Genomic DNA, 72,089 nt, shown 5'->3' on the forward strand with positions numbered 1-72,089 from the left:
AGAGGCTAGGAACCCTCATTTTTTGTAGCCCTCACTAAGAAATGTCCTATAATTAAATGTGCTACTGGAACAATCACAATCATGCAGAACGTGAATCTGGCCTATACCTCTTCTTGGAGCTCTTTTAAAAAGGAGGCATTCATATATATTGACATAGAAAACAATTTCAAGTTAGTCATTTCTTGAGACTTCCTGTTCTGTTTTCATTTTATTTCTTTTTTAAAAAAGATTTATTTATTTGAGAGCGAGAGTATGCGCATGCGAGTGGGTGGGAGGGGCAGAGGGAGAGACTCTCAAGCAGACTCCCCGCTGAGGAGGGAGCCCAATCGGGGGACTCCATCTCACAACCCCTGAGATCATGACCTGAGCCAGAATCACAAGTTGGACACTTATCTGACGGAGCCACCCAGGCGCCCCTCATTTTATTTCTAATGAAACAACATTGGTTAAGTGAACACACACCAGTGCATTATCCCTTGGTTTGTAAATCAATGTGGATCAAGTCTTGTTTGTCTTCTGTTCCAATGTTTCAAGATCACCTGTGCTCTTGGCCTAACCATCAGAGTGAAACTGTTTCTTGACTCTTGTCTGCATTGGTGATTTCAGTCCAGCACCTGGGTCCACTATCCCACCTGAAGCCCCTTGTAGATACATAATGACACCATGACCCACATCCATCAGTCTCAGAGTGGTGCCAACATCCACAGAAAAACCTGCAGCAACCAACTAAGATTTCTAAATGAAGCAATCCCTGACTAATATTTCTCAAATGCTATGAGGGCGATGCATAATCAACAGCAATGTTTTTGTTCTTGGGGCACATGGGTGGCTCAGTCCGTTGAGCATCCAACTCTTGATTTCCGCTCAGGTCATGATCTCAGGGTTATGAAATTGAGCTCTTCATCAGGCTCCATGCTCAGTGGGGAGTATGCTTCAGATTCTCTCTCTCCCTCTCCTTCTGCCTCTCCCTCTGTTCTCTCTTTCTCTCTCTCTGTCTCTAAAAAGAGATAAGTAAATCTTAAAAAAAAAAAAAAAAAAAAAAGCATTTTATTCTCCTGTGTTTCTGTCATGCCTCATGACTTCTTCAAGCCAAAACTCCTCCAAAACTCCTTAGAGGGTTTCTCTCCCAATCTTCGTTTACACATATCTTGGCTCCCATCCTTCTCCCTTTCCTCCCAATTAGTCATCAACAAAATCCAGGGGGAAAAAGTCTGCAAAGGCAGAACTGTCTTCAACTGGTGGAGGGGGAGAAGCAGCTTAGTGAGCAAAACCAAAATATTCTTTAAAGAGCAGGGAGAAGGGAAGGCCAGCAGCATTCATATATTAATAAATTTGCACCATCATCAGTCCCTGTAGGGATTAAATGTGAGCATACATCATCTATTACAGCACTGTGCTTCTTTCTGTGAACACAGGGAAATATTCATATGTCAGTATCAGGAAAAGCTGTGCTCCCACCAAACAGTAGATTTGTCTTCATGGATACTAGAAATCCTCCACTGGTATGGCCTCTGTCCCTGCACAGGTCCTTAAGAAGTCTACAGCCACATTTACGCTATAACCCTAGTAATATGCAGTGTAGTGCTTTAGCATGCAAACCTATGTGCTGATACCCCATCTGACTGATACTGCCTGTGCTTATTTCTCTCGCCCACTAATTCTCTCATCATTTGTACTCTATATAATTTTATAAGTGGTTTCAGATCCATTGTGGAATGAGACGAAATGTTGAATGAATGAATGAATGAATGAAAACACACATAACTTTCCTTCTATCTCCTCCTTTACACGGTTACACATGCCTTTTCCCTTGCCTTTTAAATTTCAGCTCCACTGTACTCTAAACCCATTTCTGTCCTGGGTTCCCTTCTTTCTCCCAGTGACCTGGGATCACAGTTAGACATCATCTTCAGCTTCTTCTGTGCCTTCTCTCTCAGGCAGTCACTAAGACCTACCAGTTCTCACTTCATTCCCTGCAGCACATCATTCTCTTCCTTTCCATTCTCAAGGACAGACTCTTGTTCAGGTCCTCATTATCTCATAGCTAGACTATTGCAATATTTCCTAACTCATCTCCTTGGCTTCAGACCTTCTCCACTCCAAATCATCCTACAGATGCTTCATCATTATTCCTAAATGCATAGAGGCTCTTTTTTTTTTTAATTTAAATTCAATTAGCCAACATATAGTACATCATTAGTTTTTGATATAATAGAGATTCTTTTGTCTTTCCTAAATTTAAACCCCCAATTCAAATTTTATAAAAAAATCTGTGAAGATTCTTTTATACCTAAACTATCTTTGAGATTTTCTATATGGTCCCTAGGTAACTAAAAGGATTTATCCCCTCACCTTATAAAAGGAGTGATGCTAAAATAATAAGGGATGTTTCATGCTCTTTATATTTTAAGTAGCTCTATCAGCTATACAAGTGACTGAAATAATTCTGTCAGTGCTCGCTTTCTGGATCCAGATACCAAATGAGCCTTTCCTTTCTTAAGCAAAAACTAGACTAACTCCCTACTTTGGCCATTTTGACTTATACTAACCCCTTCTAACAATTTGTGCATAAAGGACAAGATTATATTTTAAGGGTACTTATTCCAAACCAGGAACTTATCATAAGCCCATTGCTTATGTTTCTCTTGACCCCTCATCTAAGGCTTATACACCTTGTTTATCTGCTGCAGGCAACCCAACAATAACCAACACTTTAGGCCAGTTGATTATCTACCACCTATTAAATTCTTGTGTTGAAAAAAAAAATTCCTGTGTTGTCTATTTCCAACAAACTAGTTAAATGTTGCTTTGATCTAAACCCAGTAACCCTACCTTCCCTTCCTTTTTTTAAAAGATTTTTAAAAAAATTTTTTAAGTAATCTCTACACCCAACATGGCGCTCAAACTCACAATCCCGAGATCAAGAGTTGCATGCTCTACCAACTGAGTCAGCCAGATGCCCCATTCTCTTCCTAATATAAGAGAATCTCATGACATCAAAGAGCTGCTCTAAGCATGTTCTGTTCTGATATGACTGATGTTCAACCCTCATGACAATGATATATTTGGTGATTACTCCCATCTTACGAATAATCAATGTATATTTTGTGCTGCATGAGTAATAGATTCTAGATATTCTGTTATCAATAGCTTATTCTCTTCAGATAGCTCTGACATGAGTATGCCACAATTAAGACAAGTCTAAGCTGATGTTTTGCATGATTTTGACATGTTATTCTAGAAAAGGGGGTTTTCTAACTTCTTTGGGAACTCCAATTAAAAACTTACAAAATAAATTAATGTCTGCTTATTGGAACAATCTAATATCTAAAGGAAGTCTCAGTAATTCAGACTGGTGCCCATTCTAAAAGAAAATAGACCAGCCTGCAATTATACAAACACCCCTTGCTGGTGTTACTACCATTAAAATACAGTGGTTCAATCTGATTTCTGAATAAAATAGACTTCCTCAAATAAGGAGGGCATGTGTTGTAAAGAGCACTGCGTGTTACACACAACTAAGGAACTGTTGAACACTGCATCAAAAACTAATGATGTACTATATGCTGGCTAACTGAACACAATAAAAAAAAAGAAAAAAATAACAATTTTCTCCACTTAAAAGATACTATTTCAAAATGTTCTCACATCCCTTGATGTCTTTCCAAACCATATCTCTAAATTTTTATACTTACACATTAAAACACACACACACACACACACAAGTGACAGTGGCAGGGCCAAATTGGTTCAGATTTTACAAAACTGAGTGGGAAAAAATTTATCTGACAGACTCAACAGATGATCAAGTCTTGCCATATATAGTTATCATAATCCAGGAACAACTGGATGATTTTTTAAAAATCTACTTTTCAATTAAAATTTTTGAAGAAACATGTTATTGATATAACCTTCCTGAAACTCTATGAACATAAAATACGCTAATGGTACTTGACAACAAAAAGTGTCCCAGTTTTCCATTTTAATGGGATCTGTCAAAACCTCCATAAATATGCACTGTAAAAAAAATTGTAAATAAAGTTGTTTCATAAAGCCCTGTGAGACTCAGCTTGACTCTTCCCTTGGCAGATTCTATTTGGTCTTGTCAGATATGATCAGGTATATATGTGGTCATAGGTCCAACAGATGTGAACTGCCATTACAAAAGGTACATAGTTGAATTTATCACTATATGATATAGATTTAGGAGACCAAGTATATTCAAACAGACCCCAATGAAAGTCAGCCTTAAAACTACACTGAGTTCAAGCCCCATGTTGGGTGTAGAGCTTACCTAAGAAAAAAAAATGCAGGGCACCTGGATGGCAAAGTCGGTTAAGTGTCCAATTCTTGATCTCAGCTCAGGTCTTGATCTCAGGGTCATGAGTTCAAGCCCCACAATGGGCTCCATGCTGGGCATGGAGTCTACTTTAAAAAATGCAATGCAATGCATTTTGGGGTGCCTGGCTGGTTCTGTTGGTAGAGCATGCAACTCTTGATCTCAGAGTCCTGAGTTCAAGGCCCACCTTGGACGTAGAGCCTACTTAAAAAAAAAATTACACCGAAAAGGGCTATTTCAGGTACTCTTAACCACAAAGACTTTTCTTAAGTTCTAAGACATATATTGTAGACACAAGTGTGCCAGTAAACATACTTAGGATCCTCCATTTGTATCCTAAAGTCTAGACCACTGTATATCTGACTCAAGGCTCACTTAAAAGTCCTTCAGGAGCAAGACAACTTCTGGAAGTCATCAGCTTACTTCCCAACCCTCTATGGATGAAAAAGGTGACATTAAGTATAGACAGTTTCTTTTCAACACCTTTGGATGAACATCTATGATTGGTCAAAGGACTTATTGAACTTAAGATTTATGGTCTCTTCTTTATTTCTTTCCTTTTGTGTTAATCTCTTTTGCTCTCTTTTCAACTACTTCCTCTCCTATAGAATTCTCTGAACTATATTTGCCTTTCTCAAAGAATTGCAGTGACCACCAAACTTTCTAAATATTAAATTTAATCTATCAAAATTCACTAAAATATATATATTTTAACTTTGAAACATTTCTATACTTCAGTGGGATTCTAGATCCCCATCAATTGGCTGTTGTTACTGATATTTTTCAGAGCTTCAAAGGGATGCAAGGATATTAGAAAATAAGGAGACACGTGACTAATTATGCAAACTGGTCCAAATTATTTTTCCATAAAACTGTGCAGGAATCACTGCATGATTTTCTCTTAACTCTCCTAGGATTTTTTTTTTAAAGATTTTATTTATTTATTTGACAGAGAAAGAGACAGCAGGAGAGGGAACACAAGCAGGGGGAGTGGGAGAGGCAGAAGCAGGCTTCCCGCCAAGCAGGGAGCCTGATGTGGGGCTCGATCCCAGGACCCTGGGAACATGACCTGAGCCGAAGGCAGACGCTTAACGACTGAGCCACCCAGGCGCCCTGACTTTCCTAGGATTTTGTCCTCTACAATTAGACCAATTAAGATCAGTTTGTTATTAGTACATATTCTCATTAAACAAGCACCTCAATACTCTTAAGTCTATTCTTCCTGAATAACAAAACAACCCTCTTGTCCTTACCATACTAAAATATCATCTGTTTTTTGGAAATGATAATCTGGTCTTTCCAAGCATTTAAAACCATTCTGTCATTTACTCACATTTTTTTAAAAGACTTTTTATTTCATTTATTTGACAGACAGTGAGAGAGGGAACACAAGCAGGGGGAGTGGGAGAGAGAGAAGCAGGCTTCCCGCCTAGCAGAGAGTCGGATGTGGGGCTTGATCCCAGGACCCTGGGACGGCATGACCTTAACGACTGAGCCACCCAGGCGCCCCTCATTTACTCACATTTTATTGAGAGCTTTACATGATAACTTACCAAGAGTTGTTCAATATAGATTTTGTTGGTTTACACAAAGATTCCTGAACAAAGATTCATAATTTATGTCTGATGATGGCCCCCAGTATAAAATAAGAAAACTCAATCTTAAGTTGCTTAAGAGGCTAGTATAAATTTATTGGCTAAAATAGTCCTAAATAATAAAATTGCCCTGGTCTCTTTCCTGGTCAGCCAAGATGCTGCCTGATAATATTTAATGCATTTTTCTGGAACTGGGTAAATAGATCAAAAAAGACAAAACAATCAGGGCGCCTGGGTGGCTCCGTTGGTTAAGCGACTGCCCTCGGCTCAGGTCATGATCCTGGAGTCCCGGGATCGAGTCCCGCATCGGGCTCCCTGCTCGGCAGGGAGTCTGCTTCTCCCTCTGACCCTCCTCCCTCTCATGCTCTCTGTCTCTCATTCTCTCTCTCTCAAATAAATAAATAAAATCTTTAAAAAAAAAAGACAAAACAATCAACGAAGGGGATAATAGTCACTTGGGTAATTAAAACCAAGCAAACTAATCCTTTGAGACTTAACTCTCCTGATTAGGCCTAGACTGACTAAAAATCAAATGCAAAACAGGTTCCAATTTTTTTTATATTTGTAATTATCCTCAAATATGTTTGCCTTGTTCTGCTCTTTACTGATGACACTGCACCAAAAAGAGACTAAGGCCCTCGGGAAAACTGATTCTTTAGGAGTTTGCTTTGACAAGATTGTGTCCTTGTTTGTTTATTGTCTTTCTCTTCCATTGGAAACATAAGTGCCATGAGAAGAGGGACTCTGTCATTTTCACCACTGTACCCTCTGCCTAGATGTAATAGTGCCTGGCACGTAATAGATGGTCAATAAGAACTTGTTGAATAAATAGGTGTCTCTCTCCTGCATTGATGGAGGACAATATAGAAGTATTCTCAACACTTGGAAGAACAGCCCAGCCACATCTTGGTAGGGACCACATGTAGAGCCTGTCAGTGGTCATGCAGAGTGAGCAGTATTCCCCTATCAGCAGAGACACCCCTCTGGGGGCTGTCAGAACTAGGAGCTCAGAACCTTGGCTTTGTCACCCACTGTTGCTTCAGTAACCAAGGCTGGGGCTTGGACACAAGTGTGCATTTCTGGGAATCCCGAGATTTATTTGGTGAGAAAGACACTATAAGACACTGAACCTCTGGTAATTGACTGCCATCAAGATGTGGACATGTATGTCAATGGGACCACAGTTGTGTTTACCAGCTTTAGACACTAGGATTACACCTATATTTTCCATTTTGAATATGTATAATCAGCCCCCTTGACTCAATTGTAAATTTCTCAAGGGCATGCATTTAACATGAATAAGGAGTTTTATTGATTGATGGTGGAATGAAAATAACCCCTACACGTTTAAGTCTAGAGAAATGAAGAACAATTAAAAGCAGGTCAAGATCTTCCTTTCTTATCCCATGCTCTACTCATAAGGCCTCTGAAAATAATTTTCAAGCCATGTGATATGGGAAAAGGCAGCGGCAAGGAGGTTGACTAGATTAATCTAATTTAACATCCAATGTGATTTGGTGGTAGTATCTGCTTATTATCTTCCAGCATAGTCAAAAATAAGCTTCTTGGGCGCCTGGGTGGCTCAGTTGGTTAGGCGACTGCCTTCGGCTCAGGTCATGATCCTGGAGTCCCTGGATCGAGTCCCGCATCGGGCTCCCTGCTCGGCAGGGAGTCTGCTTCTCCCTCTGACCCTCCCCCCTCTCATGTGCTCTTTCTCTCTCATTCTCTCTCTCAAATAAATAAATAAAATCTTTAAAAAAAAAAAAAAAAAGGCTTCTTTTTTCATGCTTGTTATTCAAAGACAGTAGCCCAAAAAGAACCTGACAAGAGTAATGGGGTCAGGGGCGCCTGGGTGGCTCAGTTGTTTGGCATCTGCCTTCGGCTCAGGTCATGATCCCAGGGTCCTGGGATCGAGTCCCGCATCGGGCTCCCTGCTCAGCAGGAAGCCTGCTTCTCCCTCTTTCACTCTCCCTGCTTGTGTTCCTGCTCTCACTATCTCTCTCTGTCAAATAAAAAATAAAATCTTTAAAAAAAAAAAAAGAGTAATGGGTCAAACTTGATTTAGCTGATGACTTCTTGTGTGATCCTGATTCCAATATTTAACTTCCTTCCAAATGTGTTTCCTCCTCTGCTAAACTAAACAAGGATCATATTTCTCTGTGTCACAGAGTTGTTATAAAAGATTATATAATTTTAGAAAGGCACTTAGAATGTAAAAGATTCTATATCAAAAGTGTTCTAGCATCCCTTCAGTCCTGGAATGCATTTTAAGCAGTATTATGCTGTGGGCCATTTGCTATCATTGAAAAAAACAGATGGTCCTCTATGGTACAAATTTATACGGATGACAAGGTCATTGTTTTGCAAAAATATATTGAAAGCAAAGAGTCCTCTGCATAAAGATGCAGAACAATTCAGAAAGATTCAACTATGATTTCCTCAGGATTTCCAAAAGTGGAAGAGAAATAAAGCATGCTGGGATCACTGAAAGCTACATCTGGCTCAGGCAAACAGCTTACCTGTTTGCTTTTATTTTGACTCCTGGCTCAGAGCAGACAGTATTATTGCTGCTGATGCCTACAGACGATATTGCTCACTGTTACCCTCAGCTTCTTGCTAATGCAGAAGCATCATACAGGAAACATTTCTACAGAATAGGTTAAACATTGAATGAATTAATAAATGTCAGAAAATTTTGTAAATAAGATAAATGCACTGACATAAGATACTTATAAAGATTCCAAAAACTTTCAAATATTTTCTGTTTTTCTTATTATCATCATGCAGTACAGTCTGGTGTTTGATAAATGCAAATCTCATTAAGAAAAAAAGACACAGTTTTATTTTCTGGCAAGTGAAGCACAGGGAATGCATAAGGCAGGCTCCATGTCTTTTAATCTCAGGATAATGTGAGAATCAGAGACCCAGGAGTGTCAGGCAAACATTTGGAAGGTTTTCTATTTTGTCTTAAAAGATTTTGCAAAGATGAATAGTCTATTCTCATCTCGCATGGTCTAATGTTTGAGCTCTTAATTTAGATCAACAGGCAGCTTCTCTGCCTGGCTGAGCTCTTTGTTGCTGCAAGTTGAACAAATATTCCATCTCCTCTGAAGGAGATGAAAAACAACTATCTAGCATTATCCACTTAACTACTGTCAGAATATACACTGCTACTGAATATCTATATATCAATATGTAAAAACTACACCTTCATGAGAATGAATGAGGAAAGATATATCCTCTGCATGGGTGCATATATTCTGGTGAGCCGAAGATGCCATGGTATGAGAAAAAGGTGCTCCTCTTACTGATGAATTCTGCCTGAGCCAGAGCAGATTGGCCAGCCCCCATTGGCTTCCTTGCTGCAACCCTTTGTGCAGTGTGCAAACCTTACAACTGTATAGAATAATTCATCGGTACTCAAGGATAGTCATTATCACAGCCTGGCTTCCTAGCAATAACACTGTCCCACATCTGTCTGTGTTTTAGAATTTACAAAGCCCTTTTAATATTATCTTCCTTAATTCCTTAAAGAGTCATTTAAGGAGATATTATTTCTATTACTTAGATAAAGAAGTTTAGCTAGGTTAAAGTACGTGACTAGAAGTGGCAAGACTGGGCATTAGAGACCAAGCCTTTTCTTTCACAGTGTCCTTGCTCTGCAGCATTAGAGCTGCTCCTTCTTTATTCCCATTTAAACATACCAGATTATTGGAGCATTTTTCGTACATCTGTTTCTCCCCACTTTAAAATCATCTTTGTAGAACCATCAGTCCCATGTCTTTCTAGCACTTGGAGATCCAACATTGATACCCTGATATAGATCAAGTCATGTGTCCATAGCCTTTATGGACTGAGTGTGTTGTGAGGGGATCCAGAGCACTAAAAAGTGCAGCCCCAGGGCTTGAGTCAAGTACTGATCTCAAATTGATAAGCATGTCATTGTTTGCTTTGAATTGTATGAGTTCTTTATATATTTCAGATATTAACCCCCTATAAGCACCTTACCTGTGTTTGCTTCTCTTGAGAATATGGCATTACTACTTAACACTATAATTTGACAACATTCATCACATTGTTAATGCCATACCCTCAGGTTTTCCTTATTTTGTTACCTGTAGCATTTCATTTTAGATCCTAGACGGCCACTTCAACTTAGTCATTTATCATATTTATTTTTAATACTTTTTCTGATATGTGATTAACAGTTCTTTCCTCCTCCTGCCTGATTTAGCAGGACTACAAATTTAGCCAACATAAGTTCAATACTTCATTTCAAGGCATGTGGGACATCTCTCTTATATCTTCTACTGTTGACAGAACCCCTCTGTAAGGATATTCAATTGTGTAAGGCTATGTCTCTAAATGCATTAGAGCAGGGGTCTACAAACTTTCCCTGCAAAGGGCCTGAGAATGAGTATTTTCGGTTTTGCAGGCCATACAGTCTCTGTTGCAAGGACTCCACTCTGCCATTAGAGCGCAAAGCAGCCGCAGAATATATAAGCAACCGGGCATGACTGTGTTCCAGGACAGCTTGTTTTATGGACGCTAAAATTTGAATTTCATATAATTTTCACATGTCATAAAATATTATTTTCCTTTAAATTTTCTTCTGACCATTTAAACTTTAAAATGATTCTTAGCTTATAGACTGTGCAAAAGCAGACTAGGATTGGGCTAGGTTTGGTAGCCTTAATATGGAGATCAATACTTAAATATTAACATATTGTGAGCTAGCTATATATCTTATAGGGGGTTAATATCTGAAATACATAAAGAACTCATACAATTCAATAACAAAAAACCCCCAAACTATCCAATTAAAAAATGGGCAGAGGAACTGAACAGACATTTTAATTTTTTTTAAAGATTTATTTATTTATTTTAGAGAGAGAGCACGTGTGTGTGTGTGAGGGGGAGGGGGAGAGGCAGAGGGAGCGGGAGAGAAAAATGTTAACAGACCCTGTGCTGAGTATGGAGCCCGATGCAGGGCTCGATCCCAGGATCCTAAGATCATGACCTGAGCTAAAACCAAGAGTCGGCCACTTAACCAACTGAGCCACCCAGGTGCCCCTGAATAGATATTTTTCTGAAGAAGACATACAGATGGCCAAGAGATACATGAAAAGGTACTCAACTTCACTAATCATCAGGGAAATACAAATCAAAACCACAATGAGATATTACCTCACACTCGTCAGAATGGCCATCATCAAAAAGGCAAGAGATAATAAGTATTACCAAGATGTGGAGAAAAGGGGATCCTTTTACACTTTGGTGGGAATATAAATTGGTGCAGTCACTATGGAAAACGGTATGAAGAATCCTCAAAAAAAACTGAAAATAGAACTATCACATAATCCAGCAACTCCACTTCTGGGTATTTATCCAAAGGAAATGAAATCACTATGTTGAAGAGGTATCTGCATCCCCCTGTTCCTTGCAGCATTACTTTTATTAGCCAAGACGGAAACAACCTAAGTGCCCACTGACAAATGAGTAGATAAAGAAAATGTGGTGTACACACACACACACACAGAGGAATATTATTGAGCCATAAGAAAACAAGGAAGTTCTGCCATTTGCTACAACATGGGTAGACCTTGAGGGCATTATGCTAAGTGAAATAACTCAGACAAAGATGAATACTATATGATCTCACTTACATCTAAAATCTAAAAGAACCAAACTCCTAGAAACAGAAAACAGACTGGTGGCTGTCAGAGGTGAGGGTGGGTGGGGTGGATGAAGGTGGTCAAAAGAGGCAAACTTCCAGGTATAAGATGTGTAAGTTCTGTGGGTGCCAAGTTCTAAAGATGTCAAGTCCTATTTATAGACAACTGGCGTGTCCTACATGGCAGGGAATCGTTTACTGGCTACCGCCAACTCTGTGGCTGCTATTTAACAAGGGATGATGTATTAAACACTGCTCGTCTCTTGGGGCTTCAGGATTAAAATTGACAGCATTAAGATTATGAACACACCTGGCACCCTGGCTACCAGAATTTCATATCAGCAAAATAATATTGTTTTAAAACCTAAAAAAAAAAAAAAAAAAAAAAAAAAAAAAAGATGTGTAAGTTCTGGGGATGTAAAGTGCAGACAGCATGCTGACTAAAGTTAACAAACTGTATCATATATTTGAAAGTGGCTAATAGAGTAGATCTTAAAAGTTCTTATCACAAGAAAAAAAATTATAACTATGTGAGGTGATAGATATTAACTAAACTTATTGTGGTGATCATTTCAGAATACATACACGTATCAAATCATCATGCTCTAGTCCTAAAACTAATACAATGTTACATGTCATTTACATTTCAATAAAACCAGAAAAAGGAAAAAGAAAAATAAGTCTACTATCTTCTTTAAATATTCTATTAGTTTTATATACAGGTATGTACTCTAGATGATATATTCTTATGAAAAGCCACTGAAATATAAATAAATAAAATACTCTATAAATGTTAGATGCCCAAAGTAATTGAGTCTACTCTAAGCAATATTATTTATACATTGATAAATATTACATATATAGATAGTCATCATTTATTGAAGAAGCATTTGTTAACTATTACTATGAACTTAAATAAAGGACACATAAAAAAGGAAGATGCACTCCTTTTAGGGAATTAACACTTTGGTGGAAAGTGTTAAAATATTAAAAATAAATATAATCAAAATAAATATATAAATATATATTAAAATACATATATATATCAAAAAGGATGGGAGGGGCAGAGGCACTGTTGGGAACCAAACCCCTAGCAAGTCTAATCACAAAGAGGAGGGATACCATAAGAAGGGAGAAGAACAGACCCCACATCAGGCACACCAGGCTCAAGGGACCTGCACTGGGAAGTCCCTGTCACATTTTGCCTTTGAAAACCAGTGGGGCTTAATTTTGTGAATTTTTACAATCAGTGGGGCTTAACTCTGAGTACTTTAAATAATCAGTAGGCTTAGCTCAGGGAGAGCCAGAGAATGATAGAAAACTGAGTCCCAACCCTTAAAGAGCTAGCATAACAAACAGCCCCTCCAGATACAGCATAGAAGCAGCAGTTTGAAAAGTGCCTGGGGTTTATGAGAAAGAGATTTATTTACTATCTCAGAACACACACTGGAGGGGCAGGAATATTTAGGGGATTTTTCCAAGAACAAAAGTACTGGCTGGTGTCATTTCTTTTCATATTCCCACCAACAACCATCCCCCCAGACTAGATAGCAGGACACTTAGGGGAAACAGTGTGATCACTCTCCACCTATCTCTATAACACCAGGCAACCCGCCCCCACATTCTCCTGCAGATCCACCCCGTCCAACCTGCCCCACTAGTAGGCATCCCTCCAAACCCGCTCCTGCTCCAACACACCCTGTAAGCAACCCCAGCAGGGACCAGTGCCACTTTATAGTGACTCCTGCACTGAGGAGAGGGAAAGATAACCACACACACCAGTGCACCCATAGTGCCAAGAGCTGAACCTTATAATAACCTGCAGTACAGATGGAGAACCCTGCAGAGCAGTGTAGCTGCAGCCCTGAACTGGGGCAAGTATTTGATCTGACTGCTGGTGCACCCACCAGTGAAAGCTTCTTAGAGGACAACGCATAGAGAGTGCCCTACAGGTTGGTGTAACTGCAGCCTCAGCTAATGGGCTGAGGGCAAGCTTTTGGTATGACAACTGACACTACCCAACTACAAACCCAGAGTACCCCAGACTGGCCCCTTAACAACAAAGGACCAAACCCTTCCTGGTGTACCCACAGCAGGCAAAGTGGACCATGGCAGCCGACTGGACTGAAGGTAAATGCAACTCAGAAACAACAGTAAGGCATATGCAGCCTACATAGGAAACATCCCTGAAGTGCCTGGTCCTGGTGAACAGGGGGCCTTGTGCTACAGGGCCTTCTTCTTCATAAAGCTATGACTTTCAAGAGCAGGAGACAAAGTTAACTTTCCTAATACACAAACACAGATTTAGACAAAATGAGGAGACAGAGGAATATGTCCCAGTTGAAAGAACAGAACAAAATCACAGCAAAAGAGCTAAATGAAATGGAGATAGGCAATATGCCTGATAAAGAATTCTAAGTAATGGTCATACAGACATTCCCTGGACTTGAGAAAAAAGAAGTGGAGGACCTCAGTGAGACCCTCAATAAACAGATAGGAAAAATAAAAAAGAACCAGTAAGAGATGAAGAACTCAATAACTGAGATAAAAAATACACGAGAGGGAATCAATAGTAGATTAGAGGAGACAAAAGAATGGATCAGTGACTTGGAAGACAGGGTAATGAAAGGAAGTCCAGATAAACAGCAAAATAAATAAATAAATAAATAAATAAATAAATAAATAAATAAATAAGACTAGGTTAAGGGAACTCAACAGCATCATCAAACATAATAATATTCACTTTATAGGGATCCCAGGAAGAGAAAAGAGAGAGAAGGGGGCAGAAAATTTATTTGAAGAAATAATAGCTGAAAATTTTCCAAATCTGGGGAAGGAAAACACACATCTAGATCCAGGAGGCACAGAGAACTCCCAACAAGATCAACTCAATGAGGTCCACACCATGACACATAGTAATTAAAATGGCAAATGGTAGTGAAAAGAGAGAATTTTAAAGGCAGCAAGAGAAAAGAAAACATTTACATACAAAGTAACCCCATAAGCCTATCAGCTAAGTTTTTAGCAGAAATTTTGCAGGCCAGAAGAGAGGGGCATGATATATTCAAAGTGCTCAAGGAAAAAAACCTGCAACTACAAATACTCTATCCAGCAAGGTTATCATTCAGGATAGAAGGAGAGATCAACAGTTTCCCGGACAAACAAAATTAAAGGACTTGATGATCACTAAACCAACCTTACAAGAAATGTTAAAGGGAATTCTTTGAATGGAAAGAAAAGGCCATAATCAGGAGTAAGAAAATTAGGAAATGGATAAAATTTCACAGCAAGTATATAATAAAAGTAGTAGATTAATCACTTGTAAAACCAGTGTGGGAGTTAAAGCACAAAAGCAGTAAATCAATTATATCTACAAAATTTAGTTAAGGCTTTCACAAAATAAAATGATGTAAAGTATGAATCATATACATAAAACATGGGGGATGGAATACAAATTTAGTGCTTTTTAGAATGGGTTTGAACTTAAGCGACCAACAACTTAATATAGACTGCTATATGCATAACATGTTATATATGAACATAATGATAACCACAAATCAAAAACTATAATAGATACACAAAAAATAAAAAGAAAGGAATCCAAGCATAACAGTAAAGAAAGCCATCAAAAAGCAAGGGAAGAGAGCAGGAGGAGAAAAAAGGAACAGAGAACTCAAAAACAACTGTAACACAACTAACAAATGACAGTAAGTACATACCTATCAATAATAACTTTTGATGTAAATGGACTAAATGCTCCAATCAAAAGACATAGGGTGACGGAATGAATAAAAAAGCTAAGACCCATCTATACACTGCCTACAAGAGACTCACTTCAGACCTAAAGACACATGCAGATTGAAAGTGAAGGGATGGAAAAACTTTACCATGCAAATGAATGTGAAAAGAAAGCCATGGTACCAAGGTAGCAATACTTTGGCCAGACAAAACAGACTTTAAAACAAAAACTTTAACAAGAGACAAAGAAGGACACTACACAATGATAAAGGGAACAATACAACAAAAGGATATAACAATTGTAAATATCTATGCACCCACCATGGGAGCAAAAAGGAAGGTAAAAGTATATAAAAGGAAGGGAAAATATATAAAATCACTATTAAGAAACATATGGAAGAAACATACAGTAATACAATGCTAGTAGGGGACTCTAACACCCCACTTACATCAATGGATACATTATCCAGACAGAAAATGACAAGGAAATACTGGCTTTGAATGACACATTAGATCAGATGGACCTAACAGATATATTCAGAACATTTCATCCAAAGAATGGAATACACGTTCTTTTCAAGTGCGCATGGAATATTCTCCAGAATAAATCACATGTTAAGCCATAAAACAAGTCTCAATAAGTTTGAAAATAATGAAATCATATCATGCATCTTTTCTAACCACAACAGTATGAAACTAGAAGTCAATCACAAGAAAAATCTGGAAAAAAATATAAATACATGGAGACTAAAGAATATGCTACTAAACAATGAGTGGGCAAACCAATCAGAGGGGAAATTAAAAAAATACATGGAGACAAATTAAAATGAAAACACAACAGTCTAAAATCTTTGGGAGGCAACAAAGCTATTCTAAGAGGGCAGTTTATAGCAATACAGGCCTACCTCAAGAAAAAAGAAAAATCTCAAATAAACAACCTAAACTTACATGTAAAGGGGCTAAAAAAAAAAAAAAAAAAAAGAACAAACAAAGCCCAAAGCCAGTGGAAGGAAGGAAATAATAAAGATTAGAGCAGAAATAAATGATATAGAGACTAAAATAACAATAGAACAAATCAGTGAAACCAGGAACTGGTTCTTTGAAAAGATCAGCAAAATTGATAAACCTTTAGCCAGACTCATCAAGAAAAAAGAAAAAGAGGACTCAAATAAAATCAGAAATGACATCACAGAAATACAAAGGATTTTAACAGAATATCATGAAAAATTATATGCCAACAAAGTGGACAACCTAGAAAAAATGGATAACTTCCGAGCAACAGATAATCTTCCAAAACTAAATCAGGAAGGAATAGAAAATTTGAACAGACTGACTACTAGCAATGAAATTGAATCAGTAATCAAAAAACTCTAACAAGGGGCACCTGGGTGGCTCAGTCAGTTAAGTGTCTGACTGGCTCAGGTCATGATCTTGGGGTCCTGGGATTGAGCCTTGCATCTGGCTCCCTGCTCAGTGGGTAGTCTGCTTCTTCCTCTCTTTCTCCCTCAGTTCCTCCCACTGCTCACTCTCTCTCTCTCTCTCTCTCAAATAAATAAGTAAAATCGTTAAAAAAACCAACAACGCACAAATAGAAGTTCAGGACCAGAAGGCTTCACAGGTGAATGCTAACAAACATTTATAGAAGCATTAATATCTATTTTTCTCAAACAATTCCAAAAAATAGAAAAGGAGGGAAAGCTTCTAAATTCATTCTTTTTTTTTTTTTTAAAGATTTTATTTATTTATTTGACAGAGAGAGACACAGCGAGAGAGGGAACACAAGCAGGGGGAGTGGGAGAGGGAGAAGCAGGCTCCCCGCTGAGCAGGGAGCCCCATGTGGGGCTCGATCCCAGGACCCTGGGATCATGACCTGAGCTGAAGGCAGACGCTTAACTGACTGAGCCACCCAGGCGCCCCTCTAAATTCATTCTATGAGACCAGCATTATCCTGATACCCAAACCAGATAAAGACACTGCAAAAAAAGAAAACTGCCAGTATCTCTGAAGAACATCAATGTAAAAATCCTCAACAAAGTATCAGCAAACTGAATTCAACACTCCATTTAAAAAATCATTCACCATGATCTAGTGGGATTTATTCCAGGAATGCAAGGGTGGTTCAATATTGTAAATCAATCAATATGATACATCACATTAACAAGAGAAAGCATAAAGACCATATGATTATCTCATTAGATGCAGAAAAAGCATTTGACAAAGTACAACATCCATTCATGATAAAAACCCTCAACAAAGTAGGTTTAGAGGGAACATATGTCAACATAACAAAGGCCATTTGTGAAAAACCCCACAGCTAACATCATATTTAGTGGTAAAAAACAGAGCTTTTCCTCTAAGATCAGGAACAAGACAAGGATGGTCACTCTCACCACTTTTATTCAACATAGTACTGGAAGTCCTAGCCACAGCAATCAAATAACCAAAAGAAATACAAGGCATCCAACTTGGAAAGGAAGAAGTAAAACCTTTACTCTTTCAAGATGACATGATACTATATATAGAAAATCCTAAAGAATCCACCAAAAAAAACTACTAGAACTGATTAACAAATTCAGTGAAGTTGGAGGAAACAAAATTAATATATAGAAATCTGTTGCATTTCTTTAATAATGAAGTAGCAGAAAGAGAAATTAAGAAAATGATCCCACTTACAATTGCACCAAAAATAATAAGATATCTAGGAATAAACTTAACCAAGATAAAAGACCTGTGCTCTGAAAACTATAAAACACTGATGAAAGAAATTATAGATGACACAAACAAATGGAAAGATATTCCATGTTCATGGATTGGAAGAATTAATATTGTTAAAAAGCCCACACTACCCAAGGTAATCTACAGATTCAATGCAATCCCTATCAAAATACCAACAGAATTTTTCATAGAACTAAAACAATCCTAAAATTTGTATGGAACCACAAAAGACCCCGAATAGCCAAAGCAATCTTGAGAAAGAAGAACAAAACTGGAGGTATCACAATCCCAGATTTTACAATATACTACACAGCTGTAGTAATCAAATCAGCAGGGTACTGGCACAAAAACAGACTCATAGATCGATAGAACAGAGGAGAGCCTAGAAATAAAACTAAACATATATATTCAATTAATCTATGACAAAGGAGGCAAGAATAAACAATGGCGAAAACACAATCTCTTCAGTCTCTTCAACACAATGTCTTGGGGAAAGTGGATAGCTACATGCAAAAGAATGAAACTGAACCACTTTCTTACACCATACATAAAAATAAACACAAGAAGGATTAAAGACCTACATGTGAGACCTGAAACCATAAACTCCTAGAAAAAAAACATAGGCAGTAATTTCTTTGACATCAACTATAGAAACATTTTTTCTAGATATGTCTCCTAGGCAGGGGAATCAAAAACAAAATAAAACTGTTGGAACTACACCAAAATAACAAACATTTGCACAGCAAAGGAAACAATCAATGAAACAACAAGGCAACCTACTGAATGGGAGAAGATATTTGCAAATGACAAATATATCTGATAAAGGGTTAGTATCCAAAATATATAAAGAACTTATACAAGTCAACATAAAAAAAAAACAAAAACAAATATTCTGATTTAAAAATGTGCAGAGGAAAAAAAATTAATTTAAAAAGTGCAAAGGACCCTAATAGATATTTTTCTAAGGAAGACATACAAATGGCCAACATGAAAAGATGGCCAACAGCACTAATTGTCAGGGAAATGCAAATCGAAACTGCAATGAGATATCACCTCACACCTATCAGAATGGCTAAAATCAAAAGCACAAGAAATAACAAGTGTTGACAAAGATGTGAAGTAAAAAGAACCCTCATGCACTGTTGGGAACGCAAACTGGTGTAGCTACCGTGAAAGCAGTATGGAGTTTCCTCAAAAAATTAAAAATAGAATTACCATAGGACCCAGTAATTCCCCCACTGGATATTTACCCAAAGAAAATGAAATTACTATTTTTAAAAGATAGATGCACCCCTATGTTTATGGCAGCATTATTTACAATAGCCAAGATATGAAAGCAACCCAAGTGTGCATCCATAGATGAATGGATAAAGATGTACTGTGTATATAGAGAGATTTAGATACAAATATAGATAATGAAATATTACTCGGACATAAAAAGGAATGAGATCTTGCCATTTGAAACATGAATGGATCTAGAGGGTATAATGGTATGTGGAATAAGTCAGACTGACAAAGACAAATACCATATGATTTCACTCACATGTGGAATTTAAGAAACAAAACAAATGAGCAAAGAAAAAAGATACGAAAGAACCTAGACTGATAAATACAGAGAACAAAACGTTGCCAGAGGAAAGGTGGGTGGCGGATGGGTGAAACAGATAAAGTAGATTAAGAGTCCTCTTTTTGTGATGAGCCCTGAGAAATGCAGAGAATTGTTGAGTCAGTATATTGTACAGCTGAAACTAATATAACATTGTATGTTAATTAAAAATAAATAAGGGGCGCCTGGGTGGCTCAGTCAGTTAAGCGTCTGCCTTTGGCTCAGGTCATGATCCTAGGGTCCTGGGATCGAGTCCCGTGTCAGACTCTGGGCTCAGCGCAGTCTGCTTGTCTCTCTCCCTCTGCTCCTTTCTCTCTCAAATAGATAAATGAATAAAATCTTAAAATAAATAAATAAATAAAATAAAAACAAAAAGTATTCTTAGCTCACAAATTGTACAAAAGCAGGTGAGAGTTTGGCAAGGTTTGTTGGCCCTGATGTGGAGATCAATGTTTATATTAACATTTTGTGAGCTAGGGACACCTATAAATTTCATGCTCCCTACTCTCAATTTCCCAGGCAGTAAAGTCACTAGAATCAAATCCTAAAGACTAGAGATAAAAACTAATCAAAATGCCTTCGATGAAATAAATTTGAAATTAAAATCTAGAAACAACTGCTCCCTTCAAGTTTAATTCCATATTACTGTAGCTAAGAATATTCATTTATTCCTACGAGGTTTCAGATTTTCATATTTCCCTTCAAACTTCAGCTTTATGAAGTGTTCACTGAAAAAAATATATGAAAAGATTTTTGACTCCACATTAATAATAAATAGCTCCAGGCAGTGAACGCTGGCTACTCCTGATGTTACCCTTGGCTCCAAAGTCTGATTGGCCATGTTGACTTCTCCTTCCCGTCTTGAGTGATTTTAATTCAGGCCCCCAGTCCAGGTCCAAGGTACTTGATTTCTAGCTTAGTTACATGCTTCTGTAAGTTAAATAAATGATTTGGATTCGGGACAGTAAGTTCCGGAGAAATCCTTTCTCAAGAGGAATTTCAAGCGGGCAGGATGAACTGGGAAGAAAGATAAAGAAATGGAGAAATTACCGGTGGTAAAACTGTAAAGTGGCCTCCCAGACTCCTGGCCTCATTTGGCCTTTGGACCCAAAAACACCACACACTAGAAGACAAAAAACTTATATCCTGTGCAGTTAGCTATTTTGGGCTTTAGCGATGAGGTCTGCATCGTAGACTGCTGTCTAAACCTTCCTGGTTTTTGCAGGGCCGACTCCTGTGGTCTCCACTCCTTTGCCTCATTCTGCTCTCAGGTGCCTCTGCTCCTGGCTTCTTCTACCTTGGCTGGGGACTTCTGGGTCTCTGCCTCTAACACTCATTTCCACCTCCATTGTCGTGTCTGTGCCATGGCTGTCCCTTTGAATTAGGGAGACCCTTTCCTTGGTGTTCTGCCCTTTTCAAAGGGCAAAGTTGGGTTCTTGGGGACAAGAAGAATTCAAATTAAAAACAAAAGTTACCATGTTTCTGTATTAAATCAATAGTGAATATATAATATAAACATAAACATATATATACATTATATATTAAATATATATACATATATATATTTGATGCTTTTAAAGGTGTCAGGAAGCATAGTCTCACATAATGTAGGTACATGTTCAAATCAGAACACTTGGATAGCCCTGTTGGGATACACTTTGACAACATACATCAAGAGCCTTAAAATTGTTTCTACCCTTTAATTGCACAGCCCATTTCTAGGAATATATCCTAGCAGAAGAATCCTCAATATAGAAAAAAGTTTTTAGCAGAAAGATATTAATTGTAACATAATGATGACAGAAAAAGGAAAACCTAAATGTCCAACCATGGGGGAAGACTGTTGTTAACTAAGCTGCATATAGTTGATGAGGAATGTTAGTGTTTATAATACAAGAAAAGGTGAAAAAGATGGATACAAAATTGTATGTACAGTATGATTGCCACTACTTAAAAGGATATTTGCATAGGGAAAAAAAAAAATTCCAAATAATAGTTAATTTCCTCTTCATACTTTCATGTATTTGATATTTCCTCTTGTATACACACTAGTATAATCGGGAAGAAAACATGTACAGTACTGGAATAGTCAGGGAGAAAGGTTAGTGATAAGGGAAAAGGGCTGAGGGGCGCCTGGGTGGCTCAGTCATTAAGCGTCTGCTTTCAGCTCAGGTCATGATCCCAGGGTCCTGGGATCGAGCCCCGCATCGGGCTCCCTGCTCAGCGGGAAGCCTGCTTCTCCCTCTCCCACTCCCCCTCCTTGTGTTCCCTCTCTTGCTGTGTCTGTCAAATAAATAAATAAAATCTTTAAAAAGAAAAGAAAAGGGCTGAACATAAAATTGCATATGCAAAATGAATGCAATGATTAAAAAAACATTAAGGGCATCAAACTGAAATATCAACAGGAGCCAAATAGGCAGCATAAACAAACAAACAAAAAAAGAAACTGCATTGGGACAATGGCACATTGCAAGCATACATTCCTTTTGAAGGTGACTCTCTCCTCAGCTCCTGCCATTTGAAAATACAGGTTCAATATTTCTTTTTTTTTTTTAAGATTTATTTATTTATTTGTAGGGAGGAGGGGCAGAGAGAGAGGGAGAGGAGCAGACTCTCCGCTGAGTGCAGAGCCCAACATGGGGCTCTATCCCACAACCCTGAGATCAGGACCTGAGCCGAAATCAAGAGTTGGACACTTAACCCCACTGAGCCACCCAGGTGCCCCCAGGTTCAATTTTTCAAGAAAAATACTAAATCTGGATTTAATGTAAAAATCTCTTCATTTTTGCAGGTTAAAATCTAACTTAAATTATAAATATATTGCATGGGCCAAATAAAACATACCAGATTTTTTTTTTTTAGCCAAAAGGCTACCCATTTGCATCTTCTGCTCTATATTTGGATAAATACACACACACACACACACATAGAGAAATAGACCTTAGGGAGACTCCAACCAAAATGAAAGCAGTCATCATGGCTAGAAGGTGGGACTTTGGTGATTCCTACTATTTTCTGTGCTTTCATGTATTCTAAATTTTCTTTAATATGCACGGATGCTCTTATAATGGAAATTCCAAAGCATTATTTTTCACTGTAGTACAGACAGAGCTTATCTTTTTTGAAGATTTCTCAGGATCTGAGCTTCCTTTTCTCATTCCTTTCTACATATTACAGCCATTAAATTAAGCTTTTAATTGTTCTTAAAGGGATTTTTATAAATAGCACCACAGATCACACGTAGATAAAAGACTTAAAGACACCAGCATAAAAAATGACAACCATGTCAATTGGACAGTAAAACAGGATGCCATTTTGATGTCACTGCCTAGTCTCTCTCTCCCCACCCCCTTGCCCCTGTCCCACTGAAACCGAATCCAAAGGAATCACGTCCCTCCACCCTGCTTTCCTGCAACAGCAGAGCCCAGGAGCGGGGGGAGGAGAGGCAACAGCTAAGCTTATGAGAACTTATGAAATGCAGGAAGAGTTGATGGCTTGGAAAAGGTGAAAGATTTTACATCTTACCCCAAATTATTTTAATAATTCTACTTGAAAGCTGAGCCGTTTCTCTAGACATTAAAGAAAAAAAAAGTAACAGAAGACCATATCCAATTCTACTTGGGACAGAGCTGCAGATGAAGAAAAAGTAGAAAGGAAGTTAGATTTGCCCTTCTACAAGTCAAGTGCCATGAAGGCCTTTTTAATTTCCTTTATATTTTCCCTGTAAGTTCAAAGGGACCATTCAAGTTCACTTTGTGCTTAGAGATGCCAAGCCCTGTGCGTGGCAGGAGTCATATTTTCATTCATTCTTTTGCTTCTCCTTGAGAATGCGCCCTGTTTCCAGGCCTGTTCTAAGAGCCCTGGGGGGGCTTAGGCATAACAAGACAGTGTTTGGGAAGGTGGGTTCGGGGGGAGTCCTGGGGCACTGCCGTGCGCAGGGGTCGTGAGGTCAAGTCGTTGGGAGAAGTGCAACTGCTTGATGGAAGAGTTCCAGAGTTTTCTCTATTTTTGACTGGGGTGTCAAAATAGATTAGAGGGCAGGAGAAGTCTAGTGGGTTGCTTTTGGAAGCAGTTTAATGGAAGTGACAAAAATGTTATTACAGAGAGGAGAAACAATGAAATAACTTGTACTTAAAATTACAGCTGAAGGGAGGTGGGGATGAGGAGACAGGTCCTCAACCCAGATTTCCTTGAAAGGGGGAAGCATGTTAAATTAGGAACCTAGAAAGGTGGTGTACTGGGAACCGGCCTCAGAGATCTTGGAAGTTTGAGCTTTGGGACCAAGCTCAGCTGCCTCCTGAGAGAGAAACGATGTTGGCTCTGCTGTTCGGCTTGGAAATGTGCGTCTGTATTAGCTCCCGCTGCAGCTCCAGCATGTTTCAGACAACCCCCAGCTCAGCGCCTCAAGGGTAAAAGTTTCTTTCTCACTCACGGTCTGCAGCGCTCCTCTGCGGCTCAACGCTGATTCAGGAGGATACAGGTCTCTACGCGTATCTTCTGGGAGGACCCACGCTGAAGGACCACTGGCTTCCACAACGTGATCGAACGGGGCTTCGGGGGCCCAGAACTGTCATGTGGACTTCTGTCTACATCCCACTGGCCAAAGCGAGTCACACGGCCAAGCCCACCGAGGGAAGCCCGGAGAAGTAGGCTCTGCCCCAAAAGCAAAGGGAGCCTAGAGGTAAATATTTGCTGAACAATATTCAGTCAATCACAGCAGCTCTTCAAGGTGTTGCATATTTAATGAGGTAATAAGGTATTGCCCGAGCTAGTGTTTCGTGAAAGTGTTCCTGAGCTGAAAAAGAAAAGAATGGACAAGAAGAAGGTGGGAAGCAACAAAATGAGCAACTTGCTATATCATTCCCTAGAACGAAATCTCTCACACAAGCTCCTGGCCACCTCGAAGTAGTACTATCAAGAAGGAAAAAAGAAAGAAAGAAAGAAAGAAAGAAAGCGAGGGAGTTAAAAGTATTGCTTAATGGCAAGGGGGATCCTGATTTTGAGGGGCTTACAGTTTATGATTTAGGGGCTTTGAGAAAAGAAATCAAAATTACAGATATAAACTTAAATTTTAAAGTGTTAAAGCACATGTTTTGAAAAAATTGATCAACAAAAATGTACCAAACTACAAATATATATATATATATATATATATTTTTTTTAATTAACTAACTACCTGACACACCTCTATATGTCTTTCTTTTTTTTTTTTTTTTTTTAATATTTTATTTATTTATTCATGAGAGAGAGAGAGAGGCAGAGGCAGAGGGAGAAGCAGGCTCCCCGCGGAGCAGGGAGCCCGATGCGGGACTCGATCCCAGGACCCTGGGATCATGACCTGAGCTGAAGGCAGACGCTTAACCGACTGAGCCACCCAGGCGTCCCTCTATATGTCTTTCTACATTTTTTGGTTGCAAAAATTTTGCAAACCTCTTTATTTGACAATTTTGTAGTATCACTTCTATATGGAGAAGAGAGAGATTTAGTCATTCCTCTAACATGATAGCTTCTAACTGTATATTTCAAAGTGTTTCTCCACAACCCTCCACACTTCCAACATGGGGCACCCTGCCATCTCCATGGTGTGAGACCACCACTGGCCCTGGAGCTTCATGTTAGCTGAGTTCACACCTTGGTCAGGAGGAACATAACTGGAAATAACCAAAATGGCTACCAATTGATGAATGGATGAACAAAATGAAGTATTATTTAGCCATAAAAATGAATAGAGTCCTGATTCATGCTATAACATGAATGAAACTTGAAAACATTGTGCTAAGTAAAAAAAAAAAAAAAAAAAGCCAGACACAAAAGACCACATATTGTATGATTTCATTTATATGAAATGTTCAGAATAAGCAAATTCATAGAGACAGAAAGTAGATTAGGAGGGGATTAAGAGATCAGGAGCCGGCTGGCAGTGGGGGAAGGAGAGAATGAAGAGTGACTAATGGGGTTCCTTTGGGGGATGGAGTGTGAAAATGTTCTAGAATCCAATAGTTGTGACAGTTGCACAGCCTTGTGAATATACTAAAATAACTGAATTATATGCTTTAAAAGATTCATGGTAAAGGAGTTATATCTCAATTAAAAAACAAAAAAACCACAAAGCATTCCTGAAAGCCATTCCTATAAACAGCTGGAAATAACTATACCTGGAAGTGCCTGCAAACTATGTAAATACATCACACTGAACCAAATTCACTGTATCTTTGCTTTGACACCCCTTTCGTCAGATCCTGAAATACCCTTAGCCGCCACGTGATATGAAAGAATGGTGATGGAGAGAAGTCAGGGTAGAAGGAGACAATGGTTTTACTTTTGCAAATTTCACAAAAGCATATGACCAAGTGAACACATTGTCAGGGCCCTGAATGGGGTCCTTGCCAGTGAGAGCCCTGAAGTTCAAGCACCGCATTTAGTACTTCCATGGCCAGTCCCCTCCTCTCTCCACCACATCTTGCTCCCACCCTTTGCAGACCGCACTCATATAAATTTTAGAAAATGGTCAGGTGGTCCTGAATCTTTTTATCCAGTTTCTTGAAAGGAAACAAAGCAACGATTTCTTAACTAACTTATTAAATCCTGTTTCTGTTTACATTGTACCTGAATAGACTAAAACACTTCTAAACAAACAAGCAAATGAAACTGTTTTTTCTTTGTTCAGCACTTTGCAATTTTTTTCCCTTTTCCATGAAATAGAGAGTAGTCTCTGATTGGAATCTCTTTCAACAGGGTCTGCCCCTTCCCAGAGGATCAAAGCCGAAATTTCATTTCATCACCAACACCTAACCAGAATTCCCGAGCCCTCGGAATCCTCTCTGTACTGATGACTCAGCCCCTGAGGCTGACCCTCCCCCTCATGGAATTCCCTCTCTCCAGTTGTAGCCCTAATCTTGTCGTGCACCTGGCTGTCTCCTTCCCAAGCTTCTCTCCTGCTCAGTTGGATTGGATTCAGATGTCCATAAATTCTCCAGCTGCCTGGAACCAAACCATTTCTCAGTCTAGAGGAGGCCGCTCTGCCAGCTCCAGGGGCTTGAAATTCACTCATTTGGAGAGTATATAATTCCAAACACTAAAAGGCAAATAGAGATGTTTTTCTGACATTGTGTTTCTTTGAGTGACCCAATAACCAAAAAATACTCTTTTGGATATAAACTTCTAACTTCCCATTCAAGTATCAATAAGAAATCGGCTTTAAGTAAATACACTTTTCCTGCTTTCTAACCAAATTTCCATGTCCTCTGCTCATTTCAGCAAAGATGGGTGAATAAACACAAATCCCAGGGACCATCAAAGACTGGCTTCTGAGATACGTGGGTGGTTTACCCAGAACAGAGACTTCCATTTGAAAATGGTGGACCAAGTACAAGTTGCAGTTTCTTCCAAATTCCTAGAAATAATTGTGCTTAAAAACTAGATAAGACTTTGGTCACAAATAACTTAACAAAAATTGAGGGGTCCCTGGATGGCTCATTCAGTAGAGCATGGGACTTTTGATCTCAGGATTGTAAGTTGGAGCCCCATGTTGGGTGTAGAGATTAGTTAAAAATAAAATCCTTTTTATTTTTTCTTAAAGATTTTATTTGTTTATTTGACAGAGAGAGAGACACAGTGAGAGAGGGAACACAAGCAGGGGGAGTGGGAGAGGGAGAAGCAGGCTTCCCGCTGAGCAGGGAGCCCGATGCGGGGCTCGATCCCAGGACCCCGGGATCATGACCTGAGCCAAAGGCAGATGCTTAACCGACTGAGCCACCCAGGCGCCCCTAAAAATAAAATCCTTTTTAAAAAGGAATAAAAACTGAGAAGATTGGACTGAAAGGGAAATCTGTAGTTAAGACTCATCTGAGACTGCTGAGAAAAGTTGAATCCCACTAAGGGGGTATACAAATAGAGGCTGTCTAAACTTGTGGCAGAAGGGGGTCCTGGGCAAGAGACAGGGTAGAGATGTCAGAGTGACAGCAACCAGGCAGCAGTCATGGGGTGTCTGCCTCCAGGCTCCATCAGATCAGAGACGGGGCAGCAGGTGGCCGATGACGTTCGTGGGGAGTGGTGAGCACTAACCTCTAACAAACCAGTAAGGTGGCCTGCCAGGAGACGCATCCTGCCCTCCCTCTTCCTGAAAGCAGACCAGAATGCAAGCACGTCACCAGGACAACTCTTGCCTCTCTTCCAGGCAGATCATGCAAACAGATGTGACAGAATCTGACTGGGAATCTCAACCACACAGATGAGCCCACAGCCACAATATAGGAAGTACTCAAGAAAATCCACCTTCATGAAGGAGACAATGAACTAAAGAAGTGGAAGAACATATGTAGGAGGAAACGAAGTTAGTGGAACAATGAAAACAGCACTTAAGGATGAGAACCCGGCTTCCTCCTTCTGGGGCCACCAACCTGTCTTTCCCCTTCTTCATACTGCTATCCGTTCCTAAACAGGCACGCTCTATACAGTAGGAACAATTTTGAGACATTTCTTTATTTTCCCAAATAAAAGCAATTTTGGGAAAACACTTGCATTAGAGTGGGGAAAGGCCGCACAGATGGGTAACTACTTCATTTCCTCATTTCCTATCTTATTTTATTTTTTTTTAAAGATTTTATTTATTTATTTGAGAGGTAGAGTGATTGAAAGAGAGAGAGCACACGAGCAGGGACAGTGGGAGAGGGAGAAACAGGCTCCCTTGCTAAGCAAGGAGCCTGATGCGGGGCTTGATCCCAGGACCCAGGGATCATGACCTGAGCCGAAGGCAGACGCCCAACCAACCGAGCCACACAGGCACTCTCCTATTTTAAAGGAGGGCCTCCCCATCCACCATGAAATGTCTGTATCGCCCCCTCCCCGCAGCCCCATCCATCCATAGGCAAGGTCACCATCACCTCTCTCTAGAGGGGCCTCTGGGGGGCTCAGTCAGCTAAGTGTCTGACTCTTGATTTTTTGGCTCAGGTCATGATCTCAGGGTTGTGAGATGGAACTTAAGATTCGATTTTGTCTCCCTCTCCCTCCGCCCCTACCTCCCCACCCTGCCCCTGCTCATGCTCTATCCCTCTCTCTCTCAAAAAAAAAAAAAAAAAAGACTGCACAGCTTTGTCACTCTCTCTGCTGTCTCAAGGCTCCACTGCTGCCAATCTTGTCCAGTCTTATCTCTTGACCCTTCACAACCACTCTGCCTGAACCCCTTCGTTCTAGGACCCACCTTGGCAAACTTCTTTCATTTGTTCCTCTCTTCTCCAAGCCACTTTCTCTGCTTGAAACAGTCTTCCCTTCCCTTTTCACAAGGCAAATGCCTATTTATCCTTCAGCTTTCAGTTCTGGGAAGCCTTCCTGCACCTCCAGGGTCAGTGGTGCCTCTCTGTTCTCCTGTGACACTATGCATCTCATTCTGCATTTATCTCTCCGGACCATGTATTTTCTTGTCTATACCCCCCTACCATATAAGCCCCAGAGGGTAGAGATTTCTTTGTTCTCTATTTTGTTTGCACACGAAGCATGGGAAGTGCACAATGACAACCTTTTGCATAGATGAGCTGTCTGATACCTTTATCTGTGCTTTTGCAGTACACTGTGAATGGATTTAGAGCCCAAGAGAAACATGGCCATTTTCTTCTTTGACAGAATGGATTTGCAGGCTGTTTTCAGACCTACCTTGACTTATAGATCATCTATTGACTCAATAAGTTAATTCAACAAATGCTATGGAGGGCCAGGAACATTCTATAGGTTGGGTACAGCAACAAAGAGAACAGTGTCACTCACAAAGTGAAAGAAAAGGGGAGGGAGAATCTCTCTGGGAGGTTCTAAGTTTTATTTTGGATTTAGTAACAGGATATCCAAATATAAATATCAATTAGTCTGTTGGAAATGCAGGATTGGAATGTGGATGAAAGTGATAGAGAAGGTTTCAACTTACCCACCTAAAACTGACAGTTGAGGTCAGGTGTCTTTATTAGTTTTATGCATGAAGAATGGAAAGGGCGACAGGGAGAGGAAGGAAAAAGGTGGGAAGGGGACAGCAGGGGAAGTTGGGGAGAGGAAAAGAAAGGAAAGAACAGAAAAAGGAGAGCAGAATTGAGGAGAGGAGAAGGAAGAAGGAGCAAGTCAGTAGGAAGAAGAATCATGGCCATGGCAGAAAAAAAAAAAGATAAAAGCACCAGGATAGTAAAATAACCTCAAAAGTCAGAGTAGAGCCTTTTTAAAAAGAGAATTTTGGTCATGAGTGGGACTCTGTCGGTTGGAAAAGCCCACTGAATATGCATGATGTCATGTACTGTACATTCACGACACACACAAGACCACATTCAATCTGTTGACCTTAAGGGCAGAGCACAAAGCTCATTTGTTCTCCCCCTAGCACTTGCCTCTGAAAAGAAGGCGAAGTCTGTACTGGGAGAGATCTCATTCTTCAATCAGGCTAGTTTGCTGTGTTGTGAAAAAGGCTAGTTTTCAGAAATTGAAAAATTCATTTCCGCTTAAAGTCACTATAGTAAGTAAACGGCGGGTAATAGGCTTGGGAGACAAAGGGGCCCCAAATTTAGTGTCAGGGAAGAAGTGACAAAGTCAGGATTCACCACTGAAGAGCCAACTTAGCTTAGAAGGAATGAGCTGTGCCTCAACCTGAGCTATGATTCAAACAGGATTTCCTTGTGCAATTTGGGTGCCTCCGTTAGTGACTGCAGGAAAAATAGATCTAACCTATAACCACGGAAGACAAATGGAAGTCCTACAAATCACATTAATCATGGGAAATTGCACCATGGCATGGATTAGGTGGCATTACAAATTGAGACAGAAGGGAGATAGTTTTAGGAAAAAAGAGTCAGAAAAATTGGAATTTGTGTGTTACCAGAATCATATGGAAGAGAGGGAGTTGAGATCTAGAACACTGGTACTGACAACATAGAAATCAAGCAAGACAGAAGTAGAGGAGAGGGTTAGTTTGTCAGATTACTTTGTTCATTTAAATTTTCTTTTGGAGATACCCAGTTTTCTTTTTTTGTCCATGTTCTATGTTAACCAAGATTTATTTTTCCTATTGTTTTTAAAACTATGCTTTTTTAGAGATAACTTAGATTTCAACTATTCACCAATAATTTATCTTTTTCTTTATTTTTTTAAAAACCTAAATGATAGAAAATTTTGAATTTAGAAGTAGAAAGAACAGTCTAAGGAACTCACATGTACCTATTACCCAGTTTCGCCAATTTTTAAGCCCATCTAGAAATACTTCAATATGTATCTATCTTTTGCTGATCAAAACTTTTAAAAATGGCATTTATGCCATTATAATACAACTTAAAATAATTCCTTTATATAATTGAATACTAAGCCTATATTCAAATTTCCCTGATTATCTCAAAGATGTATTTTATAGCGAGTTTGCTTAAAGCAGGACCCAAACAAGGTTCATAAATTGGATTTGGTTGTTATATCTCATAAATACCTTTTATTCTCTAACTATCCATACCTCTATTTTTTATGCCATTATTTTATGGAGAAACTAGCTCATCTGACTTATAGAATATCGCATTCAGGATTTTCCTAAGTGGTGTGTTTTCCTACTATAGGACATCATTATATAGTCCAATTGTTTTAATGATACCAAGATGGATCAGTGGGTTCAGATGAGACTTCCATTATGAAGTTCTTCGTCGACTTTTAACTTAGTTGTTTTAGCAAACACTGATGATCATTGCCAAGATCATTAGGGGGTGCAAAATGCTGCTTTTCAAGTTCTGTCATTTTTTTCTGCATTCACTGGTTGGAATTACTCTACAATAGACCTTTTCCACATCAACAGTTTGGTTACCCTGAAACACAGTACATACAGGAAAGGCAGGATAAATCTTTCATATTTTCCTTTTCAATACAGTTTTGAGTAATGACTTGGTGGTGCCCTAGCAACCTCCAAAGATGACCAATGAAATATTTCTGAAAACCATATAAACTCAGGAATTTTATGTATCTGATTCTTTTTCATGCTCAAATTGCCCCATCTTTGGCAAATGGGAGCCTCAAAGGTGGCTTTTGTGTCCTTTCGATGTGATTCCATTTGTTTTGAAAGGCTTATTTCTTCCTTGACATAAAATGATGTCCCAGACTTACCTGTTAACTTCCTGCCCTAGACTTGCAATCAGGCACCTTTCTAAAGAGTTCTGGCTTCTCTTAGTGGGGAATGTATTTAGAGACCAGAATCTGAATGCTTGTTGTGCATATTACTACTGAATTATCATTGCTTCTCAGCCTTTTCAGGGACAGAGCAATGAAGTATGTATTTTTTCTTTATTTTAAGGGAAAAAAAATAATTCATACTGATATTTCCTATTCAAATGGAAGATTATGGAATTTTTACTTAATTTGTTTGATTTTATACTCTTATTTTAGTAATCTTACTGTTATTAGTAATACTGATGTTTTAGTATCTCTTATTTTTGAATCAATAGCCAAGGTTCCTCAGATATTTAAGAAAATCTAGGTAGTGAAAACGAAACAATAAAGGGAATAAAAGAAAACATTAATGCAAAAAGGAACTATGATTGATATGCTCAAGACATAAGAGACAATATTGCTTCTATGGAATTACTGTAAGAAAATCTTAACCTATGTTAAACGTGTTGTGAACTAGAGCTAATAAGTAATTATGTTAATATCATAGAAACCAAGGTTTTCAGTAAAGGAGAAGATACAAATGTAAAATCAAGTAAGTTAAGTAAAAAACCCTGCAACCATGAGATTAAATTGGAAATATTAATAGGGACTCAGTTTTTCTCATTTTCAAAAATAAATATTTTCTCACTATTTGCTCTGAAAAATCCATAAAACAATGACAATTCATTGGCAAAGAATATCCCTCATGCCCAGATGGCAGTCTCTAAATAACATTTCCTAATGAAAAGGAAGTAGGGATCCTGGGAAAAATACCACAAGGATGCAATGAGCCAAATCTAGGATGTGGGAAATTCTATAGAAACTTATGATGCAATTTCTCCTACAAATAAATGCCATAAAAAAAGAGAGAGGAACCAATATGTATTATGTGTGGATCTTGTTTGGATTCTGTGGTATAATAAGAAATATATTTGGTCTTTGTCTATGATATGATATTAAAAAATTACTAATTTTATTACATATGATATATGATCATCGTATTGTTATGTTAAAACAAAAGCGTCCTTATCTAGGGTCCCTGGTTGGTAGAGCATGTGACTCTTGATCTCAGGGTCGAGTTCAAGACCCACGTTGGTTGGGCCTACACCTTACTTTAAAAAAAAAAAGTCCTTATCTACTAGCAATACACTCTGAAATTTTTATAATTAAAATGATATGATATTTGGTATTTGCTTTAATACCATATACTCTAGATAAAAATAAAGTGGAGGAGACATAAGTGAAACGAATTTGGCAAAATATTGATAAATCCTGAAGGTAGGTGGTACAGTATAGTACTATCCTATTTTTTTGTATGTTTGAAAATGACATTAATAAAAAAGGTTTTAAAAAAGACATGATTTAGAAACACTGAAGAAGCCTGAAATAAATGGAGAGATAGAAGGATGCTTAAAAAGTAAGTAACTCATTTAACTAATTAAAGAAACACAAGAAGCAAGAGAGAATCCAGCTCAAATCCCATGCCTCAGGGTCCAGCAAGGAGCAGGATGTGCCTGAAATTCTTCCAAAGTCCCAGTTCAGGGCCTGGACTCGGGCTCCAGATGTCCCTTGACCCTTGGGCCTCCCTTGCCTAGGGCAGCAATTTGTGTTCCCAGCCTGCTGGTTGGAGACCCTTTGTGTAGCAGGCTACACGTGCCGCCTCATAATTCACAGAGCCCTTCTGGACACGCGTGAATAGTTGGTTGCATTCTCTACATTTTTATGCAGATGACATTGCACAGGGTGGAGATTGGGGGCTGGGGCAGCTGATTAAGAAATCACCAAAGGCGGCTCAAGAAAAAAAAAAAAAAAAAACACCTCCCTAAGGGACACCACAGGAAACCAGCATAAACTCACACGCCTTTGGGTTTGTTCCTTTACGGTGATTGCTGCTGGGTTTGAGCCTCAGGCCCGCTGCCGTGTTCCTCTCTCCAGCTTCAGTCTCCCCCACCAGCTGCTGTTTCCCTTCACTCCCTTTCCTCCCACCCAAGGTACAGGAGGACCTCATTCCATTTAGAGAATTCCTAGTGTTTCCTGGCGGCCAGCGATGATTCATTTTTATTCCCTTGAATCTTCTCCATGGCCAGAGCATTGTTTTCCATATCCTTCCCATCCCCCAGGGGAGAACAAAAGGCCACATTTGGTCTTCTGGCTGGAGTCTCTGCTAGATAGACCATGACATCCCACACCTTGGGCTGAGCATTCCTCCAATTCCCTTAGATTTCACAAAACATTTTGAGATAAACTCTTAACAGTAGGATACATTCAGTTTCCGGCTGAAATGATGTATTATGTGATTCATCTGTTCCCTAATATTTCCAGTCATCATCATGAAATCTGGCCTCTACCCCTGATGCAAACCCTTGTGTTTATAAGAAGTAACCTAAGTAACCTACCACATTTTCAGAGTTGAAATCATGCTTCCAGTCCCATGAGTTTGTAAACTCAGCAAGACAAAATTTTCTCTGTTGCAAATCAACCCTACTTGAAAAGTTGGTATAGTTGAAATAAGTTCTAAATAAGGCAGGTTTGAATAAGAATTTCATCTTCACACTTCTACCCTGAACTATGGCCAGATCAATGGGACCTTCAGTTGTATTTTATTTCAATTTTGTGATCCCAAATGGAGCCACAATCATGTCAGCAAAATTGAAGGATTAAAAAGTGACCCAAGTCATCCAGAATTAGATTTGCAGGACAAATCAGATTCCCAGAATCACAAAAAGTTTGTAGTAGACAGACTCTAGCCAGCATCAACCCTCTCTTTTCACAGATGAGAAAACTGAAGTCCGAAGAGAGTTATATTTTGCCTAAAGTAACAGAAGTAGTAAGTTGAAACCAGGTTCAAAACCAAGTTTACCACAAAAGACTCAAAATCTATTCTCCCACTCACATCAACATCTATAGTGTCCTCCTTGCTGGTCTCTTCTTATCCCTCCCACCTGTCCTCCATACTACGACCTGACACAGCCACCTTCTCTATCGCTGGCCTCTGATCATGTCTCTCCTGGCCCAGAACTGTCTCATCATTCTCGACTGGTCCACTGACATTTCAGTGGTATCTCACATTGCATGTGTCTGCCCTTCCCGGGTCACATGGAAAGTAGCTACTCCTCAAGCAAGCTCTGGGCTTACCTGTATCTTTTCCCATGTAGTTGTCTTTGCCCAGAAGATTCTTCCTCTTTATCTTTACCAGACAAGATCCTCTTACCTTTTAGAGGCTCAGTTCAGATACCACATCCTCCACAAATCTTTCATTTCTGCTACTAAGAGAAACCTCCTTCTCTCCTCTGGCTTCCTGCTTTGTACAGTTCGGAGCTCCACGTTAGTAGATATCACATTCCATCTGGTGTAACCCTGGAGTTAATTATGAACATTCTGCTTTTTCCCATTAAACTATACCTTCCTTTACGTCAAAGACCCGGTCTTATTTACAGCCCCAGCAGAGCTATTTCTCACAGTGAACATAAAAAATGTTTTTTATTAAATTGTGTTGAAACCCACCATCTTTGAGAATCCAATAGCATTTAGTTTAGACATGCCATTCTAAAGAGCTGAAATTAAGTATTTTATACGTTTCTAGCCTTGATGTTCTCAAGTATAATGAAGGGCATTTCTATCTCCCACGATGTGTCATGAATAAAAATAGGAAGGTTTCTTTCTCCTTTCCTATTTCCTTAGATCATGATCAGCCAAAAGTTCAACTAAACATATATTTATTGAACACTTTATAACAATTGCCAATCATCCCTGTCTGCTATTAAAGAAAGTTACAAAAGACTAATAGCCTTAGAAACTACCCTTGATTAGGAATCAGAAGACCTTGCTACTTCAGACTATACCAAATCTCTATCAATCTCTATCAATGTGCCAAATCACTCAAATCTCACAAAGCAGAGATTCCCAAAGTGTCATCCCGCAACCAGAAATATCTACTGGGAATTTGATTAAAAGGCACATTCTCAAGCTGTGCCCTGAACGAACTGAATCAGAAGCACTAGTTCCTTGGTCTGACGAACACCGAGTTCTGGTGCTTCCTCTTCTCCAAGTGGACGGTGGTACTGGACCTTTGGGGGGCTGCCCTGGGCTAGTTCCTCTCCATCCCACCAGCTCATTGTGCAGGCAGTCTAGAGGGATCTTTTATATCACTTTGAAACAATTCTGCTTACCAGAGGCACCACAGGCCAGGAATACCTAGCCTACTTTCCTCATAGACGTAAGCCTCTGAAGCTCAGTGGACAAATGTTATGAAACTACTTTGAAAACTGAGAGGAGCCATACAAATGTAAATATTGTTCAAGTTGCCAGGTCTTTAGGGAGAAGTCATATAAAGGAGGAAAACAATAAATGGAAGAGACACTGATGACATGATATAACTACTCTCAGCTTCTAGAAAAATCATCATTCTGACTGTATACATAGCTTCCCTCCCTTGATTTTACTCTGCTTGTCTGTTTATACTTGGAACACAGAGCTGTATAACAAATGGATAGAGTGAAGACACAGCAATTTAAATGGAAGCCCAGGGATGCCTGACTGGCTCAGTTGGTAGAACATGAGACTCTTGATCTTGGGTTGTGAGTTTGAGCCCATGTTGGGTGTAGAGATTACTTAAGAATAAAAATCTCTAACAAATAAAAAAAATAGAAACAAAAAATAAAAGGAAGCCCAGTACCCCAGGACCAGTATCAGGCTACTTTTCTTACTTGGCAGAGATTAAAAGCTCCAGTGCCCTCTTGAGGATTCAATGAAAAGGAGCACTATCTCTGATTATGAAGCAAATAGGATTTTCTCCCTATTCCCACAATTCCAGTCACTTGAATAAAGGATCTGAACTGTTTGCATGTAGTTTGGACCGCCACCTACCTCACCCAAGAGTCCCACTCTCTTCAGTCCTGCCTATCTCTGTGTGATACATTTGGTCTTTCTCAAACGCAGAATCGACCCACCTCTTTGATTTCTACCCCCCCGCCCCCCCAATAAACTGCTTGTGGAGAACTCTTTCCAGAGTAAGCAGTGTAATGAGGCAGCAAACGACCTTGAATCATAAAGCCAGGGTTTTAGTTAGGCTTCTGCTAGTTGCTGTATGACTAAGGGTAAATCCTATCTTGACCTCATTTTCCTTAGGGTATTTGAGTGGACTGTGTGGTATTTGAGTGTATGGTATTTATAAACTATGAAATATTTACAATGTAAGGTGATAGAATCATACTGCTGATAGCAAAGCCAAGTAAAATTATCTTGACCAAGATATTTTGTTTTCTAAAGAGGAAAGGTTGTAGACAAAGAAGGAAGCCAAGTTTATCTGTAGTAATTAAATGACAGGGAACAAATCAAGATATCTTATCCCTTGAATGTCTATTCAAAACATGGTAGAGTTAGTGGTTATGGGTTATCAGAGTATCATATGTCTGCTTCTACATTCAGTCTGTTTGTGCTCTTTTGTTTAGGTTGAAGCACGTGAAAAATATCCAGCCTCACCCAGATAAGGAGTTGGAAAAGGGAAAGGTATTTCAACAGCTTTTCAGACTTGCTGTTGGCTCTTTTTTCTTTCTTCCTTTCTTTTGGATATATGTTTGTTTCTTTTTTTAAAGTTTATTTATTTATTTTTTTGTAATCTCTACACCCAACCTGGGGCTCAAACTCACACCCCCAAGATCAAGAGTCACATGTTCTTCTGACTGAGCCAGCCAGGTGCCCTGCCTATGGCTCTTGATCTCTTAATACTACACCTAACTGCCAAATGTTAGTTTCTTAAAGATAAGTAACAATATAGAATCTGAAACCATATCAATGAACTTTTTTGTGCTCTGTTACATTGAAATACATTGAACTATCTTGTACTTTAAATAGACCCTTTACCCAGGCATAAGGTAATATAGTGGCTTGCTGAGCTATACAGATCTCCAAATTTTTGAAACATTTAATTATACAATATAAAACAAAATTCATTAGTATCACCACCATCATCAAATTAATCAGAAGAGTCTTCAAATATGGAGAACCCGTGAAACTCACTGTGAGAGATGAAAGTTTTCTGTATTTCTAATTTTCACTTGAAAGCTCAAATTTTATCACAAATACTGGCACAAATACTGTTAGTTGTTTTCCTTAAAGAAATATGCTCACTTTATTTTTGAGAAAATATCTGCCAAATACTGAAGTTTGAAAAACCACAATTTGTTTGCCAGACCTTTTTACTATTATTTTTTAAAGTAAAGATGGTATTGCCAAAAAAGGGACTCCTCTTCAGGCTGCACGAGTATTTTTCTTCAAGATGATCATTCTACTTTGAAATGCAACAAGACTGCTTTATGTGTACTTGCCTTTTGTCACACTGAATATTAAAAGGACATTGAATTCAAGGGTCAACGTTTGAGAAAATTAATAATTTCACCGCTTGATTAAGGCCATTCTTAGGTAAAATTGGCTCCCTCCCCTCCTTTTGCAACTGTGTGATGGTGAAGAATACACTAACTACTAATAGCTTGGTGCCAGTATCTTGAGTCATGTTAAGGTGCCAGCATTTTTAACCATCATCACTTCTGCACCCAGCGAAAGAGGCAAATAATGTCTTGATATCGGTGTGAAAATACTTTGACTTCATTGGCTCCCTGAAAGGGTCTCAGTGACCCCTGAGAATCTGGGAACCACACTTTGAAAATCATTGCTCAACCTTCCTGCCTCAAAGGTTGCACTGTAATTTCCTCTAAAACCTCTCCTGAGGGAGTTAGCCGGAAACAGACCATATATAGAGAGAGAAAGCTGGAAGAGAACTAGGGAGGCCAATACTCCAATGCAGAAGGAGCTTTCGGAGGAAAACTTTTATCTTCTTCTGCCCCCTAGTGGTCAACCGTCAATACAACAGTCGATTACCCCCAGGACTGTTCTATGTGAGACAAAGGAGAATGGTTTCCTCCTTGCTGTGGCAGAGGCAGTATTTTACAGCCATACTTCCCGCATTCACTTCTAGATCCAAGCGTGTTTGATCCTTTAGTGCCTAAAACCCAGGAGAATAAATTGTCATCCTGATAAAGGCTGAGGATAGGGACTTTGGTGAAAATAATTGGTCTCCTTACTCAGAGGACTGACTCCCTGCCATCTCTTTTCTCCCAGTGGCCCCAGGGCTTGGCTACCTGTATCTGTGAAAACCTTTGCCACTTTTCCATTGAGGAACAAACTATAGTCCTAGAGTTTTTCTTCTTATTTTTCTATCCCCCAAGCAAGTGGAAAAAAAAAAAAAGAAAAGAAAGAAAGAAAGGATTCTAAGTGTCTTCCTGTGTGGTAATAAAGGGGAGGCTGACCCAGGATTAAAAAAACTGTCCTATGTGCCTCATTCTGTTTTCACTGAGATCTCATGGAGAAAGACAAAATCCTCACAAAGATGTTCTAATACTTGCCCTCTTCACACTTCATGGTGGATTGGCAGATGTGGACATTTGAGAGAAACCTGAAGACCAAGGTTACCAGAGGTGTCCATGTATCATTGAAGCTGGTGCCTAAGTGGAGAACTGAGGTGAAATGAGGGACAGGGAAGAAGAAGCAGGACCCGGGGCAGGGGCCACCCACATCCCTCTCTCTTCCCCTCTTGCCAAACTACCTGTGCTGAGGTGAGAGCTGAAGCAAACCACCTCTAGGGCTGAGGGAAGCTGTTGTGCACAGCCCAGAGAAGATGGGGAGAGAGGAAAAGGAAGACATGCCATGGGTTTGGGGTGAGAGGTGGGGGGGAGGGAAGCCATGTGCCTCTGGTCTTCAGGAGCCCATGAAGCAGGGTTATTCATAGGTAACTAGGGTGCCAAGCTGAAGGCAAGCTGGGGACCATGAGTAACAAACTATAAAGGTGGAGATGGAAATTCACAACTCTGAGAGGTTGTGCTGAGAGAGGAGGGAGTAAATAAGATGTGCGAGCCATACAGCAATTCAGCAATGTGGCAGGATACAAAATCAATGCACAGAAATCAGTTGCTTTTCTATACACTAACAATGTAAGTGTAGAAAGAGAAATTAGGGAATCAATTCCATTTACAATACCACCAAAATCCATAAGATACTTTGGAATAAACCTAACCAAAGAGGTAAAGGATCTATACTCTAGGAACTACAGAACACTCAAGAACGAAATTGAAGACACAAAAAGATGGAAAAACATTCCATGCTTATGGATCGGAAGAATAAACATTGTTAAACTGTCTATGCTGCCCAGAGCAATCTATATTTTCAACACCATCCTGATCAAAATTCCAATGGCATTTTTCAAAGAGCTGGAACAAACAATCCTAAAATTTGTATGGAACCAGAAAAGACCCCAAATTGCCAAGGAAATGTTGAAAAGGAAAAACAAAGCTGAGGGCATCACGTTGCCTGATTTCAAGCTATATTACAAAGCTGTGATCACCAAGACAGCATGGCACTGGCACAAAAACAGACATATAGACCAATGGACCAGAATAGAGAGCCCAGAAATGGACCCTCAACTCTATAGTCAACTAATCTTTGACAAATCAGAAAAAAATATCCAATGGAAAAAAGACAGTCTCTTCAATAAATGGTGCTGGGAAAATTGGACAGCTATACACAGAAGAATGAAACTCGACCATTCTCTTACCCCGTACACAAAGATAAACTCTAAATGGATGAAAGACCTCAATGTGAGACAGGAATTCATCAAAATCCTAGAGGAGAATATAGGCAGTAACCTCTTCGACATTGGCCACAGCAACCAAAGGCAAGGGAACAAAGCAAAAATGAACTTTTGGGACTTCATCAAGATAAAAAGCTTCTGCACAGCAAAAGAAACAGTCAACAAAGCTAAGAGGCAACCCACGGAATGGGAGAAGATATTTGCAAATGACATTAGAGATAAAGGGCTGGTATTCAAGATCCATAGTGAACTTTTCAAACTCAACACCCAAAAAACAAATAATCCAGTCAAAAGATGGGCAGAAGACATGAACAGACACTTCTCCAAAGGAGACATGTGAATGGCTAACAGACACATGAAAAAATGTTCAACGTCAATAGCCATCAGGGAAATTCAAATCAAAACCACATTACACCAGTTAGAATGGCAAAAATTAACAAGGCAGGAAACAACAAATGTTGGAGAGGTTGTGGAGAAAGGGGAACCCTCTTACACTGTTGGTGGGAATGCAAGTTGGTACAGCCACTTTGGAAAACAGTGTGGAGGTGCCTCAAAAAGTTAAAAATAGAGCTACCCTATGACCCAGCAATTGCACTACTGGGTATTTACCCCAAAGATACAGATGTAGTAAAAAGAAGGGCCACATGCACCCCAATGTTCATAGCAGCAATGTCCACAATAGCCAAACCGTGGAAGGAGCCAAGATGTCCTTCAACAGACAAATGGATAAAGAAGATGTGGTCCATATATATAATGGAATATTACTCAGACATCAGAAAGGATGAATACCCAACTTTTGCATCAACATAGTTGGGACTGGAAGAGATTATGTCAAGTGAAATAAGTCAAGCAGAGAAAGACAATTATCATATGATTTCACTCATATGTGGAACATAAGGAATAGCACAGAGGACATTAGGGGAAGGAAGGGAAAACTGAAGAGGGGGTAATAAGAAGGGGAGATGAACTATGAGAGACTATTGACTCCGGGAAACAATCTGAGGGTTTCAGAGGAGAGAGGGGGTGGGGGGATGGGTTAGCCTGTGATGGGTATTAAGGAGGGCATGTGTTATAATGAGCACTGGGTGTTATACGAAAATAATGAATCATGGAACACTACATCAAAAACTAATGATGTACTGTATGGTGACTAACATAACATAATAAAAAAAAGACTTTAGGTATCAAAATCAATATGGCAAAAAGAAAATGAAAAAACCAATGTAACATTCTAATATGCCCTCTAGGAATATTACTGCAATGAAATAGTAAAAATAAAGTCCACCAAATATTTTCTTAAATTTTATCTTTAAAAATACAGCTTCAGAACTCTGATATTCAAATTCAACTTATAAAATACTATTTCTACTCTCTGTAAAAGTGTTTCTGCAGGGAATAACAAAGCTGGCTAACTGGTTCTGTTTTTCAAACCCCATAGATACAATTTATTTTAAGGACAAAGTGAGAACTTCTTGACATAAAAAAAAATGAGAAAAAAGGGGAATGGAACATTTTCTGCCCATTTTGTGTCACAACTGCCTCTGTACATCAAATAAAGAAAAAATAGTTTTAAAAAAGGTTGGGGGGGGTACCTGGGTGGCTCAGTCGGTTGGGCATCTGCCTTTGGCTGAGGTCATGATCCCAGGGTCCTGGAATTGAGTCCCATATGGGACTCCTTGCTTAGCAGGGAGTCTGCATCTCCCTCTGCTGCTCCCCCGGCTTGTGCTCTCTCTCTGTCAAATAAATAGATAAAATCTTTAAAAAAAAAATCTAAAAAATAAATTAAAGAAAAAAGGATTCTTAAGTTCTTTGTTCCCTGGCCCTTCTGACAGTCTGGGGAATTCTGTGGACCCCTTCTCTGAATAATATTTTTAAATGCATGTTTTAAAACAAATTACAAAGGAAACCAATGACATTGAAATATAGATATTAAAAGAATTTTAAAAATTATGGTACAGTGTATGTGCTTCTTTATTAGCTCATAGCTACCACCATGTCAAAGTCCAGATGCAAGGTTATGATCTTTAAAGGTGTCTGCGACAACTGTAATGTGTTCTGAAAATATCTGTGTCTCCCATGGTGTGAGAGTCAGAGGCACTGCTGTTGCGGCTGGAGTATGTTGCCTATGCTCCGAATGGAAGGAAATGCCTAATTTCAGCTTGAGGTTACTGAAAAGAAATATTTTTTTCTTATCCAAGGTCAATGACCTTTGAATTCTTCTCTCCAAAGAGTCCAGCTCCCTAGGCTAAAAACAAGCAAACAAAAACAACTTGCTCGAAGAGCTTATTAAGAATTTATTGCAAGACGGGCACCTGTCTGGCTCAGTCGGTTAGGGGGCTGTCTTCGGCTCAGGTCATGTTCTCAGGGTCCTGGGATGGAGCCCTGGGTGGGGCTCCCTGCTCAGCGGGGAGTCTGCTTCTCCCTCTCCCTCTGCCTACTGCTTCCCCTGCTTGTGCTCTCTTTGTCAAATAAATAAATAAAATCTTTAAAAAAATTTACTGGTGCAAGAAACTGATGTTAAGAACTTGGATAGAAAAGGATGGAAAAAGGGGAAACCCTGATACAGTAGTCTCACATTTTAAAATGCCTAAGAAATCTGGAAAGCTTACTGATGATGTAGGTTCTACTCCCACAGATTCTGGTTCCCCAGGTCTGCGGGGTAGGGTCTGGGATTCCTCCCAAGGTGCCATAGCTAGTAAATGGCTCTGCTGGAATTAGAACCCAGGTCTATCTGCCCCCAGAGCCCGAGACTCTGTACACTCTATACACTCAATACACTCCGTGGCCATCTGTAGAGAAGAACAGAGTCAGGATACTGCCAAGGAAACCAACATCTGGGATATCCAGGAAATTGTACAAGGCACAGCTCACGTTAGATCCAGGCTTTGAATTCATGCTGCACCACCAGAGGGACATATAATGGAAGACTAAAGACCTCCTGGCAATTTTATCGGCTACTCTATGGCTGACCTGGCTCCATCTCCTACCACCACCTCCGCAAATGTCAAACAGTTGTCCTTTGACCATCGGGCAAGTAGCTCATTTCTTCCATTTGCCCTGCCTATTAGAAAAATAGACATGAGTCTTCACTCAGAAGACTATAGCTCTGCTTGTACATAGTGCTTGGTCCTATTGGAATGGGCAGCAAAAGACAACACGTATCAAACATCTGAAAAATGTCCCCTGTTAACAGAACAATCTAGTTTCTCCTTGTTTCCATCTGTTGAATTGGAAGCTCAAATAGCAGCAGAATGTTTTCACAGGCAACATTTCCATGCCTTGCTGGGCATACTTTAAGACACAATAGTAAGCTGTGATAGAAACAAAAGCACACTCCTCATGGAATTCCAAGGCGGGGAATTCAGAGACCACTGTCAGAGGGGAGTTCAACTCCCCTCATTTAATTTCTGGGACCTTGCAAGAGCCGAGAGACCAACCCTCAATTCCCCCCCCCTCTTCTGCTTTGATCCTGGGCTTTCAGTCTCTGACTGTTCCTTATGTGATTTACATCAGGAGTTTGTAATCTTTCAGAAATGTCATTCCAAGTATTCATTCATTCATTCCCTTACGGAAATAAAAGGGCAGTTACCTATTCTCTGCCAAAAGTTAGGTTGGTCTGAAATTATAACTAGGGCCACCCAAGATCCCCTACTCTCTCTCCGATCTTCTGCAGCTCCTGAGGAGAGAAGGCAGATTTTCTCCAAGCCCCTTCCTTAAAGGGAAAAGCTTCCCCAGCCCTTGTATCATGTAAGTCTCAAAATCATATATTGAATTGTTATTGGTAAACACCAAGATTATCTGCTGAACCTTCTAAGATATCTATTTCCTCTCAACAGCAGGCTGTTTTTTTTAAAATCAAGATATAATTAACGTGTAACATTATATTAATTTCATGTGTAAAAACATAATGATCCGTTATTTGTATATGTTACCAAATGATCACCACAGTAAGTCTAGGTAACATCATCACTACATGTAGTTTCAATTTTGTGAGGACTTTTAAGATCTATGCTCTTAGCAACTTTCAAGTATACAAAACAGAATCATTAACTATAGTCATCATGTTATACATTACATCTCCAGGACTTATTTCTTATACCTGGAAGTTTGTACTTTTTCACTCCCTTCACCCATTTTGCCCACCCCCAGCCTCCTGCCTCTGGAAACTACCAATCTGTTCTCTGTATCTATGACCTTTCTATTTTTGGTTTTGTTTTGTTTTGTTTTTTTAGATTCCACATATAAGTGAGATCATACGGTATTTGTCTCTCTCTGTCTGACTTATTTTACTTAGCATAATGCACTGAAGATCCACCCATGTTGTCACAAATGGCAAGATTTCCTCCTTTTTGTGGCTAAATAATATTCTATTTTAATACAGTATATACATATGCTATATATATTATATATATATGTACATATATACATGCTGCATGTTCTTCATCTAGTCATCTGTCAATGGATACTTAGGTTGCTCCTTGTCTTGGATATGGTGAATAATGCTGCACCCAGCTTCTTTTTTTTTTTTTAAGATTTTATTTATTTATTTGAGAGAGAACGAGAGAGAGCACATGAGAGGGGGGAGGGTCAGAGGGAGAAGCAGACTCCCTGCCGAGTAGGGAGCCCGATGTGGGACTCGATCCAGGGACTCCAGGATCATGACCTGAGCCGAAGGCAGTCGCTTAACCAACTGAGGCACCCAGGTGCCCTGCACCCAGCTTCTTAAAGTAGTAAATTCTTGCTGCCGCCACCCCCTCAGAAGCCCCTCACTTCTTTCCTCATAATCTGGCTCTACTCCCATCACAATATACTGGATGAACAACCTTTTCCAACCCTCCACAGCCTGTACCTCTGATTCCTGCAGAATTTGGCATGTTTGGCCCTATTTCTTGAGGGTCTTAGGTTCCCACACTCAGCCCCATCCCAGTTCAAATCCTGCATCCCTATGGCTGCTCCATCTCCTCTGTAGGCTCCTCCTCCCTCTCCTGCCTACCTGGGAGAATGTCCTGTTTCAGTCCTGGCTCCTTTGCTTCATTGATTTCTGCATCTCTGCAGCCACACCTCTGTTTGGGGAGATAGCCCCTCCTTCGGAATCAGCCACTTTGCCCAGAAGTTATGTCTGGCCCTGGGGAAAATGGTGGCCTGGACTGGTCAGGAAATGTTGCTCTTGGGACACTCTGCAGACAATTAATCAGGCTCCCTGTGGCACTCTGTCATTTCCACAGCAGGAAGCTGTCTGGTAACTCTTAAACCAGTGGCCTCGGGGCGCCTGGATGGCTCAGTTGGTTAAGCGACTGCCTTCAGCTCAGGTCATGATCCTGGAGTCCCGGGATCGAGTCCCGCATCGGGCTCCCTGCTCGGCAGGAAGTCTGCTTCTCCCTCTGACCCTCCCCCCTCTCATGTGCTCTCTCTCTCTCTCTCTCTCATTCTCTCTCTCAAATAAATAAATAAATAAAATCTTAAAAAAAAAAACCAAACAGTGGCCTTTCAGAGTCCTCTGGATTTGCTGCCTTTCTCACCCAGAATTGCTATTTTGCAGCCTTTAGGGATGTCTCCTGCCTCCCTGATTCTCCTCCCACTCATATATTTTGTAGAGTGGAAAGAATAATGAAATCAAGGCCAGGAATTCTGGGCGTAGTTCTGGCTTTATCACCAACTGTCTCCATAAGCCTCAGTTTCTCATCAGTGAAGTAAAAGGTGGGTGTACATCATCTCTGAGACTGCTTTAACATATGATAAGGAGGCCTCATCAGCTTACCCACTTTAGGGCTGGGGAGATATCAGGGCAGACCTCCAGCAGCTCTTGGCCAAAGGATGATGGAATTTTGAGGCTGACGGTCTTCAATAGAGGAGACTGTAACTTTGGAAAATCCATCTATTGGGGGACATAAAAGCTCTGTAAGTACTTAGAAACAGAATCTAAGCTTATCCAAAAGTGCTATGGAATCCAGAGAAAAGCTTCCCTTTAGCTTTTCAGCAGTGGTGTACCGGTGGAAGCAGTGGGAACAGCTGAGCAAACACAATTACAATAACTTCTAAAGTTTTTAAGATCATCATATAAGAAGGAAACAGCCTGCACCCCTGGGGTCTCTGTGGGTAATATCTGTGCCTAAGAATTTGATCCTGGATTATATTAAAGAACAACTGTAGTTTCAAAGCTTTGGCCAGTTCCTTGTATTTTTTCACGATAAAGTCATAAAGCAAATAATTCCTTGTTTAGCTGAGCCAAAAATAAATTCTTATATATGCAAAGTCAGGACACAACCTCATTTGGAATGGTGGGAGAGAGCTCTAGGGCTTCACATGAATTGGGAAGTAGTCCTCAGATAACTGGGGAGAAAGATGGAGGGAGCAATTCAAGTGACATCCAGAAGAGAGTAGGTAGGACCAAAGGGAAATTTTCTGGAGCTGGGATGGTAGAACAATTAAAAAAAAAAATGTTTACATCATAATGCCTGATGTCCAATTGTTGTTTCCTTCTTTGAGCTGCAATTAACCTACATCATCTTATTATTTCTGAAAATGTCTATAGCAGGCAACAATCTGTTTTCAATGGAATTTGGGGAACTGAAGAGAAAAGGGGGATTCCCAGTTGACATTGAGTAAGCCCACAAGAAGAGACAGCAGCTGGAGAAGGACTAGTTATGGACAAGGAACAGGGGAGATGTGGGTGCCAAAAAGAGGATGAGGCTGAAGATACAGAAGAGAGAAAAAATGGTGGGGAAATGTTCCTGAGAAGATACAGGAATTGGAGCCCATGGTATGAAAGGAAGTACTCACTTTGACCGGGAGGAAGGACCCTCTCTTTCCCTAGGCCCTGTCTCAGCAGTTGGCACCACTAATTTGAATCCATCCCCATTTCCAGGCCTCCATATTTGGCATCCTATCTGGGCACACCATTTTTCAGACTTTTCTGTTATTATCTGCCTGTCATGTCCTAGTCTCTCAAAGACTATTTTGCCATGCTTCACATGACATCAATTAGTTAAACATAAAGTATCTTTTTTTTTTTAAGATTTTATTTATTTATTTGAGAGAGAGAATGAGAGAGAGAGAGAGCACATGAGAGTGGGGAGGGTCAGAGGGAGAAGCAGACTCCCTGCTGAGCAGGGAGCCCGATGCGGGACTCGATCCCGGGACTCCAGGATCATGACCTGAGCCGAAGGCAGTCGCTTAACCAACTGAGCCACCCAGGCGCCCAAACATAAAGTATCTTAAGACATGCTGTCCAATATGGTAGCTACTGGCTACATGTGGTTACAGAACACTTGAAATGTGGCTAGTCTGAATTGAGGTGTGCTGTAAGTGTGAAATGCATACCAAATTGTGAAGCTTTAGTATGAAAAAAGTGTAAAATAATTCATTAGTTATATATTGATTAATGTTGAAATGATAATGTTTTGGATATACAGGTTTAAATAAGCTATATTATTAAAATTAATTTCTCCCATCTCTTGATCCTTTTTAAAATGTACCCCCTAGAAAATTTAAATTATATTGCTCACATTATATTTCTATTGGAAAGCAATGATCTAGACTAATGGATAGTGGACTGGATGTACCAGTTAAGCCTCTATGAGATCACTGCCCCCCACTTCCTTGGGAAACTGCTGAGACTATTCTATATCTTGTAAACCTACTCCTCTCACCCTAGCCACTTCCTCCATCAGCTTCCTGAGAAAGAGCACTGACAGGTGATATTTTGAATTTTGCATAATAAAAAAAACCTTTATTTTACCTTTACATTTGATTGATAGTTAAATCTAATTTTTCTTTTTTTTTTTTTAAAGATTTTATTTATGTATTTGACAGAGAGAGACACAGCGAGAGAGGGAACACAAACAGGGGGAGTGGGAGAGGGAGAAGCAGGCTCCCCGCAGAGCAGGGAGCCCGATGCGGGACTCGATCCCAGGACTCTGGGATCATGACCTGAGCTGAAGGCAGTCGCTTAACCAACTGAGCGACCCAGGCATCCTAAATCTAATTTTTCACCCAGAATTTTGTAAGAATCACTCCCTTGTTGTTTACTTGCCAATGCTGGTATTTTATTATTATTTTTAAAATTTATTTATTTATTTATTTATTTTTAAAGATTTTATTTATTTATTTGAGAGAGAGAGAATGAGAGACAGAGAGCACAAGAGGGAAGAGGGCAGAGGGAGAAGCAGACCCCCTGCTCAGCAGGGAGCCCGATGCGGGACTCGATCCCTGGACTCCAGGATCATGACCTGAGCCGAAGGCAGTCGCTTAACCAACTGAGCCACCCAGGCGCCCTTTAAAATTTATTTTATTTTATTTTAATTTTTTAAAAGATTTTATTTATTTATTTGACAGAGAGAGAGACAGCGAGAGAGGAAACACAAGCAGGGGGAGTGGGAAAGGGAGAAGCAGGCTTCCTGCCAAGCAGGGAGCCCGATGGGGCTCGATCCCAGGACCCTGGAACATGACCTAAGCTGAAGGCAGACGCTTAATGATTGAGCCACTCAGGCACCCCTAAAAAAACAAAACATTTGGCTCTGAAGTGTATGTTTTTAATCTGTAGTCTATACCACTTGCAGACCAGCTTCCCTTATCATATTCTTCTTTTTTCTCCATAAAATGCAGTAATTATTGATATATTTGTTTTGTTATATGCATTCTCCCGCTTTATTGAGAATAAAAGTAAATGATGTAAAATGTAAGCATGTAAAAATATTAATAAATGTAAACAATTATTTAGTCCATATTCCAATACTCAGGGGTAGGCCCTGTAAGCAAGCATTTTCTTCTGGTTCCTTAACACATATACAATCCACTAGGATGAATATGCTTCTCAGAGGGAAAGGTACTATTTGTTCACTGCTGTATCTCAGTGCCCAGAACAGTGCCTGTGCATATTTGTCACTCAATAAACACTTCTTACAGTAATTAACAAATCGTTTTAATTTCAGATAATGTAGTATTTATGGATTTTCATTTCCCTTAATTCACCTATTTCTTGTAATAAACTATTCCCCATATATATGTATATATGTCACATTTTCCTTATCCATTCATCAATCATGGACCTAACTCCATCCTTAAAAGTGAAAGTCTGTGAATAAATTTGCTTGGTTTGTATCTCATGTCCATCATTTACTAGCTATGGGATCTATGCAAATTACTTAATCTCTTTGGCTTTGGTTTTCTGTAAAATGAAGTTAACAGTAGTACCTTCCATAGTAAGAATTAAACAAGATCATGTAAATAAAACTCTTACTAGTGCTGATACATAAGAAGAGTGCAACATAAGTTAGGTACCCAGTTGTTATTTTGCTATTTATAGAGCTCTGAATATACCTTGCATACTTTCTATAAAACCCTTGTGAATTACATTCACATCAGCAGTGTGGTCAACAGATTTATATCCAAAAGTGCCAAGAAAAATAATATGCCAAACAGATAACCTGCATATAACAGAACCCACTTCCTGTTGCTTGTACCTAATATGTCCACCTTAAAAATGTTGTTTAGATTTTCCCCACTAAGTTTTCTTCCTATTCTTTGCCAGGATGTTCATTTTGGAAGGAGGAATGTAAATAGGTAAAGTGGAGAATTGACAGAGTAATTCTGGTAAACGAATTTTTTTTTTTTTGGGTAAATGAAACTCTTAAAATTAATTTGATATGAAACCTCTGGTTAATGAGGGATTGTTTGAAGTTATAGATAATCTCATCATTATCCTACAATTTTTAACAAATTTTGTATTCAACTTATTTAAACTAAAAAAAGAAAGACAGTTCACTCATTACCCTGTGATGTTTTTTCTTCTATGTGTACACGATGCTAGAGGAAGAGAAAGGAGAAATAACTGGGTTCTTGAGACTGCTTGATGTTTGAATCACTAATAAAATAGAGACATATTTAACTTATATATGTGATTATTTATTTCATTCAATTTTATCATATTCTTCTGCAACACCATTTTTAGCTACTACTTAGCATTCCATTGCATGGATAAATAATAATTTATTTAGCAAATCTCCTCTAATTGGACGTCTAGACCATTTCTATTTTTTCCCTAATACATAATCTTGAGCTGAATCTAATTATAGCCCATCTTTGTGCCATCTGATGAATTCCCTGAATTAAAGATGTGTATTTTAACCATGGCTATTTAGAACTGAAACCAATATAACACTATATGTTAACTATACTGGAATTAAAATGAAAAACTTAATTAAAAAAAAAGAAGGTGATTAACATAACAATAAAAATTTTTTTTAAAAAAAGAAAGAAAAAGTAGAACTGTTATAAAATGTAGCTCCACCCACCCTCCTGCCTTGAGGGCAGGTCTCAAACCAAAACGTTAGTTCCACCTTGCTTTGACAGTTTCACCTACCAAGGCTTTCCTTCTGGTCTTATGGTTTCACAGCCGGTCCCTTTAAATCTCCCTCAGTGTTTCTCCCTTGCTATGCTCACTGCTAAACAATGCACGCTTGTACCACGCAGAGCCATTGATCTCATTTCCACACACTTCTAATACAGCCCCAAGTGAAGCTGGGGATAATAAACAAGGTAAATTATGTGTGCAAAGCCTCATATTCTTAATTGAGCCTGGCTTGAAGCATTTCTTCAGCTTTCCCGGCTCTTCTTTTTCGATCTCCCTCAGATATTTTCTGTTTTCTGACCCTGGACTGACACTGTCCTGTCCTTTCTATTAGGCTGAGCTAAAGGACTCCTTTGGACCTACAAAAATGGAAATTCTACCTGGTTCAACCTAACAAGGCTGAGATGTTAGCCCATCAGAGAAGATGGCAACCATTTGTCATGCTGCGAAGCTGTTCAAAACCTGTGTAAACCCTTCCTATACTGGGGGAAATTTCCATCTTTTAAATCCTATTCTCCCTGGGGTAATTCCAGAAACTCACTTTCCCAGACTTCTTGAGACTAGAATATATGAATGTGGCCCAGTTTCCTCCAATCAGATGCAAGATTTTTGACTCAGAAGAGAATGTCAGGAAGAGCTATTCTTCCTTTAAGGAGAGATAGGGATAGAGGTAGGGACTGGGAGGAGGAGGAAATTCTAGGATGCTTTAAATTCTATTTCCTGACGTGGGTAGTAGTTATATGGAAGCTTGCTTTGCAGTAATTCTTTTATGCCTTGTGCATTTTTTAATTGTGTATTATTCTTCATTAGAAAAGATTTTTAATTCAATTCTGGCAAAGATAGAGGGAGACAAGGAGCTTCCAGAAGGCAGACAGCAGCTCTGGAAGTTGTCCCAAGCCCTGATCAGCAGTGTGAACTGCAACCCTGGCGTTCATTGTGCTCTGTGGTAGCAGTCCTGTGCGGAATGTGTGTCTAGCTCTTAGCCTCTAGACTCCAAGCCTGTTTCTCTGGCTCTCCTGGTGTTCTGTGTGCTATCCTTCAGTAAATAGTCTTCCTACTCTAACTAGCTAGAGAAGGTTCTTGGTTCGCAACTAAGAGCTCTGGCTGATAATAGGGAGTTCATGTTCTTTTCAGGTGAGATCTTAACTTGAGGCTGAAAATGCTGTCCTTGAGACCACCAGAATTCTGGCTTTCTGGTACCTCCAGACCCTAGGGATTCCTCTATTCTACAATCAGAGCATATAGGGTTGAAACCATGCATAGTGTAGTTTCTGCTGCTTTGGATTATTATCTTCTCTGAAAGTCCTAAGTTTTTCTCCATTAATCTCCACTATTTCCCTTCCCCCACTGCCCCACAGGAAATACACACACACAAACACACATACGCACACCACTGCCACCCTGCAACCCAGGTTACCCAGGAATATGTGAAAATCATGACGTACTCGTATAGCACTAGAAGGTAAGCTTCAAGGAGATATTTATCTGTTTTGTTCAGTGCCACATCAGAGCATTTAGAATGGCACCTGGCACATGTTAGATACCCAATAAATACCTGAAATTAATGAGTACCCTGTCCTAAAATGCATTGTCTATTAGCTCACCTAACAAAGAACAAATGCTTACACATACTGACATGCTAGTGAAGGCACTGGCTGTTGGGGATGTCAAGGTGATTAAGGCACAATTCTGCCCATGAGCAATTCAGCATGAACTGCTTATTCCAGAAACATTGCCACCAATCCTCAGAATATATTTTGTCACCTCTATAGACCCTCGTAGAGCTTCTCTTTAGTGGAGATGTGGGGTAGTAAAGGTAGGAGGGGTTTTTTTGTGGGTTTTTTTTTTTTTTTTATCAACTAGCAATGCTTTCCCTCTGTCAATCTCAGTTTCAGGCTAAACAGGAGGGAGGCAGCAACAATGCAGAATGGTAGGTGAGACATTCAGATATTGCCCACATCTTTTGTCCAATCGAGGGACCTGACACAATGGTTGTGAATCAACTTTGACCATAAATAAGGCAATATTGGGGTGGCTATGATCCAATCAATATCAGATCCTATCACACTCCCCAGTGGTTTTTCTTCTGACTTGGAATTAAGCCCTCTCTATGATCTGGCCCCTACATGGTCCTCGCCCCTATGTAATATTGCCTTGCTTGCCTCTCTGACTGCCCTGCAGTTGCCTCCTCCTCTCCAACCCCACTGACCTCCAACATAAGCTTCTCCCCATTCTTGGTCCTTTCTCCCAACATTTCCTTTTCTAGGTATGTTCTCTTTCTCCCCCTTCCCTCCTTTCCTCCCTTCTCTCTCTCTTTTTGTCTGCCATCTCCACTAGATTCTTAGCTCCATGAAAACAGGAGCTTGTTGATCTGATTCACCCATGTATTCCCAGTGTCTGAAACAATGCTTCACATACAGCAGGCATGCAATTACACATTTTCTTGAGGAATACATTAATCTCGACCTTTAAAAGCCAAGGCTGACATCACTCCCTTCCAAGGTAAAATATTAGATGCCACTGGTTAAGCAATCATGGTAGATTTTTCATAATTCTGGAGAAACCACGTGTAATGCAAAAACCGAGCTTCCTGAGAAAAGTGTTCGTTAGAATTACAGTCTGGGATATCACTGGCTGAAGGAATATGAAAACAGGAAGTGGTCTGAGCAGCTAAAATTCAACCTAATGTATCTAGACGACCAAGAAGAAAGTTAGCACTTCATTGTCCAGAGCATTACATTTATTCCTTGTTAATGTAAAAATTAGAAAAGCTCGATGTCTTTCATACACAGCTTAGGGAATAGTTATTCAAACAAACATGCTCCCCTTCCTAAGGGCCAACTTGTATATTACTGCACTTAACCCTTACAGCAGCTCTTTCAGCAGGGCCTGTTATTATCCCCATTTTTTTTAGGTGAAGAAACTGAGCTTAATGAAATCAAGCAATTTGCTCAAAGATAGAAAGCCAGGTCTGTCATCAGAGCAATTAGGAATTTTTACTAGGCTCAGAAATGAACAACAATAATGTATATGGTATAAGAGTCCTTGGGGACTCCAGAAAAAAATTCCCAGCTACTCCAAGGCTGGAAGATGATGACTCTGTTCCAGCTCTGCAGCCCACCAGCTGTGACAGTGGATGAGTCACTTAAGATTACAGATGAGATAAAAGCACAGACAGTAGGAAATAATTCACTTGGCCCAAGATATTTTTTCAGCAAAATGCTCAGAATATAAAAGCTCTTGGTGCATTTTTGGTTGATTTTAAAGGATTAGTTTCATCAAAATGACTGAGAGAAAAAGAAAAAGAGTCAGAGATACTTACCTAATGATGCAAGAAATATTTAATGAGCAGAAAAAATAGCTCATATCAGGAAATTTGTAAGACACCATCTGGAACATCTGGAACACATGATCCATTTTCCATGTACCAGAGTAATGAATTTACTGTGGCCCTAACAAAGCTAAAGCTTCAGGTCTCCTTGCACAGGTAACTTTCAAGGAACTGTATCCAATTTTGTACGGTTTCTATATTTTATCTTAAAGGAAGGTCTCATAGAAACTTAAATACATGCCCACTATTGCTTTAGGGGAAGGTTCCCTGTTTGATGGAACAGGTTAGCATTTAAGTTATAGTTGTGGTCTTTAAATAGTAGGGTGCTAAAATCACTTTTTTCTTTTCATCAGCCATTAATGATAAGAAATAAAACAAATGATGTGAGTAAAGTAAAAAAAAAAAAAATTAAGAAGAAGAAAAAGAAGAAAGAAAAAAAAAAAAGAAAGGCCCCATAAAATCTGGTCAGTTTTGCATGCCCTACATGGGAAAAAGAGCTAAAATTAAATAGTCCTGAGAAAGCTAACAGAAAATTAGCCCCTGCTGAGAGGCTGCACCTCTATGTCCCAAATCTGCTTAACTTTCTTTGTAAATATTTAGGGTTAGGCTGGGTTGGTGGGTTGTTTGGTGTTCATTAATCAAGCATAACACAAAAATGAGAATTTAAGTAAATTTTTGTTAGTCATTTAACGCATTTTAGAGGCTAGTTTATAAGATTATCAAAATGGATTTCAACAGGACAAAATGATACTGTATTTTCAGTTTGACACAAAAGCAATGAATTTGAACATGCTGTCACATTCATATCTCAGAATTTTGTGGTTTGAATTGGCTCCTACATAAAATAAACACCATTCTTTCTTTATTTTGTTATCTGGCAATATATAATAGAGAAGACCTAGAAGAAATACTGTTGTATTATTAAAGTTATTCCGAGTCCATTTTGCATAGAATTTTTAAAACATTAACTCACATTCACACCTAGATATAAAGACAATGGACATTCTAACTGGTCCCAAAATGATGTGTACAATATTGGGTGGAACACACACACACAAAATGACAAGAGAACATTTACCTTGCCAATCAGATTAATAGAACCAACACAGGAAATGGTTCATCCAGAGGGTCATCATACCCATCAAAATAATGAATATGAATAACTTTAAAGTTTATGTTTTTTTGAAAGCTTCTTTGAAAGAGTCATCAGAGCTTTATTCCCTCAACAGAGGAACAGGAAGTTTTGAAGTCCTTCTGGTTAGTCTAAATTGGGAGGTTCTCAGAATCTTAGATTCATAGGTTATTTTTGTGGGGGTTTAAGAAAGAGAAAAGAATAGAACATTTAACTTGTGATTCCAGTACCTTTTTCCATTTTTCCATTTACTTTTGAAACCCGAGTGTGGTGTGTGTAGGTGCATGTGTGTGTGTGTGTGTGTGTGTGTGTGTGTGTGTGTGGTGGCGACGGTGATGGTAGTGGGGGTGGTGGAAGTGGAGGGGGTGGTTATTTGAAGTTTATCTGGGGTTAATTTAATCCCAGATCTTGGTAAGAACTGCCTTATCTCCTCCTAATCATGATCAGCATCACATTGTCCCCACCCTCCACTTCCCCATTCATCCAACAATCCCACCCCATGCACACCTCACAGTGTCTGTGGTTTATCTCTTCCAACCAAAAATGGGTTCTAGTGGAGGAATGAGAAAGAAAGAAAGGAAGGAAGGAAGGAAGGAAGGAAGGAAGGAAGGAAGGAAGGAAGGAAGGAAGAAGAAAGAAAGAAAGAAAGAAAGAAAGAAAGAAAGAAAGAAAGAAAGAAAGAAAATGCTACCACCATGACCATAGTCCCCAACCAATCATTCTTGCTCCTCATGGCCCACCTCGTATCCTAGAAAAAAAGGCACCCCCAGAAGTGGAGTTGGAGACTGTTATCCCTCATGATTATAGATGTAAAAAATCCTTTAAAAATATTAGTAAACAGAATTTAGCAATATACAAATAACTCACACCATGACTAAGTGGGTCTTCTTCCAGGAATGCAACCTGGTTCAATGTATGAATACCAATGAATAAAACCCACCATATCAAAGATACAGAAAAATCATTCGACAAATCTAAAAATCATTTGTGATTTGTGATATTGAGAAAAAACTCTCAGAAAAATAGGAGTAGAGGAGAACTTTCTCAGCTTGCAATAAGCATCTACAAAAGACCTACAGCTAACATCATATTACAAGTGAGGCTGAGTGCTTTTCCCCTAAGATCAGGAACCAGGCAAGGATGCCTACTCTCACCACTCTCATTCAGCACAATGCTGGAATTTCTAGTTAGTACATTAAGAAAAGAAAATGAGATGCATAAACAACAACGAAGAAATAAATCCTCCCCATTTGCAGACGACATATGCAGAAAACCCCAAGGATTGCAACCAACCAACCAACTAACTAACAAAACTCTAGAACTAATATGTGAATTCAATGAGGTGGTAAGATACAAGATAAATATATAAAAATCTATTGTATGTTCATATACTAGTGATATACTTATAGACACCAACTCGTTTAAAAAGAGATATGCTTAGGTATAAATCTAACAAAACATGTGCAAGACTTGTGTGTTGAAAGCTACAGAATGTTGAAGAAATCAAGGAAGATCTAAATAAATGAAGAGACATACTGAATTTACAGATTGGAAGTCTCACTCTAACAAAGATGTCAATTTTCCCAAGTTGATATTGAGGTTTAATATAATCTCTATCAAAATCTCAATGAGATTTTTTTTGTAGATATAGGCAATATTATTTAAAATTTATATGGAAAAGAAAACCAATAGAGTAACTAAAATAACTTTGAAAAGGTAGAATAAATTGAGAAGAGTCAGTCTACCTGACTTTAAGACTTACTATGTTGCCACAGTAATCATGATTGTATGATATTTGGGGTCGGCTAAATACATTGATCAACAGAACAGAGCAGAAAACCAAAAAATAGACCCATATAAATATGCTTAAATGATTTTTGACAAAGATGAAAAAAGCAATTAAATGAAGCAAAGATAGCCTTTTCAACAAATGGTGACCAAAGCAATTGAACATCCATAGGCAAAAAAGGAACTATGGCCTAACTCACACCTTATTAAAAAAATTAACTCAAAATGGGTGGACTTAAATGTTAACATGGAACTATAAAACTTTTAGGAAAAAGAAACGAGAGAATCTTCCAGATCCAGGGCTAAGTAAAGATTTCCTAAACTTGGCACCAAAAGCAAGATCCATAAAAGAAAAAAATTGATAAACTGAACTTCATCAATATTAAAAACTTTTACTCCATGAAAGCTCTGGTAAGAGGATGAAAAGACAAGCCACATAGTGGGAAAAAATATTTGCAAGTCATATATCTGATAAGGGACTAGTATCTAGAATATATAAAGAATTCTCAAAACTCACAGTAAAAAAAGCAAACAATCCATGGACAAAAGACATTTCACCAAAGAAGACAGATATACAGATGGCAAGTAAGTCCATGAAAAGATGTTAAACACCATTAGCCATAAGAAAAATGCAAATTAAAACCACAATGAGAAATCACTAAATACCTATCAAAATGGCTAAAATAAAAAAAGAAAGAAAATGCCAAATGTTAGAGAGAATGTGGAAAAACCAAAATCATTTTGTACTGCTGATAGGAATGCAAAATGATACAACTACTTTAGAAAACAGTTTGACAGTTACTTTAAAAAATAAACATGCAACCATCACACCCAACAATTGCACTTCTGGGCATTTATCCCAGAGAAATGAAGACTTGGTTCACACAAAAATCTGTATGTAAATGTTGATAACAGCTTTACTCACAATTGCCAAAAAAAACCTGGAAACAAACCAGCTGTCCTTCAATGGGTGAATTATTAAACTATGGGAATTCCATACTGTGGAATATTGTATTTGCAATAAAAAGGAACAACTGATTGTTACATGCAACAATCTGAATGAACCTACCAAGAATCATATTGAGTGAAAAAAGTCACTTTCAAAAGGCTTTCTCACATGTGTGTAAATACATGATTCTATTTATAATATAATACATTCTTGGAATGACGAAATTGAGAAATGGAAAACGGGTTAGTGGTTGTCAGGAACTGAGGAAGAGGAAGGCGTGGGAGGAGAGTGGGGGTGGTTACAAAAGAGCAATATGAGCTATCCTTGTGGTGATGGAACTGTTCTACATCTTGACTCTATCAGTGTCAATATTCTGGTTGTGATATTATACTATAGCCTTGCAAATGTTACCATTGGGGAAGCTGGGTAAAAGGTACAGGAAATTACTCTGTATTATTTCTTACAACTGAATGTCAGTCTACAAGTACCCCCAAATTAAAAGTTTAACTTAAAAACTAAAAAGTAAAATTATCATTTTAATCACAGATCTCTGTAAGAACTGCGTTATCTCCACTGTATCCTGTTGTACATCATGCCTCTTCTCACCCTTCCTCATCCAATCCACATGTGAACCACACAGTATCTGTGGTTTATTTTTCTTGACCAAAATTAGATTCTAAGAGGGTAAGGGTAGGACAGATAGGGACACCAAAAAATGCTATCACCAGGACCATGCCCACCAATCAACCGCTGGTTCTCCTCATGGTCTAATCCCCTCCCACTTCGGCAGGAATGATGTTCCCAGTGGTAGAGTCAAGAGTTAGGAATCCATCTAGGGCTTGGGATTACTATCCGGTGACATGTCTTGGTCCTACCTGACTCCCTGGCTACCCCTGATGTTTCTCACTGACCTACCATCTTACTTCCCTTTCCCACTGCCCACCCCTGTTTCTTACCTTTGACATGTTTTTTTTTTTTTTTTCACTCTCTGTTCAACAATAATCTCATTAGTTCTCTCTTTTGGGTGGGGGGAACACATAGGCCTTTTGAGATGTGTTAAGCATTGCATTTCCTTTTTGTCTTAATAACAAAAGGAATGTAGTCTGAGATAAAACAACAATGACACAGTTCCTGTGTCAAATGTCAGAGTAGAACATGCCTCCATTTACTCTCTTTAATTTAAACCAGGTAGGAAAAGACAAAGGGCTACATATTTGACTCTCCGGCTGTTGCCAATTCTGGTTATGCATTATGACACCTGAAAGGATGGAGAGCTTTTAAATAAACACCAAAGCCTGGCCCTACTCCACATTCATTGCCTCAAAACTCAGGACCTGGGACCCAACATTGGTGTCTTTATAAAGCTCCAAAGATTGCTTTGATACCCAGGTGCTGTTGAGAACCATAATTCTACAAAACATATTAAAACAGTATTCTTCTCTAAATCAAACAAAAAGCAGATACTCTGTAAATTAATCTGAGGTCAACAGGCTCTTGCATTGGCAAAACCTTGAGGCCTGATATCTGGGATTTGAAGAGCTGAATTAGGAGCTGGGAAGCTGGGCTGACTCCAGGAGGTGCTGATCTTTATGAGGAATAAAACGTCCCTCCTTTAAACCAGAGCTAAGGCATAAGTCTAGTGCGTTACAGGGGAAACACAAATAGGACTTGTTTCAATGGGAGGTGACATTGCCTTCTTTAAAATAAACATCAGCAAATATTAAAAGAATGTTATTTGAAGCGTTGTCCTGTATTCTTTTGCTAAGGCTGCCATAACAAAGTACCATGAACTGGATGGCTTAAATAACAAATATTCCTCAGATATTCTTTGATTTGTAGATAGTCATTTCTCCCACCATCTCTTCACATGACCTTCTCCCTGTGTTCATGACTATCTCTGCATGTGAATTTCCCCTTCTTATATGGACATCAGTCATATTGGATTAGCCCCCCACCCCCAACTCCAGTATGGCCTCATCTTAACTAATTACATCTGCAATAAACCTATTTCCAAATAAGATCACATTCTGAAGTATTGGGGGGTTAAGTGTTCAACATATGAATTTTGGGAGGATACCATTCAATAGGGCCCATTGTTTTAGCTACCTCAGGAGTGCTCACATGGGTTGGTATGGCTTTGGGATGAGGAGAAAGATAGGAAGATTCAGGGAGACAGAGGAGAATGAGGAGCCTGGGATAAGGGATGTGGGTGAGAGAATTAATTATCCAGAAGGAGGGAGGGGAGTTGTATGGTCCTACTCTCTCATTTCCCAGTACACCATCAGCACTGAACAGAATGGGAATGAAGACATGCTAAGCCATAGCCATGGAAGAACCTGCAGAAGCAATGGAAAAAACAAAAAGCAGTTCCCACTTCCAACAAGGGGACAACAGTGGAACAGGACAGCTGCTCCTAACATTCCCCTCTAAGTGACATCAGGAAACTCCCTGAATTTTGCTTTTAATATCATGATATTTGGATTACTTAATTTCTTAAAAAGTCAAAGAAGTTTTAAAATACTAATGAAATAATAAAAAAAGGTAATTGTTTTTAAATATTATTTTACCATGGTAAGTTGACTATTGTAAGAAGAAAACCAACAAATCCACTTTGGACTTTTTTTTAGGGGTCTGGTTGAAAAGCACACTTTGTATGATTTATAGGCATGGCTGGTTTACCCAAGAAATGGGGTCATATTTAATATTAGTTCCACTTCACTTTGTATCCAACTAGCACATTTTTTTTTCTGAAAACTTGAAATAACTGTCATGTGTTATCTCTCCTAGGCTGATCATAAAGATGGACAATATTAATATCAAGTTTTATAAGTCCCTAGGAAGATCAAGCTGCTTGCCTAACTCACTCAGTCCATAGCCAAACTGTAATTCAAACCTGCTGTGTGTTTTGTGTTACTTAAATGGAGTTTATATTCCTTTGCTGTTTGTTCAAGAGGATGGAAATCTCTGAGAGTCATATTAAAATTCTAAGCAATTTAGGTCTTACTTTCCAGAGAGAAATCAAGACATCAGTGTAAATTGAACTGTATGGGAAGACAGGAATAACATTATATAATGGACTGGCTTAAAAATATGCAGTTAGGAAAAAACTGGGAAGTAATCAGCAAATACATGGACAATGGCTTGTGCTCAGCTATTCTCCCTTATTCTCTGGCTGCTTTTTGTACTCTTTCTTTTGCTGCTTGGATGGTTCACTTCAGTCTAATTGACTCATCACCATGATGCTTCTGTTAAGGATACTCAAGATGCTCACTGGTCTAGCTCTGAATTTATGTCCTCTAGCCAGGCAGAGCCCAGCTTTAAAAAATACTTTCCTTTTATGAACATATTTGATATAGTGTTGTCCTTTATTAAACTTTCTATTTTTATAAATTTCACAATGTTCTTATCTTATAAGAAATATTTGGTACTTAAAAAAACAACTGTCTTCCTTAAAAGAAATGTAAAATTATTAATTTTGGGCATTTTCGGTGATTCTTATTTGACCTTGGAAATTCCCCAAATTTTTTGATAAATAAATTAAACTTTTAAAGATGAAAGTCACCTTTACATTGCAAAAGGATTGTTTATAAGTATTTCTGAACTACATTGACTGTCTGCTCAGGAGCTCATGTCTAAGGAAATGTTTTTCCTTTGAAAATTCATTTTATGCTGCTCTGAGTGCTTTGAGTTTGGTTAGTCTCAAGAATTCTCTTTTAGCATATGAATTAATTAAAACCTGGATTTTTGGATGTTAAAAAAATCCCCAATTTTTTTATTAGGATGTTTCTAACTTGAACATGAGGTTCATCTTTCTTCAAGCGACCTCTTTATAAAAAAATAATTTTTTAGCCAAAAAAATTTTTTAGCAGAGAACTTGTGGTTTCAAAGTTGTTAAAATTGGTTCAGTATCCTGCTTCATTTCCTGTGTCAAATGTCAGAGTAGAACATTTAATATCATGAATTATTTCTAGACTAATGAAATTATAGATTGAATGGTGAGTCCACAAGCAGTAGACTTTGGTTTCGATACTATACCTTTTGCTTATTCAGAAGGAAAATAATAGTATTTTTAAATAAAAAAGTCTAATGTAAAATATAAGACATATAGATGGTCAAAAATCAGATTTGTACACATGCATCTTTTCATAAAATATGTTTGGTGTTTTGGTTGAAACCTCCTGAAGTTATAATTTTATAACATTAAGAAGGCTTTCCTTCTCAGACTCTGCATGCTCAGACACCAAATATCTGTACAGGCAAAGGTTCACTTCCCACTTGAAAGCTCTACAAGGTATCAAGATGTTCAAGAATTTCAACCTAGATCTGGTTAACAAGGAAAACAGGGGTGGAATCCACAGCAGCTTACAAAGATAACATTTACTTGGAGGATGTGTCGTACTTTAATTAATAGGGATTTCTCCAAAAAATATTAATTAGTGACTTAGTGAGTTAATATCATAAGCTGAGTGCTGCAGTGTTTAATTTTTCTAATGTTCTACTTCTTATTTTAGCAATGGTTTATTGGGTACCACTAACTTATCTTTACTTTATGAGATCTCACTCCATTTATTCTGGAATCTTTGCTGGTCTCTGTTTTTGTTCCAAATGTATACTTTAGTGAGCAGTATATCTTAACCACTGATTTCCTTCAATAATATGTAAGACCAATAAGCTGGAAATTATTATTTTTTTCCTCATTTAAAAATAGTAAATGAAGTTATGATGTTTTCTCCAAAACTGTCCACTTAAAAGGCCTAGAAGTAATGGTCAGCGCATTGAAATGAGAACCAACTAGCACAAGATAAACCTGAAATACCTGTCACATCACAAAGAAAGGGAACAAAGAATGTTACAAATTGAAAAGTTTCCTACTGATCAAAGATGGGCCAAGTGAAGTGTCAAAAGTAATGCAAGGTTTGAAATATATCCTGTTAGACCCCATGAGTCCATAATGATATTATTTTTTAAAAATCAATGGTCATTCTTGTAAATAACTAGAACACTAATTCATTAGTATGAAAAATGGTAAATAAAAGGATAGAAACAAATATTTATTCTGTCCTTCCTATATAAATGGAATTCCAGCTAATACGAGATGGAATGATATAATTAAATTATCATCTATTTATAACCCCTAATGAAATAATGGATCTTAACTGCTAAAATTATTAGGTAAAAAGCTGATAAGGAACATTAAAGTGGATGAATTAGTATTAGTCTAACAACACCTAAAGGTACAGCTCAATCTTAACATCACAAAGAGAGAGATAGGCAGGCATCATTGCTTCCTGGTGTGATACAATAGGAAATATATAGCACCACCTGTGAACCTAAATCACAAATTCAGAATGTGGGCAATTTTATAAGACAAATGACTGGCAGGGGAAACCGGTATAGATTAAAAGACATTTTAAGAAACTTAACAAAATGCAACACTTGGACCTTGTTTGGCTCCTGATTCAAACAAATCAACTTTAAAAAAGACACTCATGAGACAAATAGAAAATTTGAACACTGAGTTCAATTAGACAATGTTAAGTATAATAGATATTAAGGAACTTAATATGTTTCAATGTGTTTATTTTTAGGGGAAATAACATTGTGGTCATATGAAATAAAAGGGAGCCTTGTCTTAATCAAGATACAGACTGATGTGTTAGTGGAAGAAATGACATAGTATCTGAGAATTACTTAAAATAATCTATGGTGTGTGGGGATCGTGAAGCCAGCTGTTGCATAAAATAGGGGTTTATTATGCTTTCTTCTTTCTTTTTTGAATATATTTGAAAATTTCCATAATAAAATGTTTCAAAGACAAATACCCATCTGCTCATGCCTTTTGACACTCACGTGTGCCCCATGCGTAAGGTGCTAAAGCAGGTCCCAGGCATCCCAACACAATGAAGACACTTGGCATATTCCCTTCTTTTATGGTGGGGGGAGAAGAAAATCGCTAAGTATGTTGATAAAAACAGAAATAAAAAGGTGTGTTGGAAAATGTTTCCTAAGAGAGATAACATTTTTTCTGGGCTGTGAAAGAGCAATAATGTCTGAGGCTAGATCGTTAGAGCATCTTTGAATCTGAAGAGAATGTAGAGTTCCCTAATTAGAACTGTCATTGAATCCAGAACTTCCCCTCTCAGATTCCCAAAAGGTGGTTATCTAATCTTAAGACCACCAAACCAATACAGTACACTAATAAATAACAAATTCTCCTCATTTCTTTTAAGCTTTTAAAAAAACATATTTTGTAGACACAGAAATAACAAGCATCCAGTGAGTTGAGTGTGGCTAAAGAAAATCCTCCCATTGCACAGATTGGTGCCTTGGTAGAATGTCTGTCTCTAACCTTTTTTGGGGCCTCAATGCTACTTTCCTTCTTAGAGTCTCTTAGCTTCTTAGAGCCTTTTTAGAGCCTCTTAGCTCTCTCTCCTATTCTCCACAAAACCTATTTTAAATCTCCTTACCCAATCTTCCAAAAATTCCTGGCTCCTCCCCCAGTTATGCTCAGCAGATGAACTCAGCTTCCGTTGTATGCCATCAAATGGAATGTACCCCAAATCACTGAGCCCCAACAATCAAGTTTGCACATCTGTAGCTGTTTTGCCATCAGCTTGGAAGAGGCATTTGCTTCTATAAAGCTAGTTTTTCACCTCTGTTCTTTTTCCATTCCCTCCTGCCTCCTCAGGAGCCTTCCTTCCGACATTAGCACCTTGCTTCTGTGTCTTTAATATGTCTTTTCTGCTGGTGTTTTCCACCAGCATTAAATATGTGCTTGAACTTTCTCATCTTAAAAAAAAAAAAATCGACCAGGGCACCTGGGTGGCTCAGTTGGTTGGGCGTCTGCCTTCCGCTCGGGTTGTGATCCCAGCGTCCTGGGACCGAGCCCCGCCTTGGGCTCCCTGCTCATCAGAGAGTCAGCTTTTCCCTCTCCCTCTGCCACACCCCCTGCTTGTGCGCGCTCTCTCTCTTTCTCTGGATGTCAAATAAATAAATAAAATCTTTAAAAAAAAAATCAACCTACATTTTACTCTATCACCTTCTCTTTCCCTTCAGCCAAGCCTCTTGGAAGCTTTATCTATGCCTATCCTCACTTCCTTAAGTTCCATTTACTCTTCAATCCACCACAGTCTGGATCCAGCCACTCTGTCCCTGCCCCCACCCACTATCATCAAAACTGCTCTGACAAATATGCAAGATAAAGCAAGATATTAATAATACTTGAAACTGTATGCATGAATGAAGGGGGTATATGGGAACTCTCTCTCCTTTCCATTTGATTTTTCTGGAGACCAAAAACTACTCTAAAAATTGTTTATTGATTTAAAAAAATGAACAAGGGTTCAGTGACCTTTGGAACAATACTGAGTGATGTAGCATGTGCATAGTCAGCAGTTCTAGGAAGAGTGGGGAAGATAAAGTAGTTGGAGAAATAATGCCTAAAACTTTTTCAAATTTGAAGAGAAATATCAACACACAGGTCTAAGACATTTAACAAACACTAAGAGGGATAATCCCTCTCCCTCCTTGGAGAACCAAGGAGGATCCTTGGAAAACCACTCCAAGCCATATTGTAATTACATTGTTCAAAATCAATGATCAAAAAAGTCTTTAAAACAACCAGAGACAAAGGTACATTACATACAGGGAAGATGATAAGAGTCATGGCTGATGTTATCAAAACCAATGCAAATCAGGAATCAACGGAATGACATTTAAAAATTTCTGGAGAGGGAGGGGGTAGGATCCATCAAACTCTATCAACCTATAATTGCATATCCAGCAAATATAGTCTTCAAAAATGAAGGCGAAATAAAGACATTTTCTTATCAGCAAATCTGCACTGCAAGAAATGTTCAGGTTGAGGGAAAATGATACCAAATGGAAACTTAGATTTATACAAAGGAATAAAGATCATGCAAAGTGGTAATATATCATATGGAAAATTCATTTTTGATTCTGAAAACATAATACGTATCTGAACATCCAAATGTAGAAGTTTTAGGCAGTCAGTAGGTCAATGGCCACTGTAGCTTTCTAATTTTGTGTTTTGAAAAAATTTGAGCACTCATTAGATTATGAATGAAAAAACTGATTATGAAGTATTAATATATGACATTTAGCCAATGCAACCTTTATTATCCCATGTTTCTCTTTTCCTGTTTCCTTTGGTGACTTATTAGAATATTACATTAACATGAATCAGATGCATAAGTTCATGTTAGCATTTAATATTTTGATAGTAATTCTTTCTTTTTATAATCTTTGCCTTTTGATTTATCTATTATATCATTCTTCCCTCCCAACCTGTTCATGCCACTCTTCCTCACATGTACTTTCAAACCAATTATTAACAGAGAATATAAGATTATATTAAAGAAAATCTAGAAGGGAGAACCATACATATTCCTACCTAAGTTCTTTATGCAATTTGGGCTACAAGCAAATATATTTTTATTGTTATAGTAACACTGTAAGTGTAATTTTGTATTTCACTTAAAAAAAAAAAGATTTATTTATTTGACGGAGAGAGAGAGCACAAGCAGGGGGAGTGGGAGAAAAAGACGAAGCAGTCTCCCGGCTGATCAGGAAGCCTGATGCGGGGCTCAATCCCAGGGTCCTGGGATCATGACCTGAGCTGAAGGCAGAGGCTTAATGACTGAGCCACCCAGGCGACCCTGTATCTCCCTTTTTTACTCAATACTAAATGATACCACTGTCACATATCTGCATAATATTCCATGTGATAGCTTCTATTCTTTTATTCTTTCTTCTATTACTTGTGATTAGGAGCTTTATTTCAGTCTTGATATTTTGATATTAATAGGTAGTTTTAGTGGATAACTCTTAGTTCACATGTTTTTTATTTTACTTATTCTTGAATGAACTGTTTCCGATCTAAAACTGGTTCTTGTAATATCTCATTTACAACTGAATAATCAAACATCACAGGGGTTTATTTTTTCAACTTTCCCCCTTTTCCACCTCTTGCATCCTACCCCCCAACTGTGTAATCTCATCCATCTTACAGTGTCCATTTCAAATCTTAGCCTCTTTATTTAACTTTATCTGCACTTGCCTGATCCTTTGTAGTACAGGATATGTAGTAATGTTCAATAAATATGTAGGTGTGTTGACTTCAGGTTGAACAAGAAGTATGTTAAAATGAAATTGAATCTAGGACTAGTCATTTATAGCTCAATACAAATTAGTTTAATAACATTTTATTGGAAGTTGTGAAGGTTTGGGAAAATCTTAGTGATTCAACCATTTAATTAACTTTATTTTCCTTTTTCTGTATGCAAAAAAAGTACTATGTGTAAAAAAATTAAGTGTAATTCTCATGATTTCAGTTTTTAAATGATAAGATACAGTGCTTACTGTATATAATTTAATTGGCATCATTTTTTATAGTGGTACAAAGAATTACGGTATGTTTTGTAATTGATAACATCTTCAATTCAATAAATAGGTACTTGAGTTTAGATGTGGTGGGAACGCTCTGGGAGGGTACACTCTGAGTGTCTGGGAAATTAGAGAGGAAGACCCAGGGAGGAGGAGAGGAGCAGAGAAATAAGGACTTGAGAGAAATAAGGCTAAGCAAATGTCACAATTTTGTGTCAGGACAGCTTTGTATGTTCCACAGAGTTAACGGTAAATTACATAACCACTTGCACAATTCCCTTGTGTTCCTTATGTGCTAGTTCTGTCTTCCCAAATAAATCATAAGTTTTGTAAAGGGAAATATGATATCTTCTTCCCCCAGAGAGTTGGTGAGGCACTTGAGTTGCAAGTGTCCCACCAGTGTATAGTGATTATGCTTTGTTTCGTCTAGGCATATACCTACCAGAAAGATATTTTCACCAAATTATCCTTTCATATTTCTGGTCTTGTGAGTTAATATAAATCAATAAAAAAAGACACTGCTCTTTATTTAAGACCACTCTGCTAACTGGACATCCCACTGACCATATTGTCATGCCCATTTATGAAGATTTGATTATCACAAAAAGAAATCAACAAAACTTTGCTAATGATAACACAAACTGATGCTAACATAGAGAAATGGAAATCTTCAAGTTCATCCCTAAATTATCTTAGGGTATACTATAGAGATTTATTTAAAATTTTTTTCAAATATTTTAAAAGATTTTTAAAAACTCAAAACATAAACAGGGAAAAATAAACAAACAGGAGACTGATGGAAGAGAAGGCAGTATAGGTAAAGAAAGTAAAGATAAGACTTAATTCTAAGATCTGGTAATAGTGGATCAAGGTCATTTGCAGATTTGCTCACTATTGACAATGGTAACCACATGAAAACATATTGCTCTGTACAGGATGAGATTTGGGAGAAAAGGTCAGTTTTCAGATCTCTCATGCATTGAAAGAAAGTACCCTCATTTTTAATTAAAGCTCATAGGCATATTCTGGAAATAACGCTATTTTCATCACTCAAAACACTTTAAAACATTCACGTGGCTCAGGAAACAGATATTATTAAAATTTTTACAGTTATCTATGTTAAAAATGTCCATGCACTGCTGGAGTTTATTTATTTTTTTTTAAAGATTTTATTTATTTATTCATGAGAGACAGAGAGAGAGAGAGAGAGGCAGAGGGAGAAGCAGGCTCCCAAGGAGCAGGGAGCCCGATGCGGGACTCGATCCCAGGACCCTGGGATCATGACCTGAGCCGAAGGCAGACGCTTAACCATCTGAGCCACCCAGGCGCCCTGGAGTTTATTTTTAAGCCAACATTCACTTCATAACAAAATATTTCCATCAATTTATAATTATCTTTCTAATACAGTATTTGCTTTGGAAATTTGTCAAAAGCCTTTTGAAAATCTAAATAAATTACATTGACTAGTTCCTCCTTGTCTACATTTCTAATTAACCCATCCCTTCCCAGAATGCTAATAAAATTTTACTAAAGCTTCAGACTGTAAAAATGGAGTCTACAGTAGTAGCAAAATAACCAAACAAAAATTCCAGTTAAGAGTTTAGAAGCCCCACCCAAAGTTATTATCTGCAATTTACAACCACTACATTTCTCCCCCCGGCAGTTGACCATAAATTCACAAGACAAGAATTATGAGTTTAGGTAGGGGAAATGTAATGGGTGGGGGAGAATTTTGCAAATAAGTATATCACAGATTAATAACGTATATTTTTATACATGTATGCATGTTAAAAAGACACATAGCATACATATATTTATGCATAGTAAAATATATATGTATTTTCCATGTGTATTTATAATGTGTGTGTACATATATGATTATGATGAGTTCACTATAACATGGAGAAGAGCTGGAGGCAGAAGAGGGGTTTGGGAAAGTGATCTGAGAGGATTCAGAGGCAGAGGGGAGGGATATGTGTGATGACATAGAGGGAAGAAATGAAGCTTGTTTTCTATGAATCACAATTCAAAATGCCCCCAAACTTGACTTATCATCTGTTGGTATTCCAGTGGAAGAAAGGAAAGAAGAGAAAATTTTGGAAAGATATGTAGAAAACAAAATCACCAGGACTTGGAAGACAGCATGATACAGTGGAGAGAGCACAGTCTGTGGGATCACGCCTGACCTTGCAGCCCAGCTCTGCCATTAACCAGCTGTGTGACTCTGGGCAACTTACTCAAACTCTTGGAGCCTTCATTTCCTCGTCTGAAAAATGTGTGCAATAACACTACCTATCTCATTTGCCTGCTGGGAATATTAGAGTCCTCACTAGGCTCTACAGATTATCCCTTTCCTGTGATTCCATCTCATCATCTCTTTCAGCTCCTTTTCCCAGCCTATAAACATGCTCACACTTCCCTTATCCTTTATTAAAACAAACAAAGCCTCCCATGAGCTCTGACCTTTTCTAGCCTTATACCTCTCTTTGTAATATTGTCTTTGCTTCATCTTGGATAACTTCATGCCAAATGCTGATCAGCACTTTCCCAAATGATCTTTACGGAGCAAAATTCAATAAAATGTTAATGGAATAGGATTATTTGAGAAAAAGTGCCCTCTATGGTCAAATAAATTTAGGTAGTTTTGGGTTAGAGAAAATTAAACAAGGATCTTCTACTTGAGGATTTCTCAGAGCCTTTACTGTGCATTATAAATTTGCAAGAGAGGTAGATAGATAGTGTGCAGTTTTCACAAACTTAATTGAACCTATGACTATTTTACCTGAAGAATAATATGACACTAATATTCCCCCCAAAACATTTTTTGGTAGAGGGAGATAGTGGATCAAACTCTGCCTATGGTTACCACATCCTTCTTTTTTCCACTCCCTCCTTTTTGGGAAATCCTAGTTTGGGGTTTTTGACTTTCTCCAACTGCCTTCTCACAAGAGTCAACTGGGCCATAATAGGCTGAATTAAAAAATGTTCACTTAGTATAAGAAGTCTTCAATTAATACAGGAAAGTAACATGAAGATTGTTGATGAAAATCACTATCTAGTTGATGATAATCCAACTAGATGGCAAAGCCTTTAAAAGATCAAATCTTGTTGATTCATAATCTTGAGAAGCAATAGAAAACATAAAGACAAATGTACAGCTCTGGTGGGGGAGGCTATGCATATGTAGGGGCAGGGCGGGTATATCAGAAATCTGTGCCTTCCGCTTGATTTTGCTGTGCCCTAAAATTGCTCTAAAAATTAAATCCATCAAAAAAACTGAAAAAAAACTCCCAAAAACAAACATAAGGAAAATTCTGCATTCTGAAAAACAAGGACCATTAGTGCTAGTAACTGTTAAACAGAAGTTTTTCCTTATGTATTATTTTAAAATTATTTTAAGATCATTGTAATATCCAAGAATTTATATTGCTTCCCATCTCTATATCAGTGACAACTTAATTATCCTAGCCACAGGATTATAAATTACTACCAGGTCATTAGTTATAGTTTTGAGTCTTGTGTCTAAATCCTAGGGGACTTGAAAGAGCAGCTAGTAGAACAGTTCCAAGTATTTAAAACATGATCCTGGAATGACATGAAGTGGTCATTTTTTTAATACATATTTTTTAAAGATTTATTTATTTTAGAGAGAGAGCAAGTGAATGGGGGAGGGTCGAGTGGGAAGGGGCAGAGGGAGAGGGAGAAACTTAAGCAGACTCCATGCTGAACACTGAGCTTGACCCAGGGCTCAATCCCACCACCGTGAGATCATGACCTGAGCCCAAACCAAGAGTCAGATGCTAAACCTACTGCACCACCCAGACACCCCTTTTTAATATTTTAAGACTGATTTTACCTATCTTGATGTGATTTTATGGTTAATGATTTATACATGTAAACATGCTATAGTTAATTCAATTCACTGCCATGTAGATAGGAGAATGAAAGACTTGTTCACTGACTTCCCACCCCCTTAAATAAATAGAATTGAACTAAAACCCAAAATCCTGATATCCTTTACCTTTTCTCTCAATGTCCCTATAAGCATATTCTAATTTCTCTATCTTGAAGATCCCTGGGCTAGTTTGGGGTGAGAGATTTAACTCTACCATTATAACAGGTGTCCTAACTTGAGAAGAAGCTGGGACCCAAACTCATTGGTATCTGGGAATTGGTAACACCTTTCTGTGCATCTGGCCTGGGCAGAAGAAGCTTACAAACCTCCTCTCCTCCTAGTTCCTCAGCCTTTTTTCTTGCACCCTAGGGAGAATGAATATTGATCTGGATTGGTCAGTTGTCAGGGCACTGTTTTGACCTAGTTTTCTTCCCTTTCCTTTTTTTTTAAGTTTATTTATTTATTTTAATTAATCTCTATACCCAATGTGGGGCTCAGACTCATGGCCCTGAGATCAAGAGTCATATGCCAGGCACCCCTTGACCTAGTTTTCTAATGGGTACAGTCACAAGTTTTAAAAGTCATATAGAGTATGGCTCACTTTCTTTCAACTCCTTTTTCCTCTTGGCTGGAGTCCTAAGTCAGAGTCTGTTCCCAAATGGAAGGAAATCAACTTCTCTCCCTCTACCCCATCCTTCCTAATGGTTGGGCCAGGACTAGGCCCTAGCTGTGGCCTTGTTCAGCTTCACACTGTGGGGAAGCACATGGATGCCATTTTCTCTGTGG

Source organism: Mirounga angustirostris, unplaced genomic scaffold (genome assembly GCF_029215605.1).
Source record: "Mirounga angustirostris isolate CCGP_5_RB_7025 unplaced genomic scaffold, mMirAng1.0.hap1 SCAF_9, whole genome shotgun sequence".
In the NCBI taxonomy this organism is placed as follows: Eukaryota; Metazoa; Chordata; class Mammalia; order Carnivora; family Phocidae; genus Mirounga; species Mirounga angustirostris.